General features: G+C 47.7%; 1 protein-coding gene across 4 annotated transcripts; it reads right to left on the bottom strand.

Annotated features, from left to right (window-relative positions):
• Positions 1–36,829: 36,829 nt before the first annotated feature.
• Positions 36,830–66,870, bottom strand: LOC142920244 (neuronal cell adhesion molecule-like). 4 transcript variants are annotated; one of them, XM_076062750.1, is made up of 12 exons: positions 66,695–66,870; positions 64,952–65,154; positions 64,275–64,380; positions 51,662–51,884; positions 51,345–51,467; positions 50,436–50,603; positions 47,864–47,972; positions 43,301–43,485; positions 42,879–43,013; positions 41,937–42,080; positions 40,296–40,407; positions 36,830–38,242 (listed from the first exon to the last, which is right to left on the bottom strand). In XM_076062750.1, the coding sequence occupies exons 6-12, from the start codon at positions 50,599–50,601 to the stop codon at positions 38,110–38,112; spliced, it is 984 nt and encodes a 327-aa protein (XP_075918865.1). In that variant the 5' UTR covers positions 50,602–50,603; positions 51,345–51,467; positions 51,662–51,884; positions 64,275–64,380; positions 64,952–65,154; positions 66,695–66,870; the 3' UTR covers positions 36,830–38,109. The 4 variants fall into 4 exon arrangements, with proteins under 4 accessions (XP_075918865.1, XP_075918864.1, XP_075918866.1 ...); XM_076062749.1 differs by having other exon boundaries at positions 64,952–65,080; XM_076062751.1 differs by having other exon boundaries at positions 64,952–65,080; positions 66,715–66,870.
• Between the last annotated feature and the right edge of the window lie 5,219 nt (positions 66,871–72,089).

Below are 72,089 nucleotides of genomic sequence, written 5' to 3'. Positions count from 1 at the left end.
ACGGGAATTCAACAAACCTGAAAAAACATTATGTGAAGCACATCCAGTCAGGCCAACAACACAGTTAGACACTTCCTGGCGGACCACGAATTTCAGAAGTGTTAAATTTCGTGTTAAACCTTTGGATTGCACATACCAGCATAGATAGAATGAAAAATACGAGGTACACGGTAGGTAGAAATACATATACAAGTCCACCAAGAGGTAAGGAGGGAGGAAAGACAGACAGGGAGGCAGAGAGAGGGGGGGGGGCCGGAGGGATGAAAAGAAGCCTAAATAGGAAATACAGTTGGAGGGGGGGAGGGGCCAGAGCGAAAGCGGCAGCTCAAACACGCACATCTTACACATACAAAACGGCAGCTCTAAAAAGGACCACCTCTTGTAAATACAAAACAGCAGCTCAAAAAATGACCACCTCTTGTAAATACAAAACGGCAGCTCAAAAAAGGGCACATCTTACACATAATTACAACGGTAACTTCCCCGTAGCAGTGTGATAATAAAGTATTAAAGCTTTCGTGACTGCATAAAATGACTCATTGGTTTTGTCGGTAAAGTCACGTAGGTAGAAATACAATAAAATTATATTAAAACAAAAAACAATCACGACGTTTCGATCACAACGCAAGCGATCTTCATCAGGTGTCAAGAACAAATCACAGAGGTAAATACAACAAAAAGATGACATACGAGAATTCAACAAACCTGAAAAAACATTACGTGAAGCACATCCAGTCAGGCCAACAACACAGTTAGACACTTCCTGGCAGACCACGAATTTCAGAAGAGTGTTACATTTCGTGTTCAACCTTTGGATTGCACATACCAGCATAGATAGAATGAAAAATACGAGGTACACAGTCAGTAGAAATACATATACAAGTCAACCAAGAGGTAAGGAGGGAGGAAAGACGGACAGGGAGGCAGAGAGAGGGGGGGGGGGATGAACAGAAGCTTAAAAAGGAAATACGGTTGGAGGGGGGGAGGGGCCAGAGCGAGAGCGGCAGCTCAAACACGCACATCTTACACATACAAAACGGTAGCTCAAAAAAGGACTACTTCTTGAAAATACAAAACGACAGCTCAAAAAGGACCATCTCTTGTAAATACAAAACGGCAGCTCAAAAAATGACCACCTCTTGTAAATACAAAACGGCAGCTCAAAAAAGGGCACATCTTACACATAATTACAACGGTAACTTCCCCGTAGAAGTATGATAATAACGTATTAAAGCTTTTGTGACTGCATAAAATTACTCAATGGTTTTTCGGTAAAGTCATGTATGTAGACATACAATAAAATTATATTAAAACAAAAAACAATCACGACGTTTCGATCACGACGCAAGCGATCTTCATCAGGTGTCAAGAACAAATCACGGAGGTAAATACAACAAAAAGATGAGAGACGAAAATTCAACAAACCTGAAAAAACATTGTGAAGCACATCCAGTCAGGCCAACAACACAGTTAGACACTTCCTGGCAGACCATGAATTTCAGAAGTGTTAAATTTCGTGTTCAACCTTTGGATTGCACATACCAGCATAGATAGAATGAAAAATACGAGGTACACGGTAGGTAGAAATACATATACAAGTCCACCAAGAGGTAAGGAGGGAGGAAAGACGGACAGGGAGGCAGAGAGAGGGGGGGGGGGGGCGGAGGGATGAAAAGAAGCTTAAATAGGAAATACAGTTGGAGGGGGGGAGGGGCCAGAGCGAAAGCGGCAGCTCAAACACGCACATCTTACACATACAAAACGGCAGCTCTAAAAAGGACCACCTCTTGTAAATACAAAACAGCAGCTCAAAAAATGACCACCTCTTGTAAATACAAAATGGCAGCTCAAAAAAGGGCACATCTTACACATAATTACAATGGTAACTTCCCCGTAGAAATGTGATAATAAAGTATTAAAGCTTTCGTGACTGCATAAAATTACTCAATGGTTTTTTCGGTAAAGTCACGTATGTAGACATACAATAAAATCATATTAAAACAAAAAACAATCACGACGTTTCGATCACGACGCAAGCGATCTTCATCAGGAATCAAGAACAAATCACGGAGGTAAATACAACAAAAAGATGAGAGACGAAAATTCAACAAACCTGAAAAAACATTGTGAAGCACATCCAGTCAGGCCAACAACACAGTTAGACACTTCCTGGCGGACCATGAATTTCAGAAGTGTTAAATTTCGTGTTCAACCTTTGGATTGCACATACCAGCATAGATAGAATGAAAAATACGAGGTACACGGTCAGTAGAAATACATATACAAGTCCACCAAGAGGTAAGGTGAGAGGAAAGACAGACAGGGAGGCAGAGAGAGAGGGGGGGGGGGGGGGGCAGAGGGATAAACAGAAGCTTAAATAGGAAATACGGTTGGAGGGGGGGAGGGGCCAGAGCGAGAGTGGCAGCTCAAACATGCACATCTTACACATACAAAATGGCAGCTCTAAAAAGGATTACGTCTTGTAAATACAAAACGGCAGCTCAAAAAATTACCACCTCTTTAAATACAAAACGGCAGCTCAAAAAAGGGCACATCTTACACATAATTACAATGGTAACTTCCCCGTAGAAGTGTGATAATAAAGTATTAAAGCTTTCGTGACTGCATAAAATGACTCATTGGTTTTGTCAGTAAAGTCACGTAGGTAGAAATACAATAAAATTATATTAAAACAAAAAACAATCACGACGTTTCGATCACAACGCAAGCGATCTTCATCAGGTGTCAAGAACAAATCACAGAGGTAAATACAACAAAAAGATGACATACGAGAATTCAACAAACCTGAAAAAACATTACGTGAAGCACATCCAGTCAGGCCAACAACACAGTTAGACACTTCCTGGCAGACCACGAATTTCAGAAGAGTGTTACATTTCGTGTTCAACCTTTGGATTGCACATACCAGCATAGATAGAATGAAAAATACGAGGTACACAGTCAGTAGAAATACATATACAAGTCAACCAAGAGGTAAGGAGGGAGGAAAGACGGACAGGGAGGCAGAGAGAGGGGGGGGGGGGGGCGGAGGGATGAACAGAAGCTTAAAAAGGAAATACGGTTGGAGGAGGGGAGGGGCCAGAGCGAGAACGGCAGCTCAAACACGCACATCTTACACATACAAAACGGTAGCTCAAAAAAGGACTACTTCTTGAAAATACAAAACGGCAGCTCAAAAAGGACCATCTCTTGTAAATACAAAACGGCAGCTCAAAAAATTATTACCTCTTGTAAATACAAAACGGCAGCTCAAAAAAGGGCACATCTTACACATGATTACAACGGTAACTTCCCCGTAGAAGTATGATAATAAAGTATTAAAGCTTTCGTGACTGCATAAAATTACTCAATGGTTTTTTCGGTAAAGTCATGTATGTAGACATACAATAAAATTATATTAAAACAAAAAACAATCACGACGTTTCGATCACGACGCAAGCAATCTTCATCAGGTGTCAAGAACAAATCACGGAGGTAAATACAACAAAAAGATGAGAGACGAAAATTCAACAAACCTGAAAAAAGATTGTGAAGCACATCCAGTCAGGCCAACAACACAGTTAGACACTTCCTGGCGGACCATGAATTTCAGAAGTGTTAAATTTCGTGTTCAACCTTTGGATTGCACATACCAGCATAGATAGAATGAAAAAAAAGAGGTACACGGTCAGTAGAAATACATATACAAGTCCACCAAGAGGTAAGGTGAGAGGAAAGACGGACAGGGAGGCAGAGAGAGAGGGGGGGGGGGGCAGAGGGATAAACAGAAGCTTAAATAGGAAATACGGTTGGAGGGGGGAGGGGCCAGAGCGAGAGTGGCAGCTCAAACATGCACATCTTACACATACAAAACGGCAGCTCTAAAAAGGACTACCTCTTGTAAATACAAAACGGCAGCTCAAAAAATTACCACCTCTTGTAAATACAAAACGGCAGCTCAAAAAAGGGCACATCTTACACATAATTACAACGGTAACTTCCCCGTAGAAGTGTGATAATAAAGTATTAAAGCTTTCGTGACTGCATAAAATGACTCATTGGTTTTGTCGGTAAAGTCACGTAGGTAGAAATACAATAAAATTATATTAAAACAAAAAACAATCACGACGTTTCGATCACAACGCAAGCGATCTTCATCAGGTGTCAAGAACAAATCACAGAGGTAAATACAACAAAAAGATGACATACGAGAATTCAACAAACCTGAAAAAACATTACGTGAAGCACATCCAGTCAGGCCAACAACACAGTTAGACACTTCCTGGCAGACCACGAATTTCAGAAGAGTGTTACATTTCGTGTTCAACCTTTGGATTGCACATACCATCATAGATAGAATGAAAAATACGAGGTACACAGTCAGTAGAAATACATATACAAGTCAACCAAGAGGTAAGGAGGGAGGAAAGACGGACAGGGAGGCAGAGAGAGGGGGGGGGGGGCGGAGGGATGAACAGAAGCTTAAAAAGGAAATACGGTTGGAGGGGGGGAGGGGCCAGAGCGAGAGCGGCAGCTCAAACACGCACATCTTACACATACAAAACAGTAGCTCAAAAAAGGACTACTTCTTGAAAATACAAAACGGCAGCTCAAAAAGGACCATCTCTTGTAAATACAAAACGGCAGCTCAAAAAATGACCACCTCTTGTAAATACAAAACGGCAGCTCAAAAAAGGGCACATCTTACACATGATTACAACGGTAACTTCCCCGTAGAAGTATGATAATAAAGTATTAAAGCTTTCGTGACTGCATAAAATTACTCAATGGTTTTTTTCGGTAAAGTCACGTACGTAGACATACAATAAAATTATATTAAAACAAAAAACAATCACAACGTTTCGATCACAACGCAAGCGATCTTCATCAGGTGTCAAGAACAAAGCACGGAGGTAAATACAACAAAAAGATGAGAGACGGGAATTCAACAAACCTGAAAAAACATTATGTGAAGCACATCCAGTCAGGCCAACAACACAGTTAGACACTTCCTGGCGGACCACGAATTTCAGAAGTGTTAAATTTCGTGTTAAACCTTTGGATTGCACATACCAGCATAGATAGAATGAAAAATACGAGGTACACGGTAGGTAGAAATACATATACAAGTCCACCAAGAGGTAAGGAGGGAGGAAAGACGGACAGGGAGGCAGAGAGAGGGGGGGGGGCCGGAGGGATGAAAAGAAGCTTAAATAGGAAATACAGTTGGAGGGGGGGAGGGGCCAGAGCGAAAGCGGCAGCTCAAACACGCACATCTTACACATACAAAACGGCAGCTCTAAAAAGGACCACCTCTTGTAAATACAAAACAGCAGCTCAAAAAATGACCACCTCTTGTAAATACAAAATGGCAGCTCAAAAAAGGGCACATCTTACACATAATTACAATGGTAACTTCCCCGTAGAAGTGTGATAATAAAGTATTAAAGCTTTCGTGACTGCATAAAATTACTCAATGGTTTTTTCGGTAAAGTCACGTATGTAGACATACAATAAAATCATATTAAAACAAAAAACAATCACGACGTTTCGATCACGACGCAAGCGATCTTCATCAGGAATCAAGAACAAATCACGGAGGTAAATACAACAAAAAGATGAGAGACGAAAATTCAACAAACCTGAAAAAACATTGTGAAGCACATCCAGTCAGGCCAACAACACAGTTAGACACTTCCTGGCGGACCATGAATTTCAGAAGTGTTAAATTTCGTGTTCAACCTTTGGATTGCACATACCAGCATAGATAGAATGAAAAATACGAGGTACACGGTCAGTAGAAATACATATACAAGTCCACCAAGAGGTAAGGTGAGAGGAAAGACAGACAGGGAGGCAGAGAGAGAGGGGGGGGGGGGCAGAGGGATAAACAGAAGCTTAAATAGGAAATACGGTTGGAGGGGGGGAGGGGCCAGAGCGAGAGTGGCAGCTCAAACATGCACATCTTACACATACAAAATGGCAGCTCTAAAAAGGATTACGTCTTGTAAATACAAAACGGCAGCTCAAAAAATTACCACCTCTTTAAATACAAAACGGCAGCTCAAAAAAGGGCACATCTTACACATAATTACAATGGTAACTTCCCCGTAGAAGTGTGATAATAAAGTATTAAAGCTTTCGTGACTGCATAAAATGACTCATTGGTTTTGTCGGTAAAGTCACGTAGGTAGAAATACAATAAAATTATATTAAAACAAAAAACAATCACGACGTTTCGATCACAACGCAAGCGATCTTCATCAGGTGTCAAGAACAAATCACAGAGGTAAATACAACAAAAAGATGACATACGAGAATTCAACAAACCTGAAAAAACATTACGTGAAGCACATCCAGTCAGGCCAACAACACAGTTAGACACTTCCTGGCAGACCACGAATTTCAGAAGAGTGTTATATTTCGTGTTCAACCTTTGGATTGCACATACCAGCATAGATAGAATGAAAAATACGAGGTACACAGTCAGTAGAAATACATATACAAGTCAACCAAGAGGTAAGGAGGGAGGAAAGACGGACAGGGAGGCAGAGAGAGGGGGGGGGGGGGGCGGAGGGATGAACAGAAGCTTAAAAAGGAAATACGGTTGGAGGGGGGGAGGGGCCAGAGCGAGAACGGCAGCTCAAACACGCACATCTTACACATACAAAACGGTAGCTCAAAAAAGGACTACTTCTTGAAAATACAAAACGGCAGCTCAAAAAGGACCATCTCTTGTAAATACAAAACGGCAGCTCAAAAAATGACCACCTCTTGTAAATACAAAACGGTAGCTCAAAAAAGGGCACATCTTACACATGATTACAATGGTAACTTCCCCGTAGAAGTATGACAATAAAGTATTAAAGCTTTCGTGACTGCATAAAATTACTCAATGGTTTTTTCGGTAAAGTCACGTACGTAGACATACAATAAAATTATATTAAAACAAAAAACAATCACGACGTTTCGATCACAACGCAAGCGATCTTCATCAGGTGTCAAGAACAAAGCACGGAGGTAAATACAACAAAAAGATGAGAGACGGGAATTCAACAAACCTGAAAAAACATTATGTGAAGCACATCCAGTCAGGCCACCAACACAGTTAGACACTTCCTGGCGGACCACGAATTTCAGAAGAGTGTTAAATTTCGTGTTCAACCTTTGGATTGCACATACCAGCATAGATAAAATGAAAAATACGAGGTACACGGTCAGTAGAAATACATATACAAGTCAACAACGAGGTAAGGAGGGAGGAAAGACGGACAGGGAGGCAGAGAGAGAGGGGGGGGGGGGGGCGGAGGGATGAACAGAAGCTTAAATAGGAAATACGGTTGGAGGGGGGGAGGGGCCAGAGCGAGAGCGGCAGCTCAAACATGCACATCTTACACATACAAAACGTCGGCTCAAAAAAGGACCACTTCTTGCAAATACAAAACGGCAGCTCAAAAAAGGACCATCTCTTGTAAATACAAAACGGCAGCTCAAAAAATTATTACCTCTTGTAAATACAAAACGGCAGCTCAAAAAAGGGCACATCTTACACATAATTACAACGGTAACTTCCCCGTAGAAGTATGATAATAAAGTATTAAAGCTTTCGTGACTGCATAAAATTACTCAATGGTTTTTTCGGTAAAGTCATGTATGTAGACATACAATAAAATTATATTAAAACAAAAAACAATCACGACGTTTCGATCACGACGCAAGCAATCTTCATCAGGTGTCAAGAACAAATCACGGAGGTAAATACAACAAAAAGATGAGAGACGAAAATTCAACAAACCTGAAAAAAGATTGTGAAGCACATCCAGTCAGGCCAACAACACAGTTAGACACTTCCTGGCGGACCATGAATTTCAGAAGTGTTAAATTTCGTGTTCAACCTTTGGATTGCACATACCAGCATAGATAGAATGAAAAAAAAGAGGTACACGGTCAGTAGAAATACATATACAAGTCCACCAAGAGGTAAGGTGAGAGGAAAGACGGACAGGGAGGCAGAGAGAGAGGGGGGGGGGGGGGGCAGAGGGATAAACAGAAGCTTAAATAGGAAATACGGTTGGAGGGGGGAGGGGCCAGAGCGAGAGTGGCAGCTCAAACATGCACATCTTACACATACAAAACGGCAGCTCTAAAAAGGACTACCTCTTGTAAATACAAAACGGCAGCTCAAAAAATTACCACCTCTTGTAAATACAAAACGGCAGCTCAAAAAAGGGCACATCTTACACATAATTACAACGGTAACTTCCCCGTAGAAGTGTGATAATAAAGTATTAAAGCTTTCGTGACTGCATAAAATGACTCATTGGTTTTGTCGGTAAAGTCACGTAGGTAGAAATACAATAAAATTATATTAAAACAAAAAACAATCACGACGTTTCGATCACAACGCAAGCGATCTTCATCAGGTGTCAAGAACAAATCACAGAGGTAAATACAACAAAAAGATGACATACGAGAATTCAACAAACCTGAAAAAACATTATGTGAAGCACATCCAGTCAGGCCAACAACACAGTTAGACACTTCCTGGCAGACCACGAATTTCAGAAGAGTGTTACATTTCGTGTTCAACCTTTGGATTGCACATACGAGCATAGATAGAATGAAAAATACGAGGTACACAGTCAGTAGAAATACATATACAAGTCAACCAAGAGGTAAGGAGGGAGGAAAGACGGACAGGGAGGCAGAGAGAGGGGGGGGGGGGGCGGAGGGATGAACAGAAGCTTAAAAAGGAAATACGGTTGGAGGGGGGGAGGGGCCAGAGCGAGAGCGGCAGCTCAAACACGCACATCTTACACATACAAAACGGTAGCTCAAAAAAGGACTACTTCTTGAAAATACAAAACGGCAGCTCAAAAAGGACCATCCCTTGTAAATACAAAACGGCAGCTCAAAAAATGACCACCTCTTGTAAATACAAAACGGCAGCTCAAAAAAGGGCACATCTTACACATAATTACAACGGTAACTTCCCCGTAGAAGTATGATAATAAAGTATTAAAGCTTTCGTGACTGCATAAAATTACTCAATGGTTTTTTCGGTAAAGTCACGTACGTAGACATACAATAAAATTATATTAAAACAAAAAACAATCACGACGTTTCGATCACAACGCAAGCGATCTTCATCAGGTGTCAAGAACAAAGCACGGAGGTAAATACAACAAAAAGATGAGAGACGGGAATTCAACAAACCTGAAAAAACATTATGTGAAGCACATCCAGTCAGGCCAACAACACAGTTAGACACTTCCTGGCGGACCACGAATTTCAGAAGTGTTAAATTTCGTGTTAAACCTTTGGATTGCACATACCAGCATAGATAGAATGAAAAATACGAGGTACACGATAGGTAGAAATACATATACAAGTCCACCAAGAGGTAAGGAGGGAGAAAAGACGGACAGGGAGGCAGAGAGAGGGGGGGGGCCGGAGGGATGAAAAGAAGCTTAAATAGGAAATACGGTTGGACGGGGGGAGGGGCCAGAGCGAAAGCGGCAGCTCAAACACGCACATCTTACACATACAAAACGGCAGCTCTAAAAAGGACCACCTCTTGTAAATACAAAACAGCAGCTCAAAAAATGACCACCTCTTGTAAATACAAAATGGTAGCTCAAAAAAGGGCACATCTTACACGTAATTACAATGGTAACTTCCCCGTAGAAGTGTGATAATAAAGTATTAAAGCTTTCGTGACTGCATAAAATTACTCAATGGTTTTTTCGGTAAAGTCACGTATGTAGACATACAATAAAATTATATTAAAACAAAAAACAATCACGACGTTTCGATCACGACGCAAGCGATCTTCATCAGGTGTCAAGAACAAATCACGGAGGTAAATACAACAAAAAGATGAGAGACGAAAATTCAACAAACCTGAAAAAACATTGTGAAGCACATCCAGTCAGGCCAACAACACAGTTAGACACTTCCTGGCGGACCATGAATTTCAGAAGTGTTAAATTTCGTGTTCAACCTTTGGATTGCACATACCAGCATAGATAGAATGAAAAATACGAGGTACACGGTCAGTAGAAATACATATACAAGTCCACCAAGAGGTAAGGTGAGAGGAAAGATGGACAGGGAGGCAGAGAGAGAGGGGGGGGGGGGGGCAGAGGGATAAACAGAAGCTTAAATACGAAATACGGTTGGAGGGGGGGAGGGGCCAGAGCGAGAGTGGCAGCTCAAACATGCACATCTTACACATACAAAACGGCAGCTCAAAAAGGACCATCTCTTGTAAATACAAAACGGCAGCTCAAAAAATTACCACCTCTTGTAAATACAAAACGGCAGCTCAAAAAAGGGCACATCTTACACATAATTACAACGGTAACTTCCCCGTAGAAGTGTGATAATAAAGTATTACAGCTTTCGTGACTGCATAAAATTACTCAATGTTTTTTTCGGTAAAGTCACGTACGTAGACATACAATAAAATTATATTAAAACAATCACGACGTTTCGATCACAACGCAAGCGATCTTCATCAGGTGTCAAGAACAAAGCACGGAGGTAAATACAACAAAAAGATGAGAGACGGGAATTCAACAAACCTGAAAAAACATTATGTGAAGCACATCCAGTCAGGCCAACAACACAGTTAGACACTTCCTGGCGGACCACGAATTTCAGAAGAGTGTTAAATTTCGTGTTCAACCTTTGGATTGCACATACCAGCATAGATAAAATGAAAAATACGAGGTACACGGTCAGTAGAAATACATATACAAGTCAACAACGAGGTAAGGAGGGAGGAAAGACGGACAGGGAGGCAGAGAGAGAGGGGGGGGGGGGGGGGCGGAGGGATGAACAGAAGCTTAAATAGGAAATACGGTTGGAGGGGGGGAGGGGCCAGAGCGAGAGCGGCAGCTCAAACATGCACATCTTACACATACAAAACGTCGGCTCAAAAAAGGACCACTTCTTGCAAATACAAAACGGCAGCTCAAAAAGGACCATCTCTTGTAAATACAAAACGGCAGCTCAAAAAATTATTACCTCTTGTAAATACAAAACGGCAGCTCAAAAAAGGGCACATCTTAAACATAATTACAACGGTAACTTCCCCGTAGAAGTATGATAATAAAGTATTAAAGCTTTCGTGACTGCATAAAATTACTCAATGGTTTTTTCGGTAAAGTCATGTATGTAGACATACAATAAAATTATATTAAAACAAAAAACAATCACGACGTTTCGATCACGACGCAAGCAATCTTCATCAGGTGTCAAGAACAAATCACGGAGGTAAATACAACAAAAAGATGAGAGACGAAAATTCAACAAACCTGAAAAAAGATTGTGAAGCACATCCAGTCAGGCCAACAACACAGTTAGACACTTCCTGGCGGACCATGAATTTCAGAAGTGTTAAATTTCGTGTTCAACCTTTGGATTGAACATACCAGCATAGATAGAATGAAAAAAAAGAGGTACACGGTCAGTAGAAATACATATACAAGTCCACCAAGAGGTAAGGTGAGAGGAAAGACGGACAGGGAGGCAGAGAGAGAGGGGGGGGGGGCAGAGGGATAAACAGAAGCTTAAATAGGAAATACGGTTGGAGGGGGGAGGGGCCAGAGCGAGAGTGGCAGCTCAAACATGCACATCTTACACATACAAAACGGCAGCTCTAAAAAGGACTACCTCTTGTAAATACAAAACGGCAGCTCAAAAAATTACCACCTCTTGTAAATACAAAACGGCAGCTCAAAAAAGGGCACATCTTACACATAATTACAACGGTAACTTCCCCGTAGAAGTGTGATAATAAAGTATTAAAGCTTTCGTGACTGCATAAAATGACTCATTGGTTTTGTCGGTAAAGTCACGTAGGTAGAAATACAATAAAATTATATTAAAACAAAAAACAATCACGACGTTTCGATCACAACGCAAGCGATCTTCATCAGGTGTCAAGAACAAATCACAGAGGTAAATACAACAAAAAGATGACATACGAGAATTCAACAAACCTGAAAAAACATTATGTGAAGCACATCCAGTCAGGCCAACAACACAGTTAGACACTTCCTGGCAGACCACGAATTTCAGAAGAGTGTTACATTTCGTGTTCAACCTTTGGATTGCACATACGAGCATAGATAGAATGAAAAATACGAGGTACACAGTCAGTAGAAATACATATACAAGTCAACCAAGAGGTAAGGAGGGAGGAAAGACGGACAGGGAGGCAGAGAGAGGGGGGGGGGGGGGTGGGCGGAGGGATGAACAGAAGCTTAAAAAGGAAATACGGTTGGAGGGGGGGAGGGGCCAGAGCGAGAGCGGCAGCTCAAACACGCACATCTTACACATACAAAACGGTAGCTCAAAAAAGGACTACTTCTTGAAAATACAAAACGGCAGCTCAAAAAGGACCATCCCTTGTAAATACAAAACGGCAGCTCAAAAAATGACCACCTCTTGTAAATACAAAACGGCAGCTCAAAAAAGGGCACATCTTACACATAATTACAACGGTAACTTCCCCGTAGAAGTATGATAATAAAGTATTAAAGCTTTCGTGACTGCATAAAATTACTCAATGGTTTTTTCGGTAAAGTCACGTACGTAGACATACAATAAAATTATATTAAAACAAAAAACAATCACGACGTTTCGATCACAACGCAAGCGATCTTCATCAGGTGTCAAGAACAAAGCACGGAGGTAAATACAACAAAAAGATGAGAGACGGGAATTCAACAAACCTGAAAAAACATTATGTGAAGCACATCCAGTCAGGCCAACAACACAGTTAGACACTTCCTGGCGGACCACGAATTTCAGAAGTGTTAAATTTCGTGTTAAACCTTTGGATTGCACATACCAGCATAGATAGAATGAAAAATACGAGGTACACGATAGGTAGAAATACATATACAAGTCCACCAAGAGGTAAGGAGGGAGGAAAGACGGACAGGGAGGCAGAGAGAGGGGGGGGCCGGAGGGATGAAAAGAAGCTTAAATAGGAAATACGGTTGGACGGGGGGAGGGGCCAGAGCGAAAGCGGCAGCTCAAACACGCACATCTTACACATACAAAACGGCAGCTCTAAAAAGGACCACCTCTTGTAAATACAAAACAGCAGCTCAAAAAATGACCACCTCTTGTAAATACAAAATGGTAGCTCAAAAAAGGGCACATCTTACACATAATTACAATGGTAACTTCCCCGTAGAAGTGTGATAATAAAGTATTAAAGCTTTCGTGACTGCATAAAATTACTCAATGGTTTTTTCGGTAAAGTCACGTATGTAGACATACAATAAAATTATATTAAAACAAAAAACAATCACGACGTTTCGATCACGACGCAAGCGATCTTCATCAGGTGTCAAGAACAAATCACGGAGGTAAATACAACAAAAAGATGAGAGACGAAAATTCAACAAACCTGAAAAAACATTGTGAAGCACATCCAGTCAGGCCAACAACACAGTTAGACACTTCCTGGCGGACCATGAATTTCAGAAGTGTTAAATTTCGTGTTCAACCTTTGGATTGCACATACCAGCATAGATAGAATGAAAAATACGAGGTACACGGTCAGTAGAAATACATATACAAGTCCACCAAGAGGTAAGGTGAGAGGAAAGATGGACAGGGAGGCAGAGAGAGAGGGGGGGGGGGCAGAGGGATAAACAGAAGCTTAAATACGAAATACGTTTGGAGGGGGGGAGGGGCCAGAGCGAGAGTGGCAGCTCAAACATGCACATCTTACACATACAAAACGGCAGCTCAAAAAGGACCATCTCTTGTAAATACAAAACGGCAGCTCAAAAAATTACCACCTCTTGTAAATACAAAACGGCAGCTCAAAAAAGGGCACATCTTACACATAATTACAACGGTAACTTCCCCGTAGAAGTGTGATAATAAAGTATTACAGCTTTCGTGACTGCATAAAATTACTCAATGTTTTTTTCGGTAAAGTCACGTACGTAGACATACAATAAAATTATATTAAAACAATCACGACGTTTCGATCACAACGCAAGCGATCTTCATCAGGTGTCAAGAACAAAGCACGGAGGTAAATACAACAAAAAGATGAGAGACGGGAATTCAACAAACCTGAAAAAACATTATGTGAAGCACATCCAGTCAGGCCAACAACACAGTTAGACACTTCCTGGCGGACCACGAATTTCAGAAGAGTGTTAAATTTCGTGTTCAACCTTTGGATTGCACATACCAGCATAGATAAAATGAAAAATACGAGGTACACGGTCAGTAGAAATACATATACAAGTCAACAACGAGGTAAGGAGGGAGGAAAGACGGACAGGGAGGCAGAGAGAGAGGGGGGGGGGGGGGGGGGCGGAGGGATGAACAGAAGCTTAAATAGGAAATACGGTTGGAGGGGGGGAGGGGCCAGAGCGAGAGCGGCAGCTCAAACATGCACATCTTACACATACAAAACGTCGGCTCAAAAAAGGACCACTTCTTGCAAATACAAAACGGCAGCTCAAAAAGGACCATCTCTTGTAAATACAAAACGGCAGCTCAAAAAATTATTACCTCTTGTAAATACAAAACGGCAGCTCAAAAAAGGGCACATCTTACACATAATTACAACGGTAACTTCCCCGTAGAAGTATGATAATAAAGTATTAAAGCTTTCGTGACTGCATAAAATTACTCAAAGGTTTTTTCGGTAAAGTCATGTATGTAGACATACAATAAAATTATATTAAAACAAAAAACAATCACGACGTTTCGATCACGACGCAAGCAATCTTCATCAGGTGTCAAGAACAAATCACGGAGGTAAATACAAGAAAAAGATGAGAGACGAAAATTCAACAAACCTGAAAAAAGATTGTGAAGCACATCCAGTCAGGCCAACAACACAGTTAGACACTTCCTGGCGGACCATGAATTTCAGAAGTGTTAAATTTCGTGTTCAACCTTTGGATTGAACATACCAGCATAGATAGAATGAAAAAAAAGAGGTACACGGTCAGTAGAAATACATATACAAGTCAACCAAGAGGTAAGGTGAGAGGAAAGACGGACAGGGAGGCAGAGAGAGAGGGGGGGGGGGGGGGGCAGAGGGATAAACAGAAGCTTAAATAGGAAATACGGTTGGAGGGGGGAGGGGCCAGAGCGAGAGTGGCAGCTCAAACATGCACATCTTACACATACAAAACGGCAGCTCTAAAAAGGACTACCTCTTGTAAATACAAAACGGCAGCTCAAAAAATTACCACCTCTTGTAAATACAAAACGGCAGCTCAAAAAAGGGCACATCTTACACATAATTACAACGGTAACTTCCCCGTAGAAGTGTGATAATAAAGTATTAAAGCTTTCGTGACTGCATAAAATGACTCATTGGTTTTGTCGGTAAAGTCACGTAGGTAGAAATACAATAAAATTATATTAAAACAAAAAACAATCACGACGTTTCGATCACAACGCAAGCGATCTTCATCAGGTGTCAAGAACAAATCACAGAGGTAAATACAACAAAAAGATGACATACGAGAATTCAACAAACCTGAAAAAACATTATGTGAAGCACATCCAGTCAGGCCAACAACACAGTTAGACACTTCCTGGCAGACCACGAATTTCAGAAGAGTGTTACATTTCGTGTTCAACCTTTGGATTGCACATACGAGCATAGATAGAATGAAAAATACGAGGTACACAGTCAGTAGAAATACATATACAAGTCAACCAAGAGGTAAGGAGGGAGGAAAGACGGACAGGGAGGCAGAGAGAGGGGGGGGGGGGGGGGCGGAGGGATGAACAGAAGCTTAAAAAGGAAATACGGTTGGAGGGGGGGAGGGGCCAGAGCGAGAGCGGCAGCTCAAACACGCACATCTTACACATACAAAACGGTAGCTCAAAAAAGGACTACTTCTTGAAAATACAAAACGGCAGCTCAAAAAGGACCATCCCTTGTAAATACAAAACGGCAGCTCAAAAAATGACCACCTCTTGTAAATACAAAACGGCAGCTCAAAAAAGGGCACATCTTACACATAATTACAACGGTAACTTCCCCGTAGAAGTATGATAATAAAGTATTAAAGCTTTCGTGACTGCATAAAATTACTCAATGGTTTTTTTGGTAAAGTCACGTACGTAGACATACAATAAAATTATATTAAAACAAAAAACAATCACGACGTTTCGATCACAACGCAAGCGATCTTCATCAGGTGTCAAGAACAAAGCACGGAGGTAAATACAACAAAAAGATGAGAGACGGGAATTCAACAAACCTGAAAAAACATTATGTGAAGCACATCCAGTCAGGCCAACAACACAGTTAGACACTTCCTGGCGGACCACGAATTTCAGAAGTGTTAAATTTCGTGTTAAACCTTTGGATTGCACATACCAGCATAGATAGAATGAAAAATACGAGGTACACGATAGGTAGAAATACATATACAAGTCCACCAAGAGGTAAGGAGGGAGGAAAGACGGACAGGGAGGCAGAGAGAGGGGGGGGCCGGAGGGATGAAAAGAAGCTTAAATAGGAAATACGGTTGGACGGGGGGAGGGGCCAGAGCGAAAGCGGCAGCTCAAACACGCACATCTTACACATACAAAACGGCAGCTCTAAAAAGGACCACCTCTTGTAAATACAAAACAGCAGCTCAAAAAATGACCACCTCTTGTAAATACAAAATGGTAGCTCAAAAAAGGGCACATCTTACACATAATTACAATGGTAACTTCCCCGTAGAAGTGTGATAATAAAGTATTAAAGCTTTCGTGACTGCATAAAATTACTCAATGGTTTTTTCGGTAAAGTCACGTATGTAGACATACAATAAAATTATATTAAAACAAAAAACAATCACGACGTTTCGATCACGACGCAAGCGATCTTCATCAGGTGTCAAGAACAAATCACGGAGGTAAATACAACAAAAAGATGAGAGACGAAAATTCAACAAACCTGAAAAAACATTGTGAAGCACATCCAGTCAGGCCAACAACACAGTTAGACACTTCCTGGCGGACCATGAATTTCAGAAGTGTTAAATTTCGTGTTCAACCTTTGGATTGCACATACCAGCATAGATAGAATGAAAAATACGAGGTACACGGTCAGTAGAAATACATATACAAGTCCACCAAGAGGTAAGGTGAGAGGAAAGATGGACAGGGAGGCAGAGAGAGAGGGGGGGGGGGCAGAGGGATAAACAGAAGCTTAAATACGAAATACGGTTGGAGGGGGGGAGGGGCCAGAGCGAGAGTGGCAGCTCAAACATGCACATCTTACACATACAAAACGGCAGCTCAAAAAGGACCATCTCTTGTAAATACAAAACGGCAGCTCAAAAAATTACCACCTCTTGTAAATACAAAACGGCAGCTCAAAAAAGGGCACATCTTACACATAATTACAACGGTAACTTCCCCGTAGAAGTGTGATAATAAAGTATTACAGCTTTCGTGACTGCATAAAATTACTCAATGTTTTTTTCGGTAAAGTCACGTACGTAGACATACAATAAAATTATATTAAAACAATCACGACGTTTCGATCACAACGCAAGCGATCTTCATCAGGTGTCAAGAACAAAGCACGGAGGTAAATACAACAAAAAGATGAGAGACGGGAATTCAACAAACCTGAAAAAACATTATGTGAAGCACATCCAGTCAGGCCAACAACACAGTTAGACACTTCCTGGCGGACCACGAATTTCAGAAGAGTGTTAAATTTCGTGTTCAACCTTTGGATTGCACATACCAGCATAGATAAAATGAAAAATACGAGGTACACGGTCAGTAGAAATACATATACAAGTCAACAACGAGGTAAGGAGGGAGGAAAGACGGACAGGGAGGCAGAGAGAGAGGGGGGGGGGGGGGGCGGAGGGATGAACAGAAGCTTAAATAGGAAATACGGTTGGAGGGGGGGAGGGGCCAGAGCGAGAGCGGCAGCTCAAACATGCACATCTTACACATACAAAACGTCGGCTCAAAAAAGGACCACTTCTTGCAAATACAAAACGGCAGCTCAAAAAGGACCATCTCTTGTAAATACAAAACGGCAGCTCAAAAAATTATTACCTCTTGTAAATACAAAACGGCAGCTCAAAAAAGGGCACATCTTACACATAATTACAACGGTAACTTCCCCGTAGAAGTATGATAATAAAGTATTAAAGCTTTCGTGACTGCATAAAATTACTCAATGGTTTTTTCGGTAAAGTCATGTATGTAGACATACAATAAAATTATATTAAAACAAAAAACAATCACGACGTTTCGATCACGACGCAAGCAATCTTCATCAGGTGTCAAGAACAAATCACGGAGGTAAATACAAGAAAAAGATGAGAGACGAAAATTCAACAAACCTGAAAAAAGATTGTGAAGCACATCCAGTCAGGCCAACAACACAGTTAGACACTTCCTGGCGGACCATGAATTTCAGAAGTGTTAAATTTCGTGTTCAACCTTTGGATTGAACATACCAGCATAGATAGAATGAAAAAAAAGAGGTACACGGTCAGTAGAAATACATATACAAGTCCACCAAGAGGTAAGGTGAGAGGAAAGACGGACAGGGAGGCAGAGAGAGAGGGGGGGGGGGGCAGAGGGATAAACAGAAGCTTAAATAGGAAATACGGTTGGAGGGGGGAGGGGCCAGAGCGAGAGTGGCAGCTCAAACATGCACATCTTACACATACAAAACGGCAGCTCTAAAAAGGACTACCTCTTGTAAATACAAAACGGCAGCTCAAAAAATTACCACCTCTTGTAAATACAAAACGGCAGCTCAAAAAAGGGCACATCTTACACATAATTACAACGGTAACTTCCCCGTAGAAGTGTGATAATAAAGTATTAAAGCTTTCGTGACTGCATAAAATGACTCATTGGTTTTGTCGGTAAAGTCACGTAGGTAGAAATACAATAAAATTATATTAAAACAAAAAACAATCACGACGTTTCGATCACAACGCAAGCGATCTTCATCAGGTGTCAAGAACAAATCACAGAGGTAAATACAACAAAAAGATGACATACGAGAATTCAACAAACCTGAAAAAACATTATGTGAAGCACATCCAGTCAGGCCAACAACACAGTTAGACACTTCCTGGCAGACCACGAATTTCAGAAGAGTGTTACATTTCGTATTCAACCTTTGGATTGCACATACCAGCATAGATAGAATGAAAAATACGAGGTACACGATAGGTAGAAATACATATACAAGTCCACCAAGAGGTAAGGAGGGAGGAAAGACGGACAGGGAGGCAGAGAGAGGGGGGGCCGGAGGGATGAAAAGAAGCTTAAATAGGAAATACGGTTGGAGGGGGGGAGGGGCCAGAGCGAAAGCGGCAGCTCAAACACGCACGTCTTACACATACAAAACGGCAGCTCTAAAAAGGACCACCTCTTGTAAATACAAAACAGCAGCTCAAAAAATGACCACCTCTTGTAAATACAAAATGGCAGCTCAAAAAAGGGCACATCTTACACATAATTACAATGGTAACTTCCCAGTAGAAGTGTGATAATAAAGTATTAAAGCTTTCGTGACTGCATAAAATTACTCAATGGTTTTTTCGGTAAAGTCACGTATGTAGACATACAATAAAATTATATTAAAACAAAAAACAATCACGACGTTTCGATCACGACGCAAGCGATCTTCATCAGGTGTCAAGAACAAATCACGGAGGTAAATACAACAAAAAGATGAGAGACGAAAATTCAACAAACCTGAAAAAACATTGTGAAGCACATCCAGTCAGGCCAACAACACAGTTAGACACTTCCTGGCGGACCATGAATTTCAGAAGTGTTAAATTTCGTGTTCAACCTTTGGATTGCACATACCAGCATAGATAGAATGAAAAATACGAGGTACACGGTCAGTAGAAATACATATACAAGTCCACCAAGAGGTAAGGTGAGAGGAAAGACGGACAGGGAGGCAGAGAGAGAGGGGGGGGGGGGGGGCAGAGGGATAAACAGAAGCTTAAATACGAAATACGGTTGGAGGGGGGGAGGGGCCAGAGCGAGAGTGGCAGCTCGAACATGCACATCTTACACATACAAAATGGCAGCTCTAAAAAGGACTACGTCTTGTAAATACAAAACGGCAGCTCAAAAAATTACCACCTCTTGTAAATACAAAACGGCAGCTCAAAAAAGGGCACATCTTACACATAATTACAACGGTAACTTCCCCGTAGAAGTGTGATAATAAAGTATTAAAGCTTTCGTGACTGCATAAAATGACTCATTGGTTTTGTCGGTAAAGTCACGTAGGTAGAAATACAATAAAATTATATTAAAACAAAAAACAATCACGACGTTTCGATCACAACGCAAGCGATCTTCATCAGGTGTCAAGAACAAATCACAGAGGTAAATACAACAAAAAGATGACATACGAGAATTCAACAAACCTGAAAAAACATTACGTGAAGCACATCCAGTCAGGCCAACAACACAGTTAGACACTTCCTGGCAGACCACGAATTTCAGAAGAGTGTTACATTTCGTGTTCAACCTTTGGATTGCACATACCATCATAGATAGAATGAAAAATACGAGGTACACAGTCAGTAGAAATACATATACAAGTCAACCAAGAGGTAAGGAGGGAGGAAAGACGGACAGGGAGGCAGAGAGAGGGGGGGGGGGGGCGGAGGGATGAACAGAAGCTTAAAAAGGAAATACGGTTGGAGGGGGGGAGGGGCCAGAGCGAGAGCGGCAGCTCAAACACGCACATCTTACACATACAAAACAGTAGCTCAAAAAAGGACTACTTCTTGAAAATACAAAACGGCAGCTCAAAAAGGACCATCTCTTGTAAATACAAAACGGCAGCTCAAAAAATGACCACCTCTTGTAAATACAAAACGGCAGCTCAAAAAAGGGCACATCTTACACATGATTACAACGGTAACTTCCCCGTAGAAGTATGATAATAAAGTATTAAAGCTTTCGTGACTGCATAAAATTACTCAATAGTTTTTTCGGTAAAGTCACGTACGTAGACATACAATAAAATTATATTAAAACAAAAAACAATCACGACGTTTCGATCCCAACGCAAGCGATCTTCATCAGGTGTCAAGAACAAAGCACGGAGGTAAATACAACAAAAAGATGAGAGACGGGAATTCAACAAACCTGAAAAAACATTATGTGAAGCACATCCAGTCAGGCCAACAACACAGTTAGACACTTCCTGGCGGACCACGAATTTCAGAAGTGTTAAATTTCGTGTTACACCTTTGGATTGCACATACCAGCATAGATAGAATGAAAAATACGAGGTACACGGTAGGTAGAAATACATATACAAGTCTACCAAGAGGTAAGGAGGGAGGAAAGACGGACAGGGAGGCAGAGAGAGGGGGGAGCCGGAGGGATGAAAAGAAGCTTAAATAGGAAATACAGTTGGAGGGGGGGAGGGGCCAGAGCGAAAGCGGCAGCTCAAACACGCACATCTTACACATAGAAAACGGCAGCTCTAAAAAGGACCACCTCTTGTAAATACAAAACAGCAGCTCAAAAAATGACCACCTCTTGTAAATACAAAATGGCAGCTCAAAAAAGGGCACATCTTACACATAATTACAATGGTAACTTCCCCGTAGAAGTGTGATAATAAAGTATTAAAGCTTTCGTGACTGCATAAAATTACTCAATGTTTTTTTCGGTAAAGTCACGTATGTAGACATACAATAAAATTATATTAAAACAAAAAACAATCACGACGTTTCGATCACGACGCAAGCGATCTTCATCAGGTGTCAAGAACAAATCACGGAGGTAAATACAACAAAAAGATGAGAGACGAAAATTCAACAAACCTGAAAAAAGATTGTGAAGCACATCCAGTCAGGCCAACAACACAGTTAGACACTTCCTGGCGGACCATGAATTTCAGAAGTGTTAAATTTCGTGTTCAACCTTTGGATTGCACATACCAGCATAGATAGAATGAAAAATACGAGGTACACGGTCAGTAGAAATACATATACAAGTCCACCAAGAGGTAAGGTGAGAGGAAAGACGGACAGGGAGGCAGAGAGAGAGGGGGGGGGCAGAGGGATAAACAGAAGCTTAAATAGGAAATACGGTTGGAGGGGGGGAGGGGCCAGAGCGAGAGTGGCAGCTCAAACATGCACATCTTACACATACAAAATGGCAGCTCTAAAAAGGATTACGTCTTGTAAATACAAAACGGCAGCTCAAAAAATTACCACCTCTTTAAATACAAAACGGCAGCTCAAAAAAGGGGACATCTTACACATAATTACAATGGTAACTTCCCCGTAGAAGTGTGATAATAAAGTATTAAAGCTTTCGTGACTGCATAAAATGACTCATTGGTTTTGTCGGTAAAGTCACGTAGGTAGAAATACAATAAAATTATATTAAAACAAAAAACAATCACGACGTTTCGATCACAACGCAAGCGATCTTCATCAGGTGTCAAGAACAAATCACAGAGGTAAATACAACAAAAAGATGACATACGAGAATTCAACAAACCTGAAAAAACATTACGTGAAGCACATCCAGTCAGGCCAACAACACAGTTAGACACTTCCTGGCAGACCACGAATTTCAGAAGAGTGTTACATTTCGTGTTCAACCTTTGGATTGCACATACCAGCATAGATAGAATGAAAAATACGAGGTACACAGTCAGTAGAAATACATATACAAGTCAACCAAGAGGTAAGGAGGGAGGAAAGACGGACAGGGAGGCAGAGAGAGGGGGGGGGGGGGGCGGAGGGATGAACAGAAGCTTAAAAAGGAAATACGGTTGGAGGGGGGGAGGGGCCAGAGCGAGAATGGCAGCTCAAACACGCACATCTTACACATACAAAACGGTAGCTCAAAAAAGGACTACTTCTTGAAAATACAAAACGGCAGCTCAAAAAGGACCATCTCTTGTAAATACAAAACGGCAGCTCAAAAAATGACCACCTCTTGTAAATACAAAACGGCAGCTCAAAAAAGGGCACATCTTACACATGATTACAACGGTAACTTCCCCGTAGAAGTATGACAATAAAGTATTAAAGCTTTCGTGACTGCATAAAATTACTCAATGGTTTTTTCGGTAAAGTCATGTACGTAGACATACAATAAAATTATATTAAAACAAAAAACAATCACGACGTTTCGATCACAACGCAAGCGATCTTCATCAGGTGTCAAGAACAAAGCACGGAGGTAAATACAACAAAAAGATGAGAGACGGGAATTCAACAAACCTGAAAAAACATTATGTGAAGCACATCCAGTCAGGCCAACAACACAGTTAGACACTTCCTGGCGGACCACGAATTTCAGAAGAGTGTTAAATTTCGTGTTCAACCTTTGGATTGCACATACCAGCATAGATAATGAAAAATACGAGGTACACGGTCAGTAGAAATACATATACAAGTCAACAACGAGGTAAGGAGGGAGGAAAGACGGACAGGGAGGCAGAGAGAGAGGGGGGGGGGGGGGCGGAGGGATGAACAGAATCTTAAATAGGAAATACGGTTGGAGGGGGGGAGGGGCCAGAGCGAGAGCGGCAGCTCAAACATGCACATCTTACACATACAAAACGTCGGCTCAAAAAAGGACCACTTCTTGCAAATACAAAACGGCAGCTCAAAAAAGGACCATCTCTTGTAAATACAAAACGGCAGCTCAAAAAATTATTACCTCTTGTAAATACAAAACGGCAGCTCAAAAAAGGGCACATCTTACACATAATTACAACGGTAACTTCCCCGTAGAAGTATGATAATAAAGTATTAAAGCTTTCGTGACTGCATAAAATTACTCAATGGTTTTTTCGGTAAAGTCATGTATGTAGACATACAATAAAATTATATTAAAACAAAAAACAATCACGACGTTTCGATCACGACGCAAGCAATCTTCATCAGGTGTCAAGAACAAATCACGGAGGTAAATACAACAAAAAGATGAGAGACGAAAATTCAACAAACCTGAAAAAACATTGTGAAGCACATCCAGTCAGGCCAACAACACAGTTAGACACTTCCTGGCGGACCATGAATTTCAGAAGTGTTAAATTTCGTGTTCAACCTTTGGATTGCACATACCAGCATAGATAGAATGAAAAAAAAGAGGTACACGGTCAGTAGAAATACATATACAAGTCCACCAAGAGGTAAGGTGAGAGGAAAGACGGACAGGGAGGCAGAGAGAGAGGGGGGGGGGGGGGGGGCAGAGGGATAAACAGAAGCTTAAATAGGAAATACGGTTGGAGGGGGGAGGGGCCAGAGCGAGAGTGGCAGCTCAAACATGCACATCTTACACATACAAAACGGCAGCTCTAAAAAGGACTACCTCTTGTAAATACAAAACGGCAGCTCAAAAAATGACCACCTCTTGTAAATACAAAACGGCAGCTCAAAAAAGGGCACATCTTACACATGATTACAATGGTAACTTCCCCGTAGAAGTATGACAATAAAGTATTAAAGCTTTCGTGACTGCATAAAATTACTCAATGGTTTTTTCGGTAAAGTCATGTACGTAGACATACAATAAAATTATATTAAAACAAAAAACAATCACGACGTTTCGATCACAACGCAAGCGATCTTCATCAGGTGTCAAGAACAAAGCACGGAGGTAAATACAACAAAAAGATGAGAGACGGGAATTCAACAAACCTGAAAAAACATTATGTGAAGCACATCCAGTCAGGCCAACAACACAGTTAGACATTTCCTGGTGGACCACGAATTTCAGAAGAGTGTTAAATTTCGTGTTCAACCTTTGGATTGCACATACCAGCATAGATAAAATGAAAAATACGAGGTACACGGTCAGTAGAAATACATATACAACTCAACAACGAGGTAAGGAGGGAGGAAAGACGGACAGGGAGGCAGAGAGAGAGGGGGGGGGGGGGGCGGAGGGATGAACAGAAGCTTAAATAGGAAATACGGTTGGAGGGGGGGAGGGGCCAGAGCGAGAGCGGCAGCTCAAACATGCACATCTTACACATACAAAACGTCGGCTCAAAAAAGGACCACTTCTTGCAAATACAAAACGGCAGCTCAAAAAAGGACAATCTCTTGTAAATACAAAACGGCAGCTCAAAAAATTATTACCTCTTGTAAATACAAAACGGCAGCTCAAAAAAGGGCACATCTTACACATAATTACAACGGTAACTTCCCCGTAGAAGTATGATAATAAAGTATTAAAGCTTTCGTGACTGCATAAAATTACTCAATGGTTTTTCGGTAAAGTAATGTATGTAGACATACAATAAAATTATATTAAAACAAAAAACAATCACGACGTTTCGATCACGACGCAAGCAATCTTCATCAGGTGTCAAGAACAAATCACGGAGGTAAATACAACAAAAAGATGAGAGACGAAAATTCAACAAACCTGAAAAAACATTGTGAAGCACATCCAGTCAGGCCAACAACACAGTTAGACACTTCCTGGTGGACCATGAATTTCAGAAGTGTTAAATTTCGTGTTCAACCTTTGGATTGCACATACCAGCATAGATAGAATGAAAAAAAAGAGGTACACGGTCAGTAGAAATACATATACAAGTCCACCAAGAGGTAAGGTGAGAGGAAAGACGGACAGGGAGGCAGAGAGAGAGGGGGGGGGGGGGGCAGAGGGATAAACAGAAGCTTAAATAGGAAATACGGTTGGAGGGGGGGAGGGGCCAGAGCGAGAGTGGCAGCTCAAACATGCACATCTTACACATACAAAACGGCAGCTCTAAAAAAGACTACCTCTTGTAAATACAAAACGGCAGCTCAAAAAATTACCACCTCTTGTAAATACAAAACGGCAGCTCAAAAAAGGGCACATCTTACACATAATTACAACGGTAACTTCCTCGTAGAAGTGTGATAATAAAGTATTAAAGCTTTCGTGACTGCATAAAATGACTCATTGGTTTTGTCGGTAAAGTCACGTAGGTAGAAATACAATAAAATTATATTAAAACAAAAAACAATCACGACGTTTCGATCACAACGCAAGCGATCTTCATCAGGTGTCAAGAACAAATCACAGAGGTAAATACAACAAAAAGATGACATACGAGAATTCAACAAACCTGAAAAAACATTATGTGAAGCACATCCAGTCAGGCCAACAACACAGTTAGACACTTCCTGGCAGACCACGAATTTCAGAAGAGTGTTACATTTCGTGTTCAACCTTTGGATTGCACATACCAGCATAGATAGAATGAAAAATACGAGGTACACAGTCAGTAGAAATACATATACAAGTCAACCAAGAGGTAAGGAGGGAGGAAAGACGGACAGGGAGGCAGAGAGAGGGGGGGGGGGAGGGATGAACAGAAGCTTAAAAAGGAAATACGGTTGGAGGGGGGGAGGGGCCAGAGCGAGAGCGGCAGCTCAAACACGCACATCTTACACATACAAAACGGTAGCTCAAAAAAGGACTACTTCTTGAAAATACAAAACGGCAGCTCAAAAAGGACCATCCCTTGTAAATACAAAACGGCAGCTCAAAAAATGACCACCTCTTGTAAATACAAAACGGCAGCTCAAAAAAGGGCACATCTTACACATAATTACAACGGTAACTTCCCCGTAGAAGTATGATAATAAAGTATTAAAGCTTTCGTGACTGCATAAAATTACTCAATGGTTTTTTCGGTAAAGTCACGTACGTAGACATACAATAAAATTATATTAAAACAAAAAACAATCACGACGTTTCGATCACAACGCAAGCGATCTTCATCAGGTGTCAAGAACAAAGCACGGAGGTAAATACAACAAAAAGATGAGAGACGGGAATTCAACAAACCTGAAAAAACATTATGTGAAGCACATCCAGTCAGGCCAACAACACAGTTAGACACTTCCTGGCGGACCACGAATTTCAGAAGTGTTAAATTTCGTGTTAAACCTTTGGATTGCACATACCAGCATAGATAGAATGAAAAATACGAGGTACACGATAGGTAGAAATACATATACAAGTCCACCAAGAGGTAAGGAGGGAGGAAAGACGGACAGGGAGGCAGAGAGAGGGGGGGGGGCCGGAGGGATGAAAAGAAGCTTAAATAGGAAATACGGTTGGAGGGGGGGAGGGGCCAGAGCGAAAGCGGCAGCTCAAACACGCACATCTTACACATACAAAACGGCAGCTCTAAAAAGGACCACCTCTTGTAAATACAAAACAGCAGCTCAAAAAATGACCACCTCTTGTAAATACAAAATGGCAGCTCAAAAAAGGGCACATCTTACACATAATTACAATGGTAACTTCCCAGTAGAAGTGTGATAATAAAGTATTAAAGCTTTCGTGACTGCATAAAATTACTCAATGGTTTTTTCGGTAAAGTCACGTATGTAGACATACAATAAAATTATATTAAAACAAAAAACAATCACGACGTTTTGATCACGACGCAAGCGATCTTCATCAGGTGTCAAGAACAAATCACGGAGGTAAATACAACAAAAAGATGAGAGATGAAAATTCAACAAACCTGAAAAAACATTGTGAAGCACATCCAGTCAGGCCAACAACACAGTTAGACACTTCCTGGTGGACCATGAATTTCAGAAGTGTTAAATTTCGTGTTCAACCTTTGGATTGCACATACCAGCATAGATAGAATGAAAAATACGAGGTACACGGTCAGTAGAAATACATATACAAGTCCACCAAGAGGTAAGGTGAGAGGAAAGACGGACAGGGAGGCAGAGAGAGAGGGGGGGGGGGGGGGGGGCAGAGGGATAAACAGAAGCTTAAATAGGAAATACGGTTGGAGGGGGGGAGGGGCCAGAGCGAGAGTGGCAACTCAAACATGCACATCTTACACATACAAAACGGCAGCTCTAAAAAGGACTACCTCTTGTAAATACAAAACGGCAGCTCAAAAAATTACCACCTCTTGTAAATACAAAACGGCAGCTCAAAAAAGGGCACATCTTACACATAATTACAACGGTAACTTCCCCGTAGAAGTGTGATAATAAAGTATTAAAGCTTTCGTGACTGCATAAAATGACTCATTGGTTTTGTCGGTAAAGTCACGTAGGTAGAAATACAATAAAATTATATTAAAACAAAAAACAATCACGACGTTTCGATCACAACGCAAGCGATCTTCATCAGGTGTCAAGAACAAATCACAGAGGTAAATACAACAAAAAGATGACATACGAGAATTCAACAAACCTGAAAAAACATTATGTGAAGCACATCCAGTCAGGCCAACAACACAGTTAGACACTTCCTGGCAGACCACGAATTTCAGAAGAGTGTTACATTTCGTGTTCAACCTTTGGATTGCACATACCAGCATAGATAGAATGAAAAATACGAGGTACACAGTCAGTAGAAATACATATACAAGTCAACCAAGAGGTAAGGAGGGAGGAAAGACGGACAGGGAGGCAGAGAGAGGGGGGGGGGGGCGGAGGGATGAACAGAAGCTTAAAAAGGAAATACGGTTGGAGGGGGGGAGGGGCCAGAGCGAGAGCGGCAGCTCAAACACGCACATCTTACACATACAAAACGGTAGCTCAAAAAAGGACTACTTCTTGAAAATACAAAACGGCAGCTCAAAAAGGACCATCCCTTGTAAATACAAAACGGCAGCTCAAAAAATGACCACCTCTTGTAAATACAAAACGGCAGCTCAAAAAAGGGCACATCTTACACATAATTACAACGGTAACTTTCCCGTAGAAGTATGATAATAAAGTATTAAAGCTTTCGTGACTGCATAAAATTACTCAATGGTTTTTTCGGTAAAGTCACGTACGTAGACATACAATAAAATTATATTAAAACAAAAAACAATCACGACGTTTCGATCACAACGCAAGCGATCTTCATCAGGTGTCAAGAACAAAGCACGGAGGTAAATACAACAAAAAGATGAGAGACGGGAATTCAACAAACCTGAAAAAACATTATGTGAAGCACATCCAGTCAGGCCAACAACACAGTTAGACACTTCCTGGCGGACCACGAATTTCAGAAGTGTTAAATTTCGTGTTAAACCTTTGGATTGCACATACCAGCATAGATATAATGAAAAATACGAGGTACACGATAGGTAGAAATACATATACAAGTCCACCAAGAGGTAAGGAGGGAGGAAAGACGGACAGGGAGGCAGAGAGAGGGGGGGGGCCGGAGGGATGAAAAGAAGCTTAAATAGGAAATACGGTTGGAGGGGGGGAGGGGCCAGAGCGAAAGCGGCAGCTCAAACACGCACATCTTACACATACAAAACGGCAGCTCTAAAAAGGACCACCTCTTGTAAATACAAAACAGCAGCTCAAAAAATGACCACCTCTTGTAAATACAAAATGGCAGCTCAAAAAAGGGCACATCTTACACATAATTACAATGGTAACTTCCCAGTAGAAGTGTGATAATAAAGTATTAAAGCTTTCGTGACTGCATAAAATTACTCAATGGTTTTTTCGGTAAAGTCACGTATGTAGACATACAATAAAATTATATTAAAACAAAAAACAATCACGACGTTTCGATCACGACGCAAGCGATCTTCATCAGGTGTCAAGAACAAATCACGGAGGTAAATACAACAAAAAGATGAGAGATGAAAATTCAAAAAACCTGAAAAAACATTGTGAAGCACATCCAGTCAGGCCAACAACACAGTTAGACACTTCCTGGTGGACCATGAATTTCAGAAGTGTTAAATTTCGTGTTCAACCTTTGGATTGCACATACCAGCATAGATAGAATGAAAAATACGAGGTACACGGTCAGTAGAAATACATATACAAGTCCACCAAGAGGTAAGGTGAGAGGAAAGACGGACAGGGAGGCAGAGAGAGAGGGGGGGGGGGGGGGCAGAGGGATAAACAGAAGCTTAAATAGGAAATACGGTTGGAGGGGGGGAGGGGCCAGAGCGAGAGTGGCAACTCAAACATGCACATCTTACACATACAAAACGGCAGCTCTAAAAAAGACTACCTCTTGTAAATACAAAACGGCAGCTCAAAAAATTACCACCTCTTGTAAATACAAAACGGCAGCTCAAAAAAGGGCACATCTTACACATAATTACAACGGTAACTTCCCCGTAGAAGTGTGATAATAAAGTATTAAAGCTTTCGTGACTGCATAAAATGACTCATTGGTTTTGTCGGTAAAGTCACGTAGGTAGAAATACAATAAAATTATATTAAAACAAAAAACAATCACGACGTTTCGATCACAACGCAAGCGATCTTCATCAGGTGTCAAGAACAAATCACAGAGGTAAATACAACAAAAAGATGACATACGAGAATTCAACAAACCTGAAAAAACATTATGTGAAGCACATCCAGTCAGGCCAACAACACAGTTAGACACTTCCTGGCAGACCACGAATTTCAGAAGAGTGTTACATTTCGTGTTCAACCTTTGGATTGCACATACCAGCATAGATAGAATGAAAAATACGAGGTACACAGTCAGTAGAAATACATATACAAGTCAACCAAGAGGTAAGGAGGGAGGAAAGACGGACAGGGAGGCAGAGAGAGGGGGGGGGGGAGGGATGAACAGAAGCTTAAAAAGGAAATACGGTTGGAGGGGGGGAGGGGCCAGAGCGAGAGCGGCAGCTCAAACACGCACATCTTACACATACAAAACGGTAGCTCAAAAAACCACTACTTCTTGAAAATACAAAACGGCAGCTCAAAAAGGACCATCCCTTGTAAATACAAAACGGCAGCTCAAAAAATGACCACCTCTTGTAAATACAAAACGGCAGCTCAAAAAAGGGCACATCTTACACATAATTACAACGGTAACTTCCCCGTAGAAGTATGATAATAAAGTATTAAAGCTTTCGTGACTGCATAAAATTACTCAATGGTTTTTTCGGTAAAGTCACGTACGTAGACATACAATAAAATTATATTAAAACAAAAAACAATCACGACGTTTCGATCACAACGCAAGCGATCTTCATCAGGTGTCAAGAACAAAGCACGGAGGTAAATACAACAAAAAGATGAGAGACGGGAATTCAACAAACCTGAAAAAACATTATGTGAAGCACATCCAGTCAGGCCAACAACACAGTTAGACACTTCCTGGCGGACCACGAATTTCAGAAGTGTTAAATTTCGTGTTAAACCTTTGGATTGCACATACCAGCATAGATAGAATGAAAAATACGAGGTACACGATAGGTAGAAATACATATACAAGTCCACCAAGAGGTAAGGAGGGAGGAAAGACGGACAGGGAGGCAGAGAGAGGGGGGGGGGCCGGAGGGATGAAAAGAAGCTTAAATAGGAAATACGGTTGGAGGGGGGAGGGGCCAGAGCGAAAGCGGCAGCTCAAACACGCACATCTTACACATACAAAACGGCAGCTCTAAAAAGGACCACCTCTTGTAAATACAAAACAGCAGCTCAAAAAATGACCACCTCTTGTAAATACAAAATGGCAGCTCAAAAAAGGGCACATCTTACACATAATTACAATGGTAACTTCCCAGTAGAAGTGTGATAATAAAGTATTAAAGCTTTCGTGACTGCATAAAATTACTCAATGGTTTTTTCGGTAAAGTCACGTATGTAGACATACAATAAAATTATATTAAAACAAAAAACAATCACGACGTTTCGATCACGACGCAAGCGATCTTCATCAGGTGTCAAGAACAAATCACGGAGGTAAATACAACAAAAAGATGAGAGATGAAAATTCAACAAACCTGAAAAAAACATTGTGAAGCACATCCAGTCAGGCCAACAACATAGTTAGACACTTTCTGGTGGACCATGAATTTCAGAAGTGTTAAATTTCGTGTTCAACCTTTGGATTGCACATACCAGCATAGATAGAATGAAAAATACGAGGTACACGGTCAGTAGAAATACATATACAAGTCCACCAAGAGGTAAGGTGAGAGGAAAGACGGACAGGGAGGCAGAGAGAGAGGGGGGGGGGGGGGGGGCAGAGGGATAAACAGAAGCTTAAATAGGAAATACGGTTGGAGGGGGGGAGGGGCCAGAGCGAGAGTGGCAACTCAAACATGCACATCTTGCACATACAAAACGGCAGCTCTAAAAAGGACTACCTCTTGTAAATACAAAACGGCAGCTCAAAAAATTACCACCTCTTGTAAATACAAAACGGCAGCTCAAAAAAGGGCACATCTTACATATAATTACAACGGCAACTTCCCCGTAGAAGTGTGATAATAAAGTATTAAAGCTTTCGTGACTACATAAAATGACTCATAGGTTTTGTCGGTAAAGTCACGTAGGTAGAAATACAATAAAATTATATTAAAACAAAAAGCAATCACGACGTTTCGATCACAACGCAAGCGATCTTCATCAGGTGTCAAGAACAAATCACAGAGGTAAATACAACAAAAAGATGACATACGAGAATTCAACAAACCTGAAAAAACATTACGTGAAGCACATCCAGTCAGGCCAACAACACAGTTAGACACTTCCTGGCAGACCACGAATTTCAGAAGAGTGTTACATTTCGTGTTCAACCTTTGGATTGCACATACCAGCATAGATAGAATGAAAAATACGAGGTACACAGTCAGTAGAAATACATATACAAGTCCACCAAGAGGTAAGGAGGGAGGAAAGACGGACAGGGAGGCAGAGAGAGGGGGGGGGGGGGGCGGAGGGATGAACAGAAGCTTAAAAAGGAAATACGGTTGGAGGGGGGGAGGGGCCAGAGCGAGAGCGGCAGCTCAAACACGCACATCTTACACATACAAAACGGTAGCTCAAAAAAGGACTACTTCTTGAAAATACAAAACGGCAGCTCAAAAAGGACCATCTCTTGTAAATACAAAACGGCAGCTCAAAAAATGACCACCTATTGTAAATACAAAATGGCAGCTCAAAAAAGGGCACATCTTACACATGATTACAACGGTAACTTCCCCGTAGAAGTATGATAATAAAGTATTAAAGCTTTCGTGACTGCATAAAATTACTCAATGTTTTTTTTGGTAAAGTCACGTACGTAGACATACAATAAAATTATATTAAAACAAAAAACAATCACGACGTTTCGATCACAACGCAAGCGATCTTCATCAGGTGTCAAGAACAAAGCACGGAGGTAAATACAACAAAAAGATGAGAGACGGGAATTCAACAAACCTGAAAAAACATTATGTGAAGCACATCCAGTCAGGCCAACAACACAGTTAGACACTTCCTGGCGGACCACGAATTTCAGAAGTGTTAAATTTCGTGTTAAACCTTTGGATTGCACATACCAGCATAGATAGAATAAAAAATACGAGGTACACGGTAGGTAGAAATACATATACAAGTCCACCAAGAGGTAAGGAGGGAGGAAAGACGGACAGGGAGGCAGAGAGAGGGGGGGGGGGGGGGTGGCCGGAGGGATGAAAAGAAGCTTAAATAGGAAATACGGTTGGAGGGGGGGAGGGGCCAGAGCGAGAGCGGCAGCTCAAACACGAACATCTTACACATAATTACAACGGTAACTTCCCCGTAGAAGTGTGATAATAAAGTATTAAAGCTTTCGTGACTGCATAAAAATATATATATATTGTTTTTTTCGGTAAAGTCACGTATGTAGAAATACAATAAAATTATGTAAAAAAAAACCAATCACGACGTTTCGATCACAACGCAAGCGATCTTCATCAGGTGTCAAGAACAAATCACGGAGGTAAATACAACAAAAAGATGAGAGACGAGAATTCAACAAACCTGAAAAAACATTATGTGAAGCACATCCAGTCAGGCCAACCACACAGTTAGACACTTCCTGGCGGACCACAAATTTCAGAAGAGTGTTAAATTTCGTGTTCAACCTTTGGATTGCACATAACAGCATAGACAGAGTGAAAATACGAGGTTACATGGTCAGTAATTACCTCATCAGCTCTCGCAATGTCGATGCATTAAAATAAAAACCGGATCGTGGTAACGAAGCATCGATTACAAAAAATACATTACACTCACAATGCAACACTGATTTGTGTAAGACTCACTGAAGGTATCATTTATATGATATATGCAAAAGATTCGCTGTAACATCTCGAAATCTAAATCAGGTCAAGGCTCCCGTTAATCTCATGCCTTCTTCTGTGTGGCCACCCCCACTCTGAATCCCTCCACTATCGATGCAGCCTCTGCGTCAATATCCTCACCTCTCCCGACCCTTGGCTTCTGCTGTTCCGTTCTTTTTCCATCCTTTTCCTATTTCCCATTTTTCCTGTCTTCCCCTTTACCATTCCGCGTTTTCCCCCACGCGTAAACGTCCTTGACTCTACTCCCCTTCCCGCCGTGAGGCCACGGGAGCAGAGCCGCTGGTCTAGGCTAGCGGAGCAAACAAATACTGGCCGGATGGCCCTCACATTCTAAAGGTTGTGAATTCTGGTTAGAGGTTCGTTCACTGAGCCCATCACCTTCCTGTAGACAGGTCTAGGAGGTGTTCCTCCTCTGAATTTGACCCTCGCGATCTGGGTCCGTCTGTATTTTTCCTCGTGATTTGCCACGCGAGGCGGCGATGTTGGGGCCCACGACCTCAGGTGTGGGAGAATGCAATGCCTGTCGGGTCCGGTGTGGGCTGTTGGGGGCCTCGTTGCAACGGAGGCTCTTGCTGCCTCCCTCATCCCCACTCTGTTCTCCGACCCTTGCTGTCGTCGGTTTGGGGCAATCCCTTCGGAAGTGCCCCTCTTCTTTGCAAAGATTGCATTTGACGCAATCCTTGCCATAGAACAATCTATGGGCACACCAAATAGATTTTTCCAAGACGGAAATACTCTGCAAACCCACCGGCTACCTTCAGAGATTTGTTCGCGAAGTCATCTTCGGTCTCCGCTCGGCATCGTGGGTCAGTCAGGACGTTACTGGCTGACCCGGTTATGTAGTTACCCTGTTGGGGTCTAGTGAGCATGTGTACGTTGATGTAATTAGCCCTGTCGGGGCTGTGAAGTAAACGTGTTGCTTCCAAGTCAAGTGGGTGCCTCAGTGAAGAACACTACAGATGTATTTGTATGCACGTAGACTTGTCACTTACCTGCAATGGTCATTCATCTCTGCTGCTGCTGCCCATTGGAATCATGCTACACGTGCCATGACATTTCAGACAAAAGCACGTGTAGCTTAAAAAACGCACACGCTAAGATCGTGTATTGGTAGCGATGACAAGGGTCAGTGATCGTGTATTGGTAGCGATGATAAGGGTCAGTGATCGTGTATTGGCAGCGATGACAGGGGTCAGTGATCGTGTATTGGTAGCGATGACAAGGGTCAGTGATAGTGTATTGGTAGCGATGACAAGGGTCAGTGATCGTGTATTGGTAGCGATGACAAGGGTCAGTGATCGTGTATTGGCAGCGATGACAGGGGTCAGTGATCGTGTATTGGTAGCGATGACAAGGGTCAGTGATCGTGTATTGGTAGCGATGACAAGGGTCAGTGATAGTGTATTGGTAGCCATGACAAGGGTCAGTGATCGTGTATTGGTAGCGATGACAAGGGTCAGTGATCGTGTATTGGTAGCGATGACAAGGGTCAGTGATAGTGTATTGGTAGCGATGACAAGGGTCAGTGATCGTGTATTGGTAGCGATGACAGGGGTCAGTGATAGTGTATTGGTAGCGATGACAGGGGTCAGTGATCGTGTATTGGCAGCGATGACAAGGGTCAGTGATCGTGTATTGGTAGCGATGACAAGGGTCAGTGATCGTGTATTGGCAGCGATGACAGGGGTCAGTGATAGTGTATTGGCAGCGATGAGAAGGGTCAGTGATCGTGTATTGGTAGCGATGACAGGGGTCAGTGATAGTGTATTGGTAGCGATGACAAGGGTCAGTGATCGTGTATTGGCAGCGATGAGAAGGGTCAGTGATCGTGTATTGGCAGCGATGAGAAGGGTCAGTGATCGTGTATTGGTAGCAATGACAGGGGTCAGTGATAGTGTATTGGTAGCGATGACAAGGGTCAGTGATCGTGTATTGGTAGCGATGACAAGGGTCAGTGATCGTGTATTGGTAGCGATGACAAGGGTCAGTGATCGTGTATTGGCAGCGATGAGAAGGGTCAGTGATCGTGTATTGGTAGCGATGACAGGGGTCAGTGATAGTGTATTGGTAGCGATGACAAGGGTCAGTGATCGTGTATTGGCAGCGATGACAAGGGTCAGTGCACAATGATAGGGTCAGCGCACACTGTCCCAGGTGATACGTGCAGTCCCTAGCCACTTGTTGACGTGATTGGCCAGTTCTGTGGTTTAACACACGAAAGGCTTGGCAATAATTAATCGGTCATTAGGTAGAGTATGGAGAAATTCTTAACTGATATTGAAAACGACAAGACCTGGTTCAATGCTCATAGGAAATGTTTATTACGTTGCTATTTTAACACTGGGTTCCATTCACTGCCGTTTGCCTGTTGGATCGACCTTTTGAACACTTCCTCGCACCCATTCCAGTTTGAAGCAACCCCCTCTCGCTCCCCTCCCTCACCCACTGCTCGTCCCTCCTGACCACCCCACCGCTCCCGAAGTGACGAAACCAGTTCCATGTCAGCGTCACAGACTGTCGAGAATGCCCCATCCACTCACGCCCCCTCTGACCTCTGACCCCTCTCCCCCACCCCCTTGCGCCTCCTTCCTACGCCCTCCCTCATCCTCCACCTCTCTCCACCCCTCCCCCCTCTCTTCCCTGCCCTCGCTCACCCCTCGCCCCTCCCACCGCTCCCACCCCCCCCACCTCCCCCCCGGATCTTCTCTGCACCTCCCCCCTCGCCCCTCCCCCCTACCTCCCCCCCCCCAGGTTTTCTCTGCGTCTCAACCCATGCCCCTACCCTCGCCTCCCTCAGCCTCATCCGTTCATCGCTCCCCCTCCTCGAATCCCTGCCGCCCTCCGGCCCTGCCGCCGCTCCCCGGCCCCCGGCCCTCCCTGGCCTGCGGCCGCGGCCCAGGGACGCGGCGGCCGCCTCAGCCTGGCCGAGATGCCATCGATGCTCCTGCGGTCTCCTCCTCCGCCTCCACCTCGGCCCCTCTCGACGGCCGGCGGTCGTCGCCGGTCGCATTCTTGCTCGGCCCTCCTGCGCCGTGACGGCCGTCGCGGTTTGGTTACCCGTGGGTCTCTACGAGTCGTGGGCTTCTGTGAGTGTCTGGCAAACACAACCCCCTGCCTCCTCGTGGTGCCTGCCGGGCGGCGACGCTGCGGCGGGCGGTGCCGTGAGGGGAGGACCAAATTGGCCTCTCCCCTCGTGGTGTCTGTGACCACCACGGCGGCCACATAGGGGCTCTGGACGGGTGCGAGGGTCTGGTAACCCCTCCACCTTCAATTAATTAGCACAAAACCACGACATAGATGCCTGTGCCCTGGGGTGCGGCTGGTGGTGGTGCTGGTGGTGGTGCTGGTGGTGGTGCTGGTGGTGGTGCTGGTGCTGGTGGTGGTGGTGCTGGTGGCGGTGCTGGTGGTAATGCTGGTGGTGCTGGTGGTGCTGGTGGTGGTGGTTGTGTTGGTGGTGCTGGTGGTGGTTGGCGGTGGTGGTGCTGCTGCTGGTGGTGGTAGTGCTGGTGATTGTGCTGGTGGTTGTGGTGCTGGAGGTGCTGGTGCTCGTGGTGCTGGTGCTGGTAGTGCTGATGGTAGTGCTGGTGGTGGTAGTGGTGGTGCTGCTGGTGGTGCTGCAGGTGGTGGTGCTGGTGGTGCTGGTGGTGGTGCTGGTGGAGGTGGTGAGGGTGGTGGATGTGGTGAGGGTGGAGGAGGTGGTGTTGATGATGATGGTGGAGACGGTGGTGGTGGAGGTGGTGTTGATGATGGTGGAGGGGGTGGTAGTGGTGGTGGTGGTGGTGTTGATGATGATGGTGGAGGGGGTGGTAGTGGTGCTGGTGGTGGAGGTGGTGTTGATGATGATGGTGGAGACGGTGGTGGTGGTGGAGGTGGTGTTGATGATGATGATGGAGGGGGTGTTAGTGGTGCTGGTGGTGGAGGTGGTGTTGATGATGATGGTGGAGGGGGTGGTAGTGGTGGTGGTGAGACAAAGGCGGCCGGCCGGGCGGCGGCGACGGCGCTTTGCTAATCTTCGACGAGGAGGTGCGCCCTCAGCGGTCTGGAGTCCACGTCGTTGACGGCGATGCACACGTACGAGTCGGTGTCCTCACGGCGCGCAGGGTGCCGTTGTTGAAGGTCCGGTGGCGCTCGTCCTGCAGGCGGAGGTTCCGTGAGTCCTTGAACCTGGCGGTGAGAGAGAGAGAGGGGGGGAGGGGGAGAGAGAAACCCGCCGGTGATATTCACGAAATCGACTAAACTCCCGCACCTTAAAGCTTTCGTGACTGCAAGGATTCATCTTCTTTGGTTCTTTCGGTAGAGTCACGTAGAATGAGAATAAAATATTAAATAAATTAATAAAATAAAATAACGCAATAAAATTCTCACGTTTCGTGAAGAAGGCCACTTGTGTTGTGGCCGAAACGTCGTGAGAATTTTATTGTGTTATTTTATTTTATTAATTTAATATTTTATTCTCATTCTACGTGGTGACTTTACCGAAAGAACCAAAGAAGAAGTTCAACGTAGGTACAGGCCTCGCGGTACAAAGAGCGCTCGAGGCATCCTTAGCCGAACAAATGAGCCACTTCGTCGGGGCTGTCGTTTGCGACATGGCTGCTTCTGATAACACATTCTCCTGCGGAGGGAGGGAGCTGGTAGTAGGAACGTTGGGTTGCTCGGTCAATGGCAGCGTGGTGCATTCAGCACAATATGCCCGACTGTGAGGGCGGGCACGAGCCGGCGTGAGTAGGTTAAACGTTGAGTTTTATAAGGGCACCACGGGGTGACCAGCCCCTCCACACCCAGCCCCACCCCTCCCACCCCCCACCCAGCCCCACCCCCCACCCAGCCCCTCCCCACCCAGCCCCACCCCTCCCACCCCCCACCCAGCCCCTCCCCACCCAGCCCCACCCCTCCCATGATTGGATGCACGACTGACAGACACAACAACAATCCCCTGTGTGCTGCTGGTGGTGTAACAACCAGGAGGTTCCTACACAGTATAAAGCGCTCCGTAGCTCAGTGGCCATGAGCTGGTGAAACTATCCTCATGGCGGTACCCCCGGGGTAGTGAATGATACCAACTGGCTCACGCGAAGTAGATTCCTCTAAGATGAAGGTACTTTGCAAGCTCGCTGGCCATCAACAAAAGATTCATTATGAGACCTCCTTTGCCAGTAACAAGATATAGTAATAGGTTTTACCCTTTTGACTGGCACAAAAACTGACACCTTTATTCAAGGCATCATGTTTGCAATAACCACAACACAAGCAGTCAAAATGCAAACAAAAGAGACAACTCTGATAATGGTCCAACACCAGTGGAGACTAGGCTCTAAGAAAAGCCGTCTCGGGTGTGGACCAATCAAATTCAAGGACAGTGCATATTATTATCAGAGTTGTCTCTTTTGTTTGCATTTTGACTGCTTGTGTTGTGGTTATTGCAAACATGATGCCTTGAATAAAGGTGTCAGTTTTTGTGCCAGTCAAAAGGGTCAAACCTATTACTATAACAAAAGATTCGTTCGTGAAGCCATCCATATACATATAGAAACGGACACAATTTCAACCGAGGAGATGGGTGCAAAGTGAAGGATGTTATCAACCAGTTTAAGTCATGACTGGCTGTGATGTTCCCATCCTACCACCTTAGCTAGTTGCAATTTACGCCCATTTCAAACTTGCGCGTTCACAGTATTGACACCGACACAGCCATTTCGCGCGCCCACTACCCCTCTTATAGACGACCGCTTGCGTTGCGATCAAAACGTCGAAGTTTTTGGTTTTCCGTTATTTTTCTGTGAACCGATCTACGTGACTTTACCGGAAAACACCCCCACAAAGAATATGGCCGAGGCGATCGGGAATCTTTTATTTCTGGGACGCTATTTTTTTTACCGGGGTGTTACTCAACTCCGCGACCGGGGTACCGGTCGATCCGAAATCAGTGCCACGCTCGGCGATCTCGAAACGCTAAACATCAGCGTGAAAAAAAACCCGTCACCGTTAACATTGAACTTTGAGCGGCGAATCGCAAGCGGCTCGTCGAGATGAGTCGACTGCCGCATCGCCGGCCATCAGCAGACTAAAAATTACTGCATCACGCACATCACGCGAGAGCCGGGGTACTATGATACCCCGGGGAACCACCATGAGGTTCAAATAAATAAACAATCGTCTAAGTGAGCGGAGAGAGAGAGGCGGAGAGGGAAGGAGCCAGGGCAGCGTTCCGTCTCACCACAGGAACTCGGCGGGCGGCCACGAAAACACCGCGCACTCCATGTACACCGCCTCTCCCTCCCTCGCCACGTACAGCCTGTCTTGCTTCGACAGCATCTGTGGGGGCACGGCTGTTGGAGGGGTGGGGGGGCACAGACAGCCAGCCGGAAGGGGTCGTCCGTCAGAGTCGGTCCAAAGTGCCCTGCCTAGAGGGGGGCGACCTACAGCCGTCTGTCCAGCCAAGGACCTCCTCATTCTCCTCCTCCTCCCCATACTCCTCCTCCCCATACTCCTCCCACCTCCTCCCCATACTCCTCCTCATACTCCTCCTCCTCCTCCCCATACTCCTCCCACCTCCTCCCCATACTCCTCCTCCTCCCCATACTCCTCCCACCTCCTCCCCATACTCCTCCTCCTCCTCATACTCCTCCTCCTCCCCATACTCCTCTTCCTCCCACCTCCTCCCCATACTCCTCCTCCTCCCCATACTCCTCCACCTCCTCCCCATACTCCCCCTCCTCCTCATACTCCTCCTCCCATACTCCTCTTCCTCCCACCTCCTCCCCATACTCCTCCACCTCCTCCCCATACTCCTCCACCTCCTCCCCATACTCCTCCTCCTCATACTCCTCCTCCCCATACTCCTCTTCCTCCCACCTCCTCCCCATACTCCTCCACCTCCTCCCCATACTCCTCCACCTCCTCCCCATACTCCTCCTCCTCCCCATACTCCTCCCACCTCCTCCCCATACTCCTCCTCATACTCCTCCTCCTCCCCATACTCCTCTTCCTCCCACCTCCTCCCCATACTCCTCCTCCTCCCCATACTCCTCCTCCTCCCCCCCATACTCCTCCTCCTCCCCATACTCCTCCTCATTCTCCTCCTCCTCCTCCCCATACTCCTCCTCCTCCCCATACTCCTCCCACCTCCTCCCCATACTCCTCCTCATACTCCTCCTCCTCCCCATACTCCTCCCACCTCCTCCCCATACTCCTCCTCCTCCCCATACTCCTCCCACCTCCTCCCCATACTCCTCCTCATACTCCTCCTCCCCATACTCCACTTCCTCCCACCTCCTCCCCATACTCCTCCTCCTCCCCATACTCCTCCTCCCCATACTCCTCCTCCTCCTCATACTCCTCCTCCCCATACTCCTCTTCCTCCCACCTCCTCCCCATACTCCTCCACCTCCTCCCCATACTCCTCCACCTCCTCCCCATACTCCTCCTCCTCCCCCCCATACTCCTCCTCCTCCCCATACTCCTCCTCCTCCCCATACTCCTCCTCCTCCCCATACTCCTCCACCTCCTCCCCATACTCCTCCTCCTCCTCATACTCCTCCTCCCCATACTCCTCTTCCTCCCACCTCCTCCCCATACTCCTCCTCCTCCCCATACTCCTCCTCCTCCCCCCCATACTCCTCCTCCTCCCCATACTCCTCCTCATTCTCCTCCTCCTCCCCATACTCCTCCTCCTCCCCATACTCCTCCACCTCCTCCCCATACTCCTCCTCCCCCCCATACTCCTCCTCCTCCCCATACTCCTCCTCCTCCCCATACTCCTCCTCTTCCCCATACTCCTCCTCCCTCTTCCAACCTCCCTCCTCGTCCTCCCTCCTCCTCCCACCTCCTCCCGGTCACCCCCCCGCCCCCCGCTCACCCGGCACTTTGACGTAGGCGTTGGCCAGGATGGTGCCGTGCCGGTTGGAGGCCTCACACTGGTACACGCCGGTGGCTCCCCCGTCCAGCCGCCTCAGGGTCAGGGAGTCGCCGTCCACGCTCCGCCCGGGCACCGCGGGGGCCTCTGCTCCACCGCACAGCGACACGACACCCGGCACGGTTTGGTGCGTGTGGGGGCCTTGACACGATTCAGAGCATGTTTTTTGTTTCCATTTTGACCACCAGCATATGTGGTGGTTAATGCAGACATGATTCCTTGTAAAAGGTTTCAGTTTGGTGTTTTACCATCTTAACACAGCTGTTTTGAAAGAAAATTCATTGTTTTTTTAAACTGATTGGTCCACACCAGAGACAGCTGCCTCTGGTGTGGACCAATCAGTTTCTGTGAGTTTGACAGCTGCCTCTGGTGTGGACCAATCAGTTTCAAAGACAATGCATATACTATCAGAGTATGTTTTTTGTTTGCATTCTGACCACCAGTATATGTGGTGGTTAATGCAGACATTATTACTCGTAAAAGGTTTCAGTTTGGTGTTTTAACATCTTAACACAGCTGTTTTGTTGTCAGAAAAAAGTGGAAAACCTATTCTCAGGCTATGAGTGTGTGAGCGTGTAATAGACTGTGAGTGAGTGAGTGTGTAATAGACTCTGAGTGAGTAAGCGTGTAATAGACTATGAGTGAGTGTGTAATAGGCTGTGAGTGAGTGAGCGTGTGATAAGCTGTGAGTGAGTGTGTAATAGACTATGAGTGTGTGAGTGTGTAATAGACTGTGAGTGTGCGAGCGTGTGATAGGCTGTCAGCGAGTGAGCGAGCGTGTGATAGGCTGTCAGCGAGTGAGCGAGCGTACGAGAGTGGACGAGCAAAGTCAGTGGGTAGTGAGCGAGCGCGTAGGTTGGACGAGCGGGCGAGGAGGCGTCTCACCGTCGATGGGGACGCCGTTGAAGAACCAGCGGACGAGCGGTTTGGGGATTCCGTCGGCGAGGCAGGCGAGCTCCACGGTGTCCCACGGAGCGTAGACGCAGCTCTCTGGCTCGGGAGCGATCCAGTAAGGCTTGGCTGCAGCGGTCGGGAAAACACGAGGAGGAGGAGGGGGGAGGAGGTGGTGGAGGGGGGAAGGAGGGGGGAAGGAGAGTGGAAGGAGGGGGGAAGGAGGGGGGAAGGAGAGGGGAAGGAGGGGGGAAGGAGGGGGGAAGGAGGGGGGAAGGAGGGGGGGGGTATTAATTTGAGGTCGAGTCGACCTAGGAGAGGCCCGGGACCGGTCAAAACAATCGTTGCCACGACTTGGGACCCGCAGGGTTCGCTAACCGCCGTGCCGCCGCTCCCTCCGTCGCCCCCCGAGGCACCTTCCATGGTGACGGTGAAGGTGTGCAGGGCTCTGCCCTCGCCGTTGCCGGCGTGACACCGGTAGACACCGGCGTGGGCCGCCAGCGCGTGACGGATCGCCAGCGTCTGGTTGAAGGCACCGAAGGTGATGCGGCCGCTTGGGAGCTCCCCGTCCACCTTGGTCCAGCGAAGCTGCGGTGTGGGGCTGAGCGCATGCAAGCGGGGGAATGCGCGCACGTGTACTCACACGCACGCACACACACGCACGTGTACTCACACGCACGTGTACTCACACGCACACACACGTGTACTCACACGCACGCGCACACATGCACGTGGGTGTGCGCGCACGTGTACTCACACGCACGTGCACACACGCACGTGGATGCGCGTGCACGTGTACTCACACGCACGCGCACACACGTTCGTGGGTGTGCGTGCGAAACTAGCGTGGGATATTACGTAGTGTAGTGTGAAGTGTAGTGCATAGCAGTGTAGTGTACAGTAGTGAAGTGAATAGTCGTGTCGCGTGTGTGTGTACGTGCGTGTGTGTGTGTACGTGCGTGAGTGTACGTGCGTGTGTGTACGTGCGTGTACGTGCGTGTGTGTGTACGTGCGTGTGTGTGTGTACGTGCGTGTGTACGTGTGTACGTGCGTGTGTGTACGTGCGTGTACGTGTGTGTACGTGTGTGTGTACGTGCACGTGTGTACGTGCGTGTGTGTACGTGCGTGTGTGTACGTGCGTGTGTGTACGTGTGCCGAACGGCAACGCTGTGGTCAGCAGTGCCATGGGAGTAGGGCCAACTTAGATTCGCCATTCCCCCCATGGCGTTTGTAGCCACCATAGCAGCAAAAGGGGGCTTTGGACGGTTGCGAGGGGCTGGTAACCCCTCCAGCTTCAATTAATTACCACGAAACCACGAAATAAAACTCTTATTAAGCTTGTGTCGCAGGCCCCGGGGGGACAGGCGTTTCTGACGTCTCCTGGCCAAACCCCAATTGGCGGAGTCAGGAGACTGAATCCTTACCCTCAGGGCTCCTCCAGAAACAACAAAAAACCACTACGTGTGGCCACGTGGAATGTTTGAACGCTCACTGCGGAAGAGAGGCTGCCACTCCTCTGTCGGGAGCTGGAATGGTACCGCCTGGATCTCTGTGGCTCCTGCCACCATGAGGGGTGGACAGTCCTCTACTCGGGGCAGGAGACTGCCAAACGACAGGGAGCGGCTGCTCTTCTGAAAAATGACTGAGGGGGGCGTGGGAGCGTGGCGATGAGGTGTGGGAAGCTGTAAGTCCCAGGCTACTTTGGGCTCGCCTTCCCATCAACCAGAGGCGAGTGGTGGTCATGGTTACATATGCCCCACCGAAGATGAACATCCGTGGAGGGATGCAGGCAAGGTCGATGAGTCAGATGCCTTCTATAACCTCCTGTCACAAGTGCTAGCTAAAGTGGCCCCTCGGGATAGTCATCTTGTTGGGCGACTTCAATGCCCGAGTTGGTCATGATGCTGGCACCTGGTCTGGAGTGATTGGAGGGCATGGGCCAGATTGGCTCAATGACAACGGTAGGAGGCTGCTAGATTTTTGTGCAACCCAACACGCCGTTCCGGCATCGGCGCATCCACACATCATGGATGCATGCCGGGTCCAAGCAAGAACAACTGCTGGACTACATAGTGACAGAACGGCGGATGAGGGCCCATGTCCTTGACACCAGGACCTACCATGGAGCTGATCTGCCCATTGACCATCGACTTGTCATCTGTAAGATGCGCCTGCCATTCTTCCACTCCGGTGGTGGATGTACACCCAGGACCCCATTCAAACCCATAGTGGCCTGGTCTCAGCTAGCTGATGAAAGTTGCAAGCGAGAATTTCATCATCGCTTGCGGCTGGGATTGGCATCGTCCCCGACTCCTCCTGATGTCGAGGGTAAATGGGCGAGGTTTAGGACTGTGACTCATGCAGCTGCAATGGCTGCTTTGGGTACACGGTCCAGACCTCCCCAGAGACCCAGGCTGACAGATGTTCAGGCTGACTGAGAAAAAGCGACAGGCCCACTCTCATCGTCTACAGCATCCCACGTCAGAGAATGAGGAGGCTTACCGCAGCCTTCGCTCGGAGGTTCAAAGAGCCGTGAGGCGCTGCAAGGATGGGTGGTGGTTGCGGGTTGCTAAGGAGATGGAGTCTGCCTTAATGGCCCGCATTCACAAATTGCTCTTTCACTCCATCAAAAAATGTACCTGCAGCACCACACCTATTACCATCATCAGGGGAAAGAACAGCGATCCAATCTCCGACCCCCAGGAACAGTTTTGCAGATTTGCTGAGCATTTCTGAGGTCCTGGGGGAGGAGAAATCCCTCAGCCTGGAAAACATTGTGGGACAAAGGGGGGATGACCCTACTGAGACCTGCGGTGCCTCAGATATTGGAAGAAGTCACCCCCTGTGAGTGGCTGGCTGAGGTGCCATCTGTTGAGGAAGTACTGAAGGCGATCCAGAGTCTGAGACCAGGAAAGGCACTGGGCAGAGATTATCTCCCAAGTGAAATGCTGAGGGAGAGTGGCGTTTGTGCACAGACTGCCCTCCATGACATCATAACAGTCTGGACTACTGGACGGCTTCTGCAGGATTGGAAGGATGCCCTGGTGGTCCCCCTCCTTAAGAAGGGGGACCGCACAGACTGTTACAACTACAGGAGCATCTCAATCCTCAGTGTGCCGGGAAAGGTCCTGGCAAGGATTATTCAACATCGCCTTACCAGGCACGCTGAGGAGAGGCTTGCGGAGCCCCAATGCGGTTTCAGGAAAGGGCGGTCCTGCACAGATGTCATATTTTCTGTCCGTCTGCTACAGCAGAGGTGTAGGCAATTCCAACAAGATCTACATCTCTGCTTTATTGACCTGGTCAAGGACTATGATACCATCAGTAGGCCTGGGCTCTGGGTTGTTCTTCATACATTTGGAGTCCCTGACCCTCTGCTCACAATTATTAAGGACCTTCATGATGGTGAGCAGGCACCGGGTAAAACTACGTGGCCGGGAGTCGGAGTCAATCCCTGTTTACCTTGTTGTGCGACAGGGATGTCCTCTGGCTCCCACATTATTAAACATCAATTTCGACCACGTAATTCGTAAAGCCTTGGATGGCTGTACGGGAGGAATTTCCATCTGGTATAGATACAATGGGAGGCTGATCGATGCCCAGGTGCGGTCAAGGGATTGCTCCCTATCGGTCAACAGCGTTATGTATGCCGATGATCTGGTAATTGCTGCTCACTCAGGAGGAGTTGGAGGTGCTGCTGCTGAACCTGGAGCTTGCCACTGAGAGGTGGGGCCTTACCATCAGCCCCACTAAAACTAAGCACCTGCCTGGGTATGTTGTCCCATCGGACACTCCACCCCCACAACTCCCAATTGGTGATGGGGCAGTTGTGGAAAGAGTGAAGAGTTTCCCATACCTGGGCAGTGTGCTCATGACCGGCTCCGGTTTGGCAGCAGAGGTCTCACTTCGAATCAGTCGAGCGGCATTATCTTTTCATTGGTTGTGTAACGCTGTGTGGAAGCTACCTGGTCTGTCGCTCCGCACGAAGCTTCAGGTCTTCTCGGCCACAGTCATTCCCTCCCTTCTCTACGCTTGCGAAACGTGGACCCCCCTAATGGAACATCTTTGCCGGTTAGAAACATTTAGGCTGGCCTGCCTACGATTCATCCTTGGTTAACCGGGCTGGATTGTGTGAGCTCACAAATCCTTGAAAGATCTGGACAAAGTCCCATCGGTGAGCTCCTCTGGCAGGCACGGCTGCGTTGGCCAGGTCATGTAGCCCGCATGCCCAGATACCGCATGCCTAAACAGCTTTCATGACTGCAGGAATTCATACTCTTGGGTCTGTCGGTAAAGTAACGTAGATAGAAAAATAATAATAAAAATCACGTTTCGATCGCAACACAAGCAATCATCTTGAGGTGAAAAAATACAGCAGGCAAACTGCTGAGGCAGGAGAAATATATATTTGCTTGTGTTGCGAATGAAACGTCGTGATTTATTTTTTTATTTTTCTATCTACGTGACTTTACCGAAAGACCCAAGAACATGCCTAAACAGATTTTGTTCGGCCGGATTGAGGGGGCTAAATGGGCGCGGCACGGGCTAGAGAAAAGATGGAGTGATGTGGTACAGGAGGACGTGGAGCTGACTGAACTTGCCGATGACCGGTACCAGCGGTGTCAAGATTGGCCTCTGTGGAAGAGGCTCGTGAAGGACGCTGCTGCTACTGGGCAGTTGGAGGCAGTCACCCTCAACAACGGAGGGCGGAGGAGCGACGCTCACAACAACGAGCGTAGGGGCCGTGTGGCTAAAGCACAGCAGGTTGGCACAGTAGGCGGCACAGGTGGTGCATCGGCCAGTCATCTCAGTCATCTCAGTCAGTCGACCCGTGGCACCTGGGTCTGCCCCGTGACCTCCTGCCAGCGGGCGTTCGACACTTCACGTGGCCTCAACGTGCACATAGCCTGGCACAAGCATTGTGGTGATGTCACCGCTACTTAGTGGTGAATGGCGGTTGTTGTTGTGTGTGTACGTACAGCCCTTGAACGATGCACCCCAGCAGTAGCGTGTCTCCCTGAAGCACCAGTGTGCTGCTTGTCTTACCGCGAGGCTCCACAAACACCAGATGTCTCTTCGACGGATGAGCTGTGTGTGTGTGCGTGCGTAGGGGAGTGGGTGGGTGGATAGGTAGTGTAGTAGTTAGCACTATGCTGCGCTCCGACCCCGCTGACCCGAGTTTGATTCTCGCTCACAGCCAACATTTTTATTATCTGAATCGATCCTGGGCCTACCCTAGGTCAAATCAGCCTCAAACGAGTGCCCGGTGCGTTTTGTAGTAAACATTGCCACCGGGGAGACAAAGGCGGCCGGGCGTGGTGTTGGCCACCCCCTTGTGTGCCGTGTCGGCCTTCACAGGTGCTCGCTAACAACAGTCTGTTAAGGCCATACGGGGGGATCTTTGTCAAGTCGAGCGAAACAACCCCCTACCTCCTCGTTGGTGCCGGACGGTAACGCTGCGGTGAGCAGTGCCATGGGGGGAGGACCAATTTCAATCGAACATTTCCCTCGTGGCGTTTGTAACCACCACAGCGGCCAAATGGGGGCTCTGAATGGGTGCAAGGGGCTGGTCACCCCTCCATCTTCAATTATTAGCACAAAACCATAAAAAATATTCTAGCGGGGGGACAGGCTTCCATGACATCTCCTGGCCAAACCCCATTTGGCAGAGCCAGGAGACTGAATCCTTACCCTTGGGGATCCTCCAGAAATAATAAAAAGCTACTGCGGGTGGTCACGTGGAATGTTCCGACGCTGACTGCGGATGAGAGGCTGCCACTACTCTGCCGAGAGCTGGACAAATACCGCCTGGATCTCTGCGGTACTCAGGAGGTCCGGTGGACCGGCTCTGGCTCCTGCCACCATGAGGGGTAAACAGCCCTCTACTAGGGGCAGGAGACTGCCAAACAACAGGGAGTGGCTCTTCTTCTGAGCAAAAGAATGAAGGGGGCGTGGGAGCGTGGCGGTGAGGCGTGGGAAGCCGTAAGCCCCAGGCTACTTTGAGCTCGCCTTCCCATCAACCAGAGGCGAGGAGTGGTGGTCGAGGTTACTTGTGGCGACAGGCCCACTCTCATTGCCTAGAGCAGCGGTCCGCAACCTTTTTGGCACTAGGGACCGGTTTCGTGGTAGACGATTTACTCACGGACCGGGGGGGTGGGGGTTCATCATTGGGTCTTTCCCCCTTTTCATAGAAGCTCTCCGGTGACGTTTGTTTCTTAACTCCTTGTGGCTACTAGGGGGTTAGAGCTTGTGGGCTTACTCATTGTGGCTACTAGGGGTTAGAGCTTGTGGGCTTACTCATTGTGGCTACTAGGGGGTTAGAGCTTGTGGGCTTACTCATTGTGGCTACTAGGGGGTTAGAGCTTGTGGGCTTACTCAATGTGGCTACTAGGGGGTTAGAGCTTGTGGGCTTACTCCTTGTGGCTACTAGGGGGTTAGAGCTTGTGGGCTTACTCATTGTGGCTACTAGGGGGTTAGAGCTTGTGGGCTTACTCATTGTGGCTACTAGGGGGTTAGAGCTTGTGGGCTTACTCATTGTGGCTACTAGGGGGTTAGAGCTTGTGGGCTTACTCATTGTAGCTACTAGGGGGTTAGAGCTTGTGGGCTTACTCATTGTGGCTACTAGGGGTTAGAGCTTGTGGGGCTTACTCATTGGGGCTACTAGGGGTTAGAGCTTGTGGGCTTACTCATTGTGGCTAATAGGGGGTTAGAGCTTGTGGGCTTACTCATTGTGGCTACTAGGGGGTTAGAGCGTGTGGGCTTACTCCTTGCGGACTCACCGCTCACCTCCTGCTGCTGTGCGGCCCGGTTTCTAACAGGCCACGGACCGGTACCGGTACCAGTCCGGGGGTTGGAGACCCCTGGTCTAGAGCATCCCACGTCAGAGAATGAGGAGGCTTACCGCAGCCTTCCTTCGGTTATTGAGGTGATGGAATTGGCCTCAGTGGCCCGCGATCACACATCACTCTTTAACTCCATCACAAAAGTAACTTGCAGCACCACACCCATCACCATCATTAGGGGAAAGAAAAGTGATCCGATGTTCGACCCCCAGGAACAGGTTTGCAGAATTGCTGAGCATTTCTGTGAGGTCTTGGGGGAGGGGAAATCCTTCAGCCTGGAAAACATCATGAGGCAAAGTGGGGATGACCAGGCAGAGATGATCTCCCAAGTGAAATGCTGAGGGAGGGTGGCTATTGTGCTCAGACTGCCCTACATGACATCATAATCAGTCTGGACCACTGGAAGGGGTCCACAGGATTGGAAGGATGCCCCCGTATAGCCTGTAACAGACTGTTGGGGCAAGTGCTGTTAGCAAGTAGCACCTATGAAGGCCGGCATGGCACACGAGGGGGTTGGTGGCCAGCACCACGCCCAACCGACTTTGTCTCTCCAAGTGGTGATATTTACAAAGTCGCACCAGGTACACACACACGTGCACACACACGCACACACGTACACACGTACACACAGACGCACGCACGTACACACAGATGCACGCACGTACACACACATACCCTGCCGGCGATCGCCGCCACCGCCGCCGCTCACCGGGTTTGACGATCAGCTGAATCGGCCCCTTCTGCTGGATGGTTCCAGTGCGCGGATAGCGGGTGCAGCACACGTAGTAGTCCACGTCCCCGGGGAGCACGTTGGCAAAGTACAGGTCGCCATCCAGGCTCTGGGACACTCGAGCATCCAGCCGCACTCTCTGCATGGCTGCAGCGCCAGCAGCACGCCGGGGGTAAGGGGGGGGGGATGAAAGGGTTCGGAACGAGAATCTTGAGACTGCAGGAGGAGGAATCCGACGAGCCATGAAACTGAATTGTCACAGAAGTCCACCACTAAACCAGCATCAGCATCATCAGCAGCAGCATCATCATCAACATCATCAGCATCATCAGCAGCAACATCAGCATCAGCATCATCATCAGCAGCATCATCAGCATCATCAGCATCATCAGCAGCAGCATCATCAGCATCATCATCAGCATCATCAGCATCATCAGCAGCATCATCAGCAGCATCATCATCATCAGCATCATCATCAGCATCATAATCAGCATCATCATCATCAGCAGCATCATCCGCTGCGCAAGTCATGGCAGCAGAAGAGCCCCTGTACAACGTATAGCGACGCACTGCCTCCCCCGATTCACAAATCTGGAAGGATACATCACGGCAATGATGCACTCCACTTCTCGCTTGCCTGGCTCGACAACCTGAATGTGAAATTGTAGTCGTTGTCTCTGCATCTACACCAGCATCCGTGGGAAAGAGGAAGAAGCCCTGCATACCAGGCAAGGTAGTCAACATCTCCTAGCCATCACGATGGCGACGAGAGACACCTCAAACTCTCAAATACGCAGCAGCAGGCGTCGTCAGGGTCGGGATCAAACCCATGACCTCCCGCGTACCAGAAGAGGTAGTCAACATCTTCCTATCCACCGTGGTACTCACAGCCGTCCAACCAGAAGATGTCGGGAGGGGGAAAGCCGTGGGGAGGTTTGCAGCGCAGCACGGCCGGGGAGCCCTCCACGACGAATACGGGGCTCAGGTCCTCAAGGGGCCACGCCGGGGCACCTGCAGCACAAAAACAAAGACGCCGCCCTGCCCCCGCCCGTGTAGCCTTAACAGATCGTCGGGGCAAGCGCTGTCAGCGAGCGGCACCTTTGCAAGGCCGGCACCGCGGCGCACGCCGGGCCGGCTGGTTTACCGCGCGCTCGTCCCCCTACTCACGAGCCACTGGTTTACCGCGCGCTCGTCCCCCTACTCACGAGCCAGCCGCACGGCGATGTTGGCGGTGAGGGCCGTTCCATGCCGGTTCTCCGCCGAGCAGCGGTAGACCCCTCGTAGGCCTCCATAGCACCGTGTCGGCCGCCGGATGCGGCCAACACCGCCGCCGTGTCCACGGTGAAAGTGCCGGAGCCATTCCCGTGTTGCTTCACGTTGGGGTCCCAGCCTGGGTCAAAACGCCGGCCGTCTTTGCTCCACCGGAACCTGAAGCGCAAATGGGAGGGGAGGGAAGGGAGGGAGGGGAGGAGAGGGAGGGAGGGAGGGAGGGAGGGGAGGGAGGGGAGGGAGGAGAGGGAGGGAGGGAGGGAGGGAGGGAGAGGGAGGGAGGAGAGGGAGGGAGGGAGGAAGGGAGGAGAGGGAGGGGAGGGGAGGGAGGGAGGGAGGGGAGGGAGGGAGGGAGGGAGGGAGGGAGGGAGGGAGGGAGGAGAGGGAGGGAGGGAGGGAGGGAGGGAGGGAGGGAGGGAGGGAGGGAGGGAGGAGAGGGAGGGAGGGAGGAAGGGGAGGGAGGGAGGGAGGGAGGGAGGGAGGGGAGGGAGAGAGACGTGTTTCACCCGAAGCTCCTGGCCTTACCTCTAAAACTTTTATTTTTCTCACCCTTTTTTCGGGATGTATTTTCACCAACAGTGTCTTGCTTTACACACAATGTGTGATCACTTTGTTTATTTATTTGGACTTCCTTCGTCCTTCTTTCCTCGTTCCTTTATGTTGTTTTCACCGTTCAGGGCGCGGCTGTGCTCTCTGCAGTGTACAGGTGTCTTCGCTCTCCGCACAATCCTCCACTTTTACTTGATAGTCGATTTCATAATCACGCTTTTCTTTGTTGTCAATTCGATTTTGAGTTCCTTTGTTCCTCAAGCAATTTTTAGAATTTTGTGCGTTTTTCGTGTTTTCTGTTCGTTCCTTTGTCTCGCGTGCCTCCACGTGTTACACGCACCACGTGTTGGCACTGTACCCACGCCGGCCGGTGTGAGTGCAATGCCAACATCCCCTTTAGACCCCTCTTGTGTTGTACTGCGAGCGTGTTTACAGCATTTTTTTATTTTTATTGGTGTGCTTTTTTTCAACATCAAGTAATTTTACCCTCTCCATGGGAGCTTTGGGTGGACAGCAGCAATAGTAATTATGAGAAGGTGGTCATAACACAGGTTTGACCATCTTTATAAACAGTCACCTTCGTTTCTTGTTTTTTTTGTCAATCATTTTCTTGGCTTTAGACAATAAGAGAGGTTTGCTTTAGCAGTTTGTGTGCAAAATCTCACATGCGAAAGCTACCGTGCCTACGCAAGGCCGGCCTCTTGGGGCCTGTAAGGCGCCCGCAGCAGCAGCAGCAGCAGCAGCTGGAGCCTCCACGCGAAGGCTGGGATCCGCCGCCCCGGCTTCCACCGATGTCCCGCTCGAAGTTTACGCGGAAGTGCTGGGCGCCGTCGTGCCCGGGGGCTCGATAAAGTACGCCTCCAAGGTGAGCGGAAGGGTGGTTTTCTTCATGCAGTCCGAAAAGGTGGCAAACGCCACCATGGAGAAGGGGCTGACGGTTGACAATTGGCACCTCACCTTGGAGCCACTGTCGTCGCCATCGGTACGCGTGATCGCATCCAACGTCCCCCCCCCTACATTCCCGATAAAGACATCCAAGATAACCTGGCTAAGTTGGGTACGCTGACTTCCAACCTACAGCGTGTGCCTCTGGGCCTCAAAAATCCTGCCTTGAGGCATGTCTTGTCTTTTAGAAGGCAGGTCTACATGCTGGTGCCCAATGGGCAGCTTGAGGGAGGGCTCCTTTGTCGTCATGCATGGAGGAAGGGCCCATAGGCTGTTTTACTGCAGGGACGTGCTAAAATGCAACCTATGCAAAGTAGAGGGGCATATAAAAAAACACTGCACCAAAGACAGCAAATGCCCAATCCAACAGCGAGGCAACGGTGGAAAAGGGTGCTAAAGAAGCACACCCAACAAGTGACCCAGGAGAGGGTCCCTCACCACAGAGATCACCCGAGATGGCGGTAGACCCCGCTCCGACACCAGCTACTGCCATGGAGACCGAGGCTCAGCCAGCCACCCAGCCATCATTGACAGCCGGACCTCTGAAGAGGAAATTAATAGGAGGATTCGGCTTCGTCGTCCCCAGAGTCAAGCGGGGATGAGGTCAGTCCCTTTAAAGATCTCCCAGAGTTGGAGTCGGACATCGCACCAACGCCTGGGGGAGACGCGGAGAGCTGCCGGTGGCAAGGACGGCGGTCTTCACCGTCCCAGACGCCCCTAGAGGCGGGACACGCAACAGGGAAGAAGCCCCGTGCGGGAACCAAGCTCAAGCGCGGGACGCCTGAAGAAAATCTGCAGCCTGAAATAGAAGCGGGGGGGAAACGCAACCTGTGCAGCGACAGAGGAAACCAGTGAAGAGGGTCGCGCTTCAGACCGCGACGACGCGCCCTGTGAGGCGGCCGAGGGCTCCCAGGAAACGCGAACGGCCAAGAGCACGGAGGAGCCCAAACAGGACCCGACTGACCAAACTACGCGCGGTGACCGGGATGAGGACGATGGAGGGTCATCAGTGGAGGGGCAAGCGGCATCGCCCAATAAAGCATCGACGGAGGATACCACCTTGTGGCACCGCTTCTTTTCCCTCACTCCACCCGCATAGCTCTTAGCAAAACTTCAGAGACTGAAAGCTGCCTTCTTCTGGTCGCAGAGGAAGCACCGTGTGGCTGCCGGTGTCTTGGTCTTGCCACTGCGGGAGGGCGGGCACGGTCTGGTGTGTGTACGGAGCCAGCTCTCTACTTTTCGTCTACGTGCCGTACAGAGGTTTCTCTACTCGGCCCCATTACCCGTGTGGTGCTCCACAGCATCTTTTTTTTTCTGAATAACCTCGGGGGGCCTTCAGTGCAGCAAGCAGCTCTTCTTCGTGGACATTACGGGTATTCCACTCACGCAGATTCCCCACTTCTACAGGAGTATCCTAGATACATGGGGTTTCCTTGTCACCGTCCGACTGAACACACCCCAGTCGGCATCAGAATTTGCTCACGAGCCGCTGTTACGGAACCCCCACACGGCACTACCCTCTCTTGCGGGCCCTGCCATGGAGAAACGCGTGGTGGACGCACGTCTCATGAGGGTGGGCGATTTTGTGAAACCGGGCACTGGGGGGGGGGGGCAATGGCTTCTCCCTGCCGAGATAACTGCGATAACCAAGATGCGCTCGGTGAGACTCGCCGCAAAACTCGTGAATGAGGTATGAAGGTCCTTCTCAACAGCAGTGGGGAGCGCGCCTGCTGCGAGTGCTGGCGACGAGTCAGCTAGAGATGGCCCCGTGTCACCAACACTGAATGTGGTCCCAGCAAGGAAGCACTCTCAACTCTCTTGCTCACAGCAGCAGTGGGGAGCGCGCCTGCTGCGAGCGTTGGCGACGAGTCAGCCGGCGGTGGCCCAGTGCCACCAAAGCTGAATGTCATCCCAGCACGGGAGCACACTTGCCTCTCTTCCTCACGGCAGCACGGGGGGCACGCCACGGGGAATAGCCAGGAGGGGTGCTTCTCAGGTGTAGACCGGAAAAAGCTGTACGACCAAATGGTCGATTTCCACCATCAACAAATAATGTCACGTAAGGGCTACGCTTGGAGGGACACGATGCCCCTGCGGTGATCGCTTGAGGCCTCATTGGGAGCTGTTTTACTCAAATCCATCGTACAAGCGCCACGGTGATCTTAGCTGGAGCACTGCCCATGGGACTGTGACCACGAACACATTCCTGGCACTTTTCACAGACGCAAATCCTGAACGCGGATTCTGTGGTGAGCTCGAAACAGTGGCGCATCAATACGTACGCCGCAAAAGCCTAGACTCACTCTATAAGCTGTTACGCAATATTCTACTGAAATTCAATCTTCATTTCTCCCCCACAATTCTTATTTTTGGATATAGGGGGCACGAGGGTACCAAGGATATCGAGGGGTTGACGGACTTCATCATGAACAACGCCAAACTGGCCATCTATAGGGCCAGGAAATGCGCAATTGACGGGAGCGGCGTCCCCAGCCACTGCCGCATCTTCAAGGCCCTGGTTTCTGGCAGAATTTGGCTGGAATTTCGGTACGCTCAGTTGACGGGGGGCGTCACGTCTTTCTCGACGTGTTGGGCTACCGAGGGTGCTTTGTGTAATGTGACAAAAGCAGGGTATCTGGTGGTGATGGGTTTTTAAGGTTGAATTTTTTTTTATGGTGTTTACGAACAGTAGCACACAATGGGATTTATGTTACATGGGAAAACCGTGTTATATCTTTAATTTTTTTTTTTAAAAGGGGGCACGTAAGCAAAAAAAGACGAAAAAAAGACGACATGATGAACGAAGCAAAGTGCCGAAAGACCGAGCATCTTTCTGTTTCTTCTGATCGTTAAATAAAAAAAGGGAGGGAGGAGAGGGAGGGAGTGAGTGAGGGAGGAGAGGGATTGAGGGAGAGGGAGGGAGGGAGGGAGTGAGGGAGTGAGAGAGGGAGGGAGGGAGTGAGGGAGGGAGAGAGGGAGGGAGGGAGTGAGGGAGGGAGTTAGAGAGGGAGTGAGGGAGGGAGGGGGGGAGGGAGTGAGAGAGGGAGGGAGGGAGAGAGAGAGGACGCGCTTCGTTTGAGCTCCCCGTGGTAACTTTATAAATCTAACATACCCTCTTCTAATTAATTTATTTTCTTCAAGTTTTTACTCATCAGGAGTAAGTATTCTGCCTTTTGCACACACAAGTAGTACTTTTTGTGTTGCTCATTTTTCTTTACTTTTTTTAAGCTTAACAGTTCAGGGTGAGGCCATAGCCTTTTGAAACACGTTGGTGTTTCTTAGGCGATGGGCTCAATCCCATAGTTAATTAAAGCATCGTTTTCATACTTTACAGGTATTTTTATACTCTACTTATTGTTCCTTTATTCTTCTGCTTATGTTTTTAATCTCGGTTTACGAATCTCAAACTATTTGAGATTTGTTATAACTTACATTTTGTGTGAGCCACGTGGAGGCATCCACACTGTAGCGCAGAAATTTAAGGACACACAAGCAATTGTTTACTTTGAGGCTAAATCAATCTATTAGTTAATGATTCCTTAACACACTGCGTTTTTTTGGTTTGCCTCCACGAGTGTGCAAGGACTCTAAGTTATATTTATTTAACGATGAGTGAATGCATTTAATAAACACATTTTTCTAAAAAGTAGATTTGTTTGCAAAATACATTCATTTATTTAACACGCAAATTTATTATTAGATATCACTATCAAATTATTTTTTCATTTACTGCTTCATAATTTATTCAATAAAAATAGTTTATTGGATAAATAAATATATCTCTTTCCTTTCTTTTTTCCTTTCATTATTTTCTTAAACGAGGATTCTTTATTCATCCTCAGTTTACATTCTCTCAAGGGGAGCTCTGTACAGAAGCGCAGCACCACAGTCAGGTAGAAATTGAAGGCAGCAGGAACAAAATGGCCACCTACGCAAAGGTCGCAGCTACCAATCTGCCTGGAGTCACGAGGCCCCCCACTAGGGCCTCTGCTCCAAGGCCAACCCCCCCAATTGGTGACCACGCCTCGAGCTCCGTCACGATCGAGGCGTACGTCGAGGCCCTGGCCGCCATTGTCCCGCCGGCCACCATCACCCACGCCTCGAAGGTCAGCGGGAAAGCGGTCTTCTTCCTGACGACGAAGAAGGTGGCCGATACAGCCGTCGAGAAGGGGATGGCCGTGGGGGGACTCCACGTCCAGCTGGAACCCATTGCTTCGGTGGCGGCGCGAATAGTCGTTTCGAACGTGCCGACCTACATCCCTGACAAGGCCGTGTTGGAGCACGTGTCCAAGCTGGGCACCATCGTGGTGCCAGTACGTGCCCTGGCACTGGGGTGCAGAAACCCTGCTCTCAATCACATTTTATCTTTCAAGAGGCAGGTGCGCGTCCTGCTGACTCCCGGACAGCAGGAAGAGGGCTCGTTTGTCATTGTCAACGCAGGCATTGCCCATAGACTGTTTTATGCCAAAGATTCCATCAGATGCAATCTCTGCAAAGAAGAGGGGCACTTCCGAAGGGATTGCCCTAAACCGACGACGGCGAGGGTCGGAGAAAAGAGCGGGGAGGAGGGAGGCAGAGTAATAGGGGCAAAGCAGCAAGAGCCCCTATTGCAACAAGCCCCCCAACAGCCCACACCAGACCCGCCAGCCACGCAGCCTCCTACACCTCAAGTCGTGGCCTCAACTTCGCCGCCTCAAGCAACAAATTGCAAGAGGAAGAATACAGAAGGACCCGGATCTCAAGTGTCAAATTCAGAGGAGGAACCCCTCCCAGACCTCGAACAGGAAGAAGTGGTGAAACCCCCCACACCAGGGAAGGAAGCAGAACAGCTGCCAGACGCCGAAGACGCGGTTTTTGCCTTCCCGGACGCCACGCCGAGTGATGCGCGAGCGGCGAGGAAGAAACCCGCCAAGAGGAAGAAGCAGCGTGCGTCTGGGGAAGGGTTTCTACAGCAGGAGACCGTCGACGATGAAGGCAACATCACCACGGAAATCGACCCACCTACTGTTGTCATAGAGACTCACTCCCCACCAGCTATACAGGAAGCCCTTGACCAAGAGGAAGAAGTTGGCGGAGATACACTCACCAAGGGCAAGGACGAAATAGATGGGAATGAGGAGGAAGGTCCCCGTACCACTGCTGATCCAAAACCAGCGGAAGAGACACCGGGCCATCCACCCGAAGAGCCTGAGCAGGAGCCATCCCAGGCCATCCCTGACACCGGGGGAGAGGACGCCGCTGGGCCATGCGCCAGCTCAGCCGCTGCAGCTCTTCCAGCGGAGCCGGACGCCGAGGAAATCGATTCAGATCGGGACGACTGCTTCAGCATGGGGAGCGAGAGCAGCCAGGGGTCTACACTCCTTGACCCTCAGACTCCCCTGATCTACTCGGAAGATCTCTGGAAATTCCTCGACGAGACCAACATGAGGAAGGACAGAGCAGACATTGCCTTGGCTCGATGGAAGGACAGCAAGGCAATAAAGGCCTCTGTGACTCAAGCAGAGAGACTCCTTGCCAAGCAGAGACTCGAGTCCCGGGGCAAGGAGAGGGCAAAGCTGACATTTTTCCGCAAACAAATTACAAGGTGGGAGGCCACGGGGGAAAGGAACAAGCAATGCCTATGTACATCGGCTCCCTGAACGTGAACGGGTCAGGGAGGCAGTGCGGAGGTTTCCCGCAATGTCTCTTGCGAGGAAACACGCTGCCTCTGTCTTCTTCATTCAGGAGATGCATCTCACGGTCGAGGACGAGGATGACTGTAGGAAGGAGTGGGGAGGGGACTCCTTCTACAGCCACCTTGACAACACCTCCTGTGGAGTCGCGACCCTGTTTGCTAAAGGGTTTCATCCCGAGCTTATCACCCACACCGAAGTGGTGAAGGGAAAGCTGCTAGCGGTAACGGTCAGGGTGGGCGATGTCACCACCCACCTACTGAACGTGTACGCGCCGGTGACCAACAAGGAGAAGATCCCGTTTCTGCACCTCCTGAGGAGGCACCTGGCCGGGATTCCGGACGACGAGTGCGTGATTGTGGGTCACCACCCACCTACTGAACGTGTACGCGCCGGTGACCAACAAGGAGAAGATCCCGTTTCTGCACCTCCTGAGGAGGCACCTGGCCGGGATTCCTGACGACGAGTGCGTGATTGTGGGTGGCGACCACAACTGCACACTTGGCGCCCTGGATCGTTCGGGGGGGCAGCCGGGGGGAGTAGGGCCTAAGAGGGAAATGCAGGGACTCCTGGAGGACGCCGCCTTGGTGGATGTGTGGGACATACATCACCCGGGCCAACGCCAGTTCACGTACACGAGGACGAGGCGCGATGGCTCAGTGACGCAGTCCAGGCTCGACAGATTTTACATCTCTAAGAACTTTGTGACGTGCGCCATAACGTCTGGCATCAGGGCGGCACCCTTCACGGACCACAACCTCATCGTGCTCCGTGTCAGGCTGGAGAGGGCCCGTGAGGGCGCGTCCCGCTGGCATTTTAACAACTCACTGCTGGAGGATGGCACCTTCTTAGAAATGTTCGAGGACTTCTGGGAAGAGTGGCGAAAAACCAAAAGGCAGTTCGACTCTCTGGCCCAGTGGTGGGATATGGGCAAAGTGCACATCAGGCTGTTGTGCCAACAATACACCTGGGGGAGCACCAGACTGAAGAACGTGGATATCACTGACATGGAAGCCCGAGTCCTCAATTTGGAGGGTCGCCTCGCCGAGGACAGCGACCCTGCTCTTCTCCAAGAATACGAGAATAGGGAGCGTCTCAAAGGGCTACAGGAGGAGCAGACGAGGGGAGCGTTTGTGCGATCCCGGGTGAAGCTCATCACGGACCTCGACACGGGATCCCCGCTTTTCTACTCCCTCGGGAGGCAGAATGGGCGATGCAAATCCATGGAGTGCCTCTTTGATGGTGACGGTGTCCTGGTGCACGAACTCCAGCAGAAGTCGACCATCATCAGAGACTTCTACGGCAACCTGTTCTCCCCTGAAGAAACATCGGAATCGGCCCAGGCGGAGGCATGGAGTGGTCTACCCACCCTGGGGGAAGACGGGAGAGAGCTGCTAGAGCAAAAGCTCACCAGGACTGACCTTGACGCAGCCGTAAGAGGACTGGCCCCGAATAAATCCCCAGGGTTAGACGGCCTAACAGGGGAGTTTTACGCCGCTTTTTGGTCATCCCTGCGGGAGGACTACAGAGAGGTGCTGGTGGAAGCCTCAGTCACCGGGGTGATGCCTCAGTCTTGGAGGAGGGCGGTGCTCACTCTGCTTCCCAAAAACGGAGATGTGAGGCACCTACAAAACTGGCGTCCGGTGTCCCTCCTGAACACAGACTACAAAATATTGACGAAGGCTCTCTCCCTGCGACTGAAAGGGGTGATTGCACAAGTCGTAAACGGGGACCAGTCCTACACCATCCCCGGACGAACCATCCACGACGGCATCTTCCTGGTCAGGGACCTCATCGCGGTGTCCCAGAGGTTGGGCATCCCAATCGCGTTTCTGGCTCTTGACCAGGAAAAGGCTTTTGACAGAATGGACCACAAGTACCTGCTGGGAACCCTCAAGACCTTGGGTTTTGGGGATGCCTTTGTCCAAACGATCCGCCTACTTTACACCAAGGCGGAGTGCATGATCAAGATCAACGGCGCCCTCACTGCCCCGGTCAAATTCGAGCGAGGAGTGAGACAGGGATGCCCATTGTCGGGCCAACTTTATGCCCTGGCATTAGAGCCTTTCCTGAGTCTCATAAGGCGGAGACTCAGCGGCCTGGTGCTGAGGGAACCAAGCGTCAAGTTGGTCCTGACGGCATACGCCGACGACGTCCTCCTCATCCTGCGCTCCCTGGCTGATGTCGCCCTGCTGCATGAGTGCCAGGAGGTATTTTCGAAAGCCTCCTCATCAAAAATGAACTGGCCAAATTGCAGCGGCCTGCTGGTTGGAGCGTGGGACATGACCGAGTGTCCCGAGAAGGCAAAAGCCATCAATTGGAGCACAACATCGCTGCACCACCTGGGAATGTTCCTCGGACCAGAGGAGGAACCACCGCAGAGGAACTGGGTCGAGCTGGAGGAGAAGGTGAAGGAGCGGCTGGGCACCTGGGGTCGCCTGTACAAGTTCCTCACCTTCAGGACAAAGACGTTGGTGGTGAACCAGCTGGTGACGTCCATGCTGTGGCACCGACTTTTCTCCCTGCACCCCCCCCATGAGCCTCGTCAACGCACTTCAGAAGCGAGTCCTCGACTTCTTCTGGTGGGGTGGAGGACACCGGGTCGCGGCTGGGGGGTCTGCAGTGCTCCAAGCAACTATTCTACATGGACCTGCAGGGCCTCCCACTGGGACAGCTGCCACCCTTCTACAGAAGCGTCCTGCAGACATGGAGCTCCCTCGCCGTCAGGAGGCTGAACCAACCGCGATCGGCCGAAGATCTGGTCTTCGAACCGATCCTCAGGAACCCACAGACAAAGCTGCCATCCACCATCACCACCCCTGGCACGGAGAGGCGCCTCGCCAACGTGCGGCTCACCAGGATGGGGGATCTGGTGGAGCCTGAAACACGGGGCCGGTGGCTCGGACCAGCAGACATGGCCGCAAAGACAGGGCTGCAGTCGCTCCGGGTGGCTGCCCGGATCCTGGCCGAAGACAAGGGGGCCTTCTCAGCGGCAGTGGGGAGAACGCCCCCCATCGGCGTTGGGGATGACGAGGCCCCTCTCGATCCCCCTCCACCGGAGCTCTCAGTCGTGCCACTGCATCGCCAATACCGACAAACCAAGGCGGATCACAACCTGTGCCGGCTAGAAGACCTACTGGAGGTGGCCTTCGCAAATGTAAAGAGGAAGGTGCTCTACTCCTACATGGTCCGGTTCCACCAACAGGACACCCTAAGGAGCCACAAGGACCATGCCTGGAGGAAAGCCCTGCCCTGCGTCTCTCCGGAGAGGCCTCGCTGGAGGCAACTCTACTGCAGGCCGACGTACAACCGCATCGACGACCTCAGCTGCAGCATCGCCCATGGCACCGTCACCACCAACGTCTCCCTGGCACGCTTCACCGACACGTCCCCGGAGTGTCGGTTCTGCGGTAAAGTGGAGACGGTGGCATACCAATACGTGGAGTGCAAGAGCCTGGACTCGCTGTTCAAGGTCCTGAGAAACATCCTTCTAAGGTTCAGCCTCCACTTCTCCCCGACGGTCCTCATCTTTGGATACCCGAAGGGCGACGGACCCCAACATCTTCAGGGGCTGGTCAACGTGCTCTTCGGCTACGCCAAGCTCGCCATATACAGGGCGAGGAAGGTGGCCCTGGAGGGGCAACGTCCAGCCAGCAGCCTGGGCATCTTCCGCGCTCTGGTCGGAGCCAGGGTGTGGCTGGAGTTCCGCCATGCGCGGCTGACCCACGCCGTGCCGGCCTTCAAGGAGCAGTGGGCACTGGAGGAGGCCGTGTGCTCGGTGGCAGATGACGGAGAGCTCTGCATGCAGATCTAAGCTGCCCGTCGGAGGCCGTTTGACTGTGGGAAGGGCTGCGTGCAGGTGCAGCACTTGTCGTAGTTATAAAGAAAAAAAAGAGAGAGCGAGAGAAAGCCAAATGGAGTAGGAAGAGAGCAGGCAGAGAGAGAGAGAGAAGGGGCGGAGAGGGGGTTAGAGAGAGAGGAGAGGCAGAGAGGGGGGTAGAGAGAGGGGGGGGGGGCAGAGAGGGGGGTAGAGAGAGAGGGAAGGGGAAAGGAGAGCAGAAAACAAGAAAAAATTTTGTTGGGTCTTTCATTTAAAAGGGAGGGGGGGGGTTTACATAAAGCAAAGCATAAAAAAAACGAAATGATGAACGGAGAAAAGTGCCGACTACACCGAGCATCTTCTTGTTTCCTTTGATCGTAAAAAAAAGAGAGAGGGAGTGAGGGAGGGAGTGAGGGAGTGAGGGAGGGAAGGAGGCAGGGAGGGAGTGAGGGAGGGAGGGAGAGAGAGAGGGAGGGAGGGAGAGGGAGGGAGGGAGGGAGGGGAGTTTAATTTTAATTTAATTTTTATTTTAAACGGCCAACCTTGTAAATTGTCTTTCGCCAGTTTCTTACACCGCTGTGCTGTGCAGTTGAGAGGGAAGGAGGAATTCAGTACCAAATTGTCGGTGGGGAAAGCGGTTAGTTGGTTGTTGTTTTAGGACACCGGCCTTTGTTCAAGCCTTGTTGTAACAACGTTTGCAGCGAGGGCAGCAAGTGCAGAAATGTAAAAGTTTGGTTGGCAAAAATTTCACCTTTACCCTGTGAAAAATGTTAAACTTAGATTTTTTATTTTATTTCTAACCCGTAGCCTGAAAGCCTGCGTAAATAGATTAAAAAAAACGTACGTGAAGTAACGTTCGGTTAAAACAACTGGTTTTGATGATGATGGTGATGTAGAAGGCTTTTTTTCAACTTGTGTACGCTTCAATGTGTTTAACAAAACTGTTTTTGAAGATGCTCATAATTAAAAGAAATGGCAGAGGTGTTGCATATGTTTCACTGATGCTGTGATGCCACACAAAAAAGAGAGAGGGAGGAGGGGGAGGGAGTGAGGGAGTGGGGGAGGGAGTGATGTTGAGCGCGTGACCTGTTGTTTGTCTTTGTCTGGTGATTCACGCACGACCCAACATTGAAATCGCCCCAGCGCATTGTTTGCGGCCGAGGTAATAAAGTTTGCTTAATAAGTCAAACAGGGAGGGCTAACGTTGCGGCATGCTCAGTTCGGGCACGCTCAGTTCGGGTCGGAGCGGGAGCGAACGTTTGATCACGTTTGTTAGTTTTCCCATTGCGTGCGTCAACGTGCTCTGTGAAATAACAGCGACAACAGCGGTGTTGTCCCACCAACTGCCACCGATACAAATAATAATAATGTACTGTTATTTTGCCGTGGATGGTTTTGTATGCCGATTCGCTGACAGTTTCATCGTCATAATGGGAATGTGCGAGTTGAATTGTGTTTGATGGTCAACGCAGCTTGTCAATGTTGAAGCGTAAATAAAACGTGAAAAAAAAGAGGGAGGGAGGGAGGTAGGGAGGGAGGGAGGGAGTGAGGGAGGGAGCGTACTTGGGCATTGGGTTGCCTTGGGCCTCACACTCCATCACAATGTTGTCCTGCGGTTCCACGATGTAATTCAATGGCGAATGCCGCCTGATGGACGGAGGGTGAGTAACTGCAAGAGATCGACGGGTTAATAGAAGCATAGCTTGCAGCAAACAGACGCGGAGGAGACCCGGTGCACAAATGAAAAAATGTGAAACTCTCCGGTAGAAGTTTGCCCCGATCGAGAAGCACGGAGGAGATGTCACGGCCATCGCAGTTGTCGCTCTGCATCCGCATCGGCTGCGCGGAAGAAGAAGATTTTGCACGGCACCCCTCAACGCCAGCAGCATCCAGCGACGCTGGACGTTGAGCGGCACACGAGGACCCAAAATCCCGTAAGACGCAGTTGGCTTCGTACATTTATGGGCACCAGTTTTTCCCTCCGCGCGAAGAGTCGGCGTCAGGCGTTCAGAGTGTTCGGGCCGCCGCTATGAACGTCGTGCCGCTTCGTTGCGGCTATCATTTGCGACCGCCGGGGTCGCTTCTGAAAGAAAGGAGCCACGTAGCTCGGTGGGCATTACCCGGTGAAGTCTAACGAGTCGAGTTTAGCCGATGGTCTTTAGTGGACGATTGGTGGGTGTAAAGTTGAGAGAGGGGGGCATCGTCTCAAATGGGGTGGCGGGGCAGAGTTTGCTACTCACGGTCAAGGGGCAGGGCGAGTGGGTGGTGACGGTCGCCCAGCACAGCCAATAGCAGCGCCACAAAGCGTGCGGTGTTGAAGGCGTCCATCGGGGGAGCAGATGGTCGGACCGGGGGCTTCCTTCACTTGGCTAGGAGGAGGGGGTAGAAGGGAGGGAGCAGTAGGGGGAGGGAGGTAGCAGGAGGGGTGAAGGGAGGGAGGGAGCTGGAGGAGGTGGAGCAGGAGGAATGATATTTATTAAGACCGCAGGAGTAGGAATCCAAAGAGCTATGAAGCTATTTTTCATATATGTCCAGCTGGGGCACTGGGTCAGAACATCACAACAACAAACACGATGTGAGGGGCAGAGTACAGGAAGAGTAAACAAACCACTTTACAAATATATACTAATAAAACTAACCCATGCATGATCTTGCCACGCGAAGCCCAGAGATCTGGCCACAACTGGTGGCTGATATCAAGTGGACATTTATAGCAGTATAGACAAATACTGTAAACGCGTGGTGTTTCTGAATGTGGACGGAAACACAGGAGGACCCGGAGTAAATTCCACGTGACCACGGGGAGTGAGACACGTAAACTCCAAATATACAGCAGGTAGTGGCAGTCGGTATCAAACCCACGACCAACAGTACACCAGGTGACAACCATGTCAGGTTAAAGATCTCCTTTGCAAGGGACACTTGGATGCACGCTCCTACTTGATTGACACGTGCTCCTAATTGATGGACACGTGCTCCTAATTGATGGACACGTGCTCCTAATTGATGGACACGTGCTCCTGCGTTCATCATGTTTACCTGCTCATTTCACTGAGGCTGCATTTCGCCACTGCAGAATACTAAAGTTGAGGAAACACAGTCTTATTTTGGCACCAATGCTCGTGCCGATTTTTTTAAACCAGATAAATAAAAATCAACATTGATACCCCAGGAAACAGGGCAACGCTGTAACAGCCACAGCTCAGGTTTCTCCCATCACTTAAACAGCTCCCCCCCCCCCCCCCCCCCCGGAGTGAGAACACCCTCCAGGATAGAAACCAACACGGCTGCACGTCTGTGCAAGTGCTGTGTGAAACAATTGTTGATGGAAACAAATATAAAGTTGATATGAAAGGGCTCCTGGCAAAGCGTCACCGCAAGGTCGACGTACTGATAATTACGTGCATTTTTGTCGTCCTTGTAAACACGGACTGTGAATAAAACGAGATACAGTACTGGCAGAGTTTATGGATGTGTTACTTGTTCAAGCAGGTTACTCGGTCTAAGAAAAAAAGGCACAGCAAAAATAACTGTGCTTTTTTTACGCCTGATGAAGGAAGCTTGTGTTGCCTCCGAAACGTCGTGATTTAATTTAGTCGTTTTCATTTATTTTTATTTTATTTTTTACCTACGTGACTTTATAGGCGGCAGTTTGTAAGCTCCTAAATAGGAAAAAGTGAGTTTGAACACGTGCTCAAGTGAAGTATTTGAGCAATGCACACGCATTTTTGCGTGTGCATTCATTGCAAACAATGCAAGTTTAAAAAATGCAGCTACGATTCGTTACAAAAGCCTATAAGCAGCCTTAATACATATTTAGAAGCTTGCTCCCTGCTACATACCTAGACCATCTGACAGGTCTCCAATAGGGTTCATCGAGTGACAGCGGCTCCGTAGCCGGCCAGGGTGCCACCTCGGCCGGCTGGGCAATCTAGCCGAGAGCGGCATCACTCCCCGGGACTAGGCCTCGACGCGGCACTCACCAGCGCAACGCGGCCCTCACCAGCGCAACGCTGCGTAGATGTCTGGGGGGGGTCTTGAGCTCTTTTCTGTGTCCTCGTGTGGTGGTGGTGGAGGAAATCCGACGTTTCGTGCCTCTAACACGGGCAGGCGACTGCGCGCAGCTGCGATCACGTGAGGCCTTAGCAGGGCGCTTTTAGAAAACGTAGCGCGGATAGGAGAACACGTGAGGGCGAGCATGATTCACAATCCGTAGAACTGATAAGCACCGCCCATTGACAACACTGCCCCATAGAGTCACGTAGGTAGAAAAATAACAGATGACGACGTTTCGATCGTAACACAAGCAACCGTCATCAGGTGGGACAACCACAGCAAGAAGAAAAAACTGTTTAAGTAGGCGAGGATTCACGTGAACCTATAATCTATGTATATAAAAGGCAAAGTTGTGAATGTGTGTCTGTTCGAAATGTTTAGAATACTTCCCGACATGCAACAAACTTGAAATTTGGCACGTGGGTAGCTTCCAGACTGTACACAATGCAAAAAGTATAAAAATAGACTTTTGTGTTTTGAGGTGGGAGCGCAACAATGGATATATTTTGCACGGCAAGTGAGCGGTGACGTCACCCGCTCCCCCCCCCCCTCCGCGTAGGCCCTGTATTAATCCAAGACAATAATCCAAGTCTCGGGCGAAGCCGTGTAGTAGTAAAGCTCGTGTCTTATATATAGAGATATGCATATTTTGGGGGCTTCTCCGTTTTGTGGGTTGTTTACCGCATGCTGTATAGGAACTGCATCCAGTTCCTGAAGATGCCAGCGCGTGGAGCGAAACGTCGGTCACCGCGCCCCACAACACGTGGCACAACCGGAAAATATAATTGAGAGCTCTACAGCAGAACCCTTAAAGCAAAAACAAAACCTACGCAGGAGTATCATTTTAAATTTTTTGACATTTATATTGCAATTGTAATATCGACGTTATGTCTTGAGACTAACACATTTCCATTTGGAGCTCAAAGATGCGTTGGTTTTTAGTCGCGATATCAATCTCGATTCTGTTATATTGTATAGCGAGCAATGAATCATCACCCCGTTTCAGACAAGGACCGTGAGAGATGACGTCAGAACTACTGCTGAAATCACTGGAATTGGCCTCTTAATCCATCCGCACTGGACTGTATCCACACGAGGACTTCATTTCATCTGGGTGTGTCCGGATCGGCGGCAGAGACATTGTTCCTGCACCCAGCACACCACATCCAGTATACCTCTCTATTTAGCTCCGTCTCTTGTCGTTGTGCACCCACTCCAGTCTACCAGCAGCTTGGAAAGTATTTTGGTGAGAGATGAAGCCCCGGGCACACTAGTTACGTGCCCTGCTGTGTCCGCCACATGTCAATAAAACGTGCACATATACGTTAGTTTCAGAGCAGGAATAAGGCACAATTGGTGAAACAAACATACATTAAATCTTGACTTAAAGCTTTCGTGACTGCAGGAATTCACATTCTTTGGGTCTTTCAGTAAAGTCACGTCGATAGCTTCAAAGAAAATGACAAAAAAGTCTACGTGACTTTACCGAAAGACCCAAGAATACAAACGTACATGATTATGATGACGTATTATTGTGTGTGTGTTTGAGTCATTGGTGACCAGGCAGAGACCATTCACTCACAACCCTTGCGCGAGCAAAATTTGATCACGGGCAGCTTGCTCAGATTCAAAAGCAGAAACTGAGCAGTGCAGCCTCAGAGCATTGCCCCTGAGCCCCCCCCCCCCCCCCCGGTTCGTCAAAGCGCTGTCGGCAAGCGGGTAGCGTGCACAACATCTATCGTGCCACGTGGCTCTTCACAGTCAAACCGCAGCTGCGACACAGCAGGCATCTCGGCCCACGGAGAGAAGGGATACAAAATAAAAGGGCATCGAAACCCCCGCCTAGGAATTCTCGTGTGTGGGTGTGTGCAGTGGAGAGGGGGCAGTGTGGGGTTGCAGCTGACCCCGACACAAACAGCTGGAGCTGAACTTTGAGCAGTGGCGTAGCTATCGAATTTGACAGGCGATGCAACTGCTCCGTGCGTGGACGTTGGAACGTCTTTCGCATCGCGCGTAGCCAACCGTGCCGGTCAGAACCGCATGGGGCTCTGGGGCAACATTGACCGGAGACATCCGGTTTGTTGTTGCTGTTTGTTTGTTGTTATTGTTGTCAGCCAGTACATTCCCATTGCTGGGCAAAGGCCTCCCTCATCCACAACAGAGGTTTCTGTTTGTTTGGTTAGATCGCGGAAATAGATAAATTTTGCGTCGTAAAAACCCGCCACCACCCGACACAGCCAACGAGTAAGGGTTGTCACGTAAACAGAACGTGCCAATTCGTCACTAGCACAGCACGAGTGTGTAGTGTATAGTGTAGTGTATAGTGTAGTGTACTAGTACAGCACTAGTGTGTAGTGTATAGTGGTGTATAGTGTAGTGTACTAGTACAGCACTAGTGTGTAGTGTAGTATATAGTGTAGTGTACTAGTACAGCACGAGTGTGTAGTGTATAGTGTAGTGTATAGTGTAGTGTACTAGTACAGCACTAGTGTGTAGTGTAGCGTATAGTGTAGTGTACTAGTACAGCACGAGTGTGTAGTGTATAGTGTAGTGTACTAGTACAGCACTAGTGTGTAGTGTAGCGTATAGTGTAGTGTACTAGTACAGCACGAGTGTGTAGTGTATAGTGTAGTGTACTAGTACAGCACTAGTGTGTAGTGTATAGTGGTGTATAGTGTAGTGTACTAGTACAGCACTAGTGTGTAGTGTAGTATATAGTGTAGTGTACTAGTACAGCACTAGTGTGTAGTGTATAGTGGTGTATAGAGTAGTGTACTAGTACAGCACTAGTGTGTAGTGTATAGTGGTGTATAGTGTAGTGTACTAGTACAGCACTAGTGTGTAGTGTAGTATATAGTGTAGTGTACTAGTACAGCACTAGTGTGTAGTGTATAGTGGTGTATAGTGTAGTGTACTAGTACAGCACTAGTGTGTAGTGTATAGTGGTGTATAGTGTAGTGTACTAGTACAGCACTAGTGTGTAGTGTAGTATATAGTGTAGTGTACTAGTACAGCACTAGTGTGTAGTGTATAGTGTAGTGTATAGTGTAGTGTACTAGTACAGCACTAGTGTGTAGTGTAGTGTATAGTGTAGTGTACTAGTACAGCACGAGTGTGTAGTGTATAGTGTAGTGTATAGTGTAGTGTACTAGTACAGCACTAGTGTGTAGTGTATAGTGGTGTATAGTGTAGTGTACTAGTACAGCACTAGTGTGTAGTGTATAGTGGTGTATAGTGTAGTGTACTAGCACAGCACTAGTGTGTAGTGTATAGTGGTGTATAGTGTAGTGTACTAGTACAGCACTAGTGTGTAGTGTAGTATATAGTGTAGTGTACTAGTACAGCACGAGTGTGTAGTGTATAGTGTAGTGTATAGTGTAGTGTACTAGTACAGCACTAGTGTGTAGTGTAGTGTATAGTGTAGTGTACTAGTACAGCACGAGTGTGTAGTGTATAGTGTAGTGTATAGTGTAGTGTACTAGTACAGCACTAGTGTGTAGTGTATAGTGGTGTATAGTGTAGTGTACTAGTACAGCACTAGTGTGTAGTGTAGTATATAGTGTAGTGTACTAGTACAGCACGAGTGTGTAGTGTATAGTGGTGTATAGTGTAGTGTACTAGTACAGCACTAGTGTGTAGTGTAGTGTATAGTGTAGTGTACTAGTACAGCACTATTGTGTAGTGTATAGTGTAGTGTATAGTGTAGTGTACTAGTACAGCACTAGTGTGTAGTGTATAGTGGTGTATAGTGTAGTGTACTAGTACAGCACTAGTGTGTAGTGTATAGTGGTGTATAGTGTAGTGTACTAGTACAGCACTAGTGTGTAGTGTTGTGTATAGTAGTGTATAGTCATTCATGGATTTGGCTGAACGTCGCAGTGTAGAAGCGCAGAGCTTGGACATTTATTTCACCGGATATGGCTCCCTTCTAGCTTGCCTCTCGCTTTTCACGCAAGTGGCCTCGGTGCGAAAACCGTGCACGTTACAAATTCAGCAGCATTTCGAGGCGCGATTGCACGAATTTCGACGCTGTTTTTCAAGACACGTTTAAAGCATAGAGCGCGGCCACCTGCACGCGGTCACCCCGGTGACTCGCCGAGTTCGGGCGCGGGCGCAGTGCCCCCCGCGACGCCACGGAGGGGGGCCGAGCGGAGCGCGCGGAGTGTTCATCACGCCAGCAGCAGCACCGACGATTCGCGCTGTCGTGGCTTCTAACGGCGGCGAGAGCCGAGAACCTCGTCCGGGGCGGGGGGGGGGGGGCGCTCGCCGGCAGTGAATCCACACGGCGACGGTGCCCGCCCTCGACTCGTCAGGGAGGGGGCGAACACGTGGTCGAGAGGGCCCGACCCTTCGCAGCAGTATAACGAGAACATGATGGGAGACTATATTTTGGGGGCTGATTCGTGAAAGTGATTGACAGTAAAATCATAAATCTTGAAAAACTACTTGCTTATAAATCTTTTGTAGCAATTTTTGTTATTACTTTAGTATAAATACATGTTAATTTTTATTCGCCCATTTTCTCATTGAAAATAGGTACATTTCAAAATATCACTGTCTTGGTCGCAAAAGCAAAGTCTGTGGGGAATAATAATAGCGGCCACTTTCTGTACTTTTGAGGCAGAGGTTCGCACATTGAGCGTTAAAATATTCCTCCATTTGCACATCGATACAAGTGCATGTATGCCCACACAGTTGTGTTAGTTGTTGTTGTTGTAAAATATGGGCCGTGTAAGCCGCTTTGACGAAACGAAAAAAGAAAGGACTTGGTGTCTGATGATTCAAGCCCTGCTAATATCACAGTCGATGACACGAGGCTATCGATTTAATTATTAACTGGCAAAAAAATGACAGTTCACTACACCCGCACAACAGCGTCAAACGAATACCGGCGAAACGAGAATCGCGAGCTGAACAAACCTTTAAACGAGACACGATGACGAAAAACCCCTAAAAAAAGGAAGTAACTAAAATCCTAAAAAAGGTAGCAAGTCATGGGAATAACCGCTAACACCGCGTTACTACCGCTAACACCGCGTTACTACCGCTAATACAGCATTACTACCGCTAACACAGCGTTACTACCGCTAACACCGCATTACTACCGCTAACACCGCGTTGCTACCGCTAACACCGCGTTGCTACCGCTAACACCGCGCTGCTACCGCTAACACCGCGTAGCTACCGCTAACACCGCATTACTATCGCTAACACCGCGTTACTACCGCTACGGGTAGCTCAGGATGCCATGCTTCGAGCCCTATCTCTAACGCCGAGCGAAACGGTCCCAACGGTGCGGGATGGGGGGGGTCACGCCCCCAA

This window comes from Petromyzon marinus, unplaced genomic scaffold (genome assembly GCF_048934315.1).
Source record: "Petromyzon marinus isolate PM22_M1 ecotype Great Lakes invasive population unplaced genomic scaffold, UKy_Petmar_22M1.pri1.0 PM_G_Scaffold_7, whole genome shotgun sequence".
In the NCBI taxonomy this organism is placed as follows: Eukaryota; Metazoa; Chordata; class Hyperoartia; order Petromyzontiformes; family Petromyzontidae; genus Petromyzon; species Petromyzon marinus.
The sequence above is the reverse complement of the archived record's forward strand: the minus strand, read 5'-3'. Positions and strand labels throughout refer to the sequence as shown.

Coding starts and splice junctions, on each gene's coding strand:
- LOC142920244 (XM_076062750.1), bottom strand. CDS start 50,601: ATGCAGAGAGTGCGGCTGGATGCTCGAGTGTCCCAGAGCCTGGATGGC. Junction 43,014..43,300: donor CTTCACCGTCACCATGGAAG/GTGCCTCGGGGG, acceptor CGACCGCTGCAG/CCAAGCCTTACTGGATCGCT. Junction 42,081..42,878: donor CAACGGCGTCCCCATCGACG/GTGAGACGCCTC, acceptor GCGGTGGAGCAG/AGGCCCCCGCGGTGCCCGGG.